General features: G+C 40.2%; 3 protein-coding genes and 3 long non-coding RNA genes across 8 annotated transcripts; 2 read left to right on the forward strand and 4 right to left on the reverse strand.

Moving 5' to 3' along the window:
- Positions 1-17,320: 17,320 nt before the first annotated feature.
- Positions 17,321-19,013, reverse strand: LOC110862470. The gene is made up of 2 exons (XM_022111664.2): positions 18,470-19,013; positions 17,321-17,999 (listed from the first exon to the last, which is right to left on the reverse strand). The coding sequence occupies exons 1-2, from the start codon at positions 18,786-18,788 to the stop codon at positions 17,521-17,523; spliced, it is 798 nt and encodes a 265-aa protein (XP_021967356.2). The 5' UTR covers positions 18,789-19,013; the 3' UTR covers positions 17,321-17,520.
- A 5,210-nt stretch (positions 19,014-24,223) lies between these two features.
- LOC118433562 (zinc finger protein 37-like) lies at positions 24,224-26,684 on the reverse strand. 2 transcript variants are annotated; one of them, XM_035845564.1, is made up of 4 exons: positions 26,529-26,684; positions 26,184-26,341; positions 25,446-25,853; positions 24,224-24,887 (listed from the first exon to the last, which is right to left on the reverse strand). In XM_035845564.1, exons 2-4 carry the CDS (start codon positions 26,289-26,291, stop codon positions 24,456-24,458), a joined length of 948 nt encoding a protein of 315 aa, XP_035701457.1. In that variant the 5' UTR covers positions 26,292-26,341; positions 26,529-26,684; the 3' UTR covers positions 24,224-24,455. The 2 variants fall into 2 exon arrangements, with proteins under 2 accessions (XP_035701457.1, XP_035701456.1); XM_035845563.1 differs by having other exon boundaries at positions 26,172-26,341.
- A 2,818-nt stretch (positions 26,685-29,502) lies between these two features.
- On the forward strand, positions 29,503-35,299 carry LOC118433571 (gastrula zinc finger protein XlCGF7.1-like). 2 transcript variants are annotated; one of them, XM_035845576.1, is made up of 7 exons: positions 29,503-29,704; positions 30,359-30,384; positions 30,497-30,534; positions 31,703-31,794; positions 32,786-33,196; positions 33,687-34,052; positions 34,526-35,299. In XM_035845576.1, exons 5-7 carry the CDS (start codon positions 33,026-33,028, stop codon positions 34,769-34,771), a joined length of 783 nt encoding a protein of 260 aa, XP_035701469.1. In that variant the 5' UTR covers positions 29,503-29,704; positions 30,359-30,384; positions 30,497-30,534; positions 31,703-31,794; positions 32,786-33,025; the 3' UTR covers positions 34,772-35,299. The 2 variants fall into 2 exon arrangements, with proteins under 2 accessions (XP_035701469.1, XP_035701470.1); XM_035845577.1 differs by lacking the exons at positions 29,503-29,704; positions 30,359-30,384; positions 30,497-30,534 and having other exon boundaries at positions 31,591-31,794.
- LOC118433572 lies at positions 33,792-35,943 on the reverse strand. The gene is made up of 3 exons (XR_004833443.1): positions 35,679-35,943; positions 33,974-34,089; positions 33,792-33,919 (listed from the first exon to the last, which is right to left on the reverse strand). It is a non-coding gene; the product is annotated as an uncharacterized LOC118433572 (long non-coding RNA).
- Positions 35,944-36,081: 138 nt separating this feature from the next.
- LOC110862484 lies at positions 36,082-37,694 on the forward strand. The gene is made up of 3 exons (XR_002549184.2): positions 36,082-36,206; positions 36,278-37,288; positions 37,359-37,694. It is a non-coding gene; the product is annotated as an uncharacterized LOC110862484 (long non-coding RNA).
- Positions 37,695-64,159: 26,465 nt separating this feature from the next.
- Positions 64,160-65,844, reverse strand: LOC118433570. Its single transcript, XR_004833442.1, has 3 exons — positions 65,762-65,844; positions 65,575-65,663; positions 64,160-64,427 (listed from the first exon to the last, which is right to left on the reverse strand). It is a non-coding gene; the product is annotated as an uncharacterized LOC118433570 (long non-coding RNA).
- Positions 65,845-72,089: the final 6,245 nt, after the last annotated feature.

Genomic DNA, 72,089 nt, shown 5'->3' on the forward strand with positions numbered 1-72,089 from the left:
AAATATTTTTTAAATATTCGCGAATGATTAAATCTATGGTTGATTGCGCTCTCAAGCACCATATTACTGGCGACTTATGGAGTAAATGCGAGTAATTATGTGACATTTTTAAAAATGCTGCAAACTATGACAATATTGTAAATTGTGATGCTGATTTGAGACAACATTTCTGTTTTTGGAAACAAAATTATATACTTTTTTTTAATATTCGAGAATGATAAATTTGTTTTTTATGGAAAAAAGGGACAAAATAACAGTTTACCAAATAATTAAATATTTTGTTCTAAAAATGATGTGAATTGGAAGATTTTGCATGGATAATGTGGGTGGTGCGGAAGTCAGATGTTAACTCGCAGCTATTTCGTCAAAGTTTGAGCTAAAAATGTGGTTTCGTCCCCTTTTTCTCATAAAAATACAAAAAATTGCACAAAATGTCGCATAATTACTCGCATGAAGTCCATACGCCAGCAATATGTACGCTAATAATTGGAATTGTGCACACAAAATTGAATTTGCGTAATAATTTGCACGTTTCATGATTGCATGAGCATAAAAGTGCTGAAGAAAACTGACCTGATACCGAGCACCCTAAATAACACAGCGCGTAGCACAGTGGACCTGGCCCGCTCGCTCGATACCGGGCTGACGTCACGCCCAGCGGCCCAGGTTCGACCCCCGGTGGCGGCCACCTTTTTTGCTCTTTTTTCACTTTTTTGCCCCCTTTCCCCACTGCCAGCGGGTGGTGCGTGGCGGTGCTGCCATCTGCCCTGGGGGGTGCCACGCCCCCCAGGGGGCGTAAAATGAATTTCTTGCAAAATTTTGCATATGAATTTATGCATTGCATATGCATTGCATATGAATTTATGCATTGCATATGCATTATATATGCATGCGTTACATAAATACATTCTTTGATTGCATACATTTTTAAATTCATGTCATACATGCATTACACATGCATTGCATTGCATTGCATGCATGCATGAACTGGAGAGAAAGCAGGGGAAAGCAGGCCAACCGCCGCAGGCTCACTTTCCCGGAGAAATCAATCCGTGACGTCAGCAATCAAGAAAAAACCCGATACGGGTAATTTGAGTTTTCTATTGGTACCTATCTACTCTCAGGATGGTTAGACTATCAAGTGAATAGAATACAGAAAGTAGCAATACTTCGCTACGTGGAATTTCCTCTACAGAATTATAACTCTATTTGTTTTCGTACCAGCAAAATCTGGCCACGCTTGTGGTCCAGTTGCAGAGAGGATTTTTAGGCGATGGCCACATTAGGGAGGATGACACGAAACAATGGAATTTATGGGTGCCGAGAGGTGATGACAATTCGGACCTTAAGAAGAAGGGTAATTCTATCTTTCCCGATAGTGATGTTTCCACTGATGGGGAAAGGTTGGAAAACATGTTGAAATTACGGGATGCCTCGTTGTTTAATTGTAACTCCTCAATGAGGGTCGGCAGAACCCTGGCATTTCAATTCTTTCACTTATCTCTCATAGAATATTTCCTTTGTCGCGACACCTTTTTCGGGTTGAGGGCTGGGTTGAATTTTTACGTGAACAATGACCACCATCATTCCTACTTTCCCTTCAGTCAAGGCGACATAAATAAACCAGAGTATAAAAAACTATTCAAGTTCCTCGTGCAGAAAGTGGTGGAGGAGAAGGAAGGAGGAAATTTCCAATCCCTACTTCTCCAAGCTGTACAAAATTCGCGATTTATTCACGGCATTAGACGCATGTCGGCAAATGTTATGTCCCTCTTCAACGGGACAGGGTAGAATTTTTCGGACCAAGATTTGCAAAATGTGCAAATTCCGAAAGCCAACTTGTCAAATTGTATTTGTGGAAATGTAGACTTTCGTGGGGCTGACTTAACCGAGGCGCAATTTGCTATGGGATATTTTACAGGGTGTAAATTTCAAGGGGCTAACTTGACCAATGCCGTTTTTGGAGAGAAACCTCCAATCCTGGTGGAGCAGAAGATTCATCCAATTGATCAAGTTCTTCTAGTTTGTTACACATTTGGAGGGATCTGCTCCCATTGTTTGTACCAAATTCCGGGAAAAGGTGTGTTGGATTATTGCTTGCAATTCGCGCATCCATCAATTTGTAGGTGGGAAGAACCCCCATCATTCGAACAAACCCCGCCGGGTACAATTTATTCCAAAGATTGCTACATACAAGTCAGGAGTTTGAGGTCATTCTTCTCTTTCACCAAGTGGACAGGGAAGAAACGGAGAGATTCGTATACCAAGGAAGTACCGAGGACCAAGGGAGATTCGTAAAGGTATCACATTTTCCTGAGGGGTACCCTGAATCTTGTGGTCAAAGTGATAAAATCCTTCGTTACTTTACTTTTGAGGAAAAGCAGGGATTTCAAATCGCGGAAGATTGTCACGACTCCGAATCGAATTATGTTAGTCGGTTAGACGGTCTAACCGGCATAATTCTTATCGGGACGAGGTCTAACTTAGACCTCGTCCCGATAAGAATTATGCCTTCTCTGGAACTGTACCTTATTTACTTTCAAGTTACTGGACCCAGAATGGAAAATCGTATCAGCTTTTTTACCAAAAATGGAAACTCTTACCAAATTTATTCCCAAGTTTGGTATCCAAATTACCGAATATTTTTTAACGTTGATATAGAAAATTTAACCTATGAAGTAACCAGTTCTGGTCTGATATCCGTCATGTGCAAAAACGTTCTCCAAATTGTGAATCTATCTGATGCGAGTATCGTGTTTAAAATCCACTTAATCCTTCCCGTGAATGCAGGGAGCTTAATTTTCAGCCCTAGCGGAGATTTTCTATTTTATTCACCGCAACCATCTTCAAACTTCTTCATGCTAAATGTAGCGGAAAGAAGGTCCATTGAAATCGCAAATAGCGCTTTAAAATACGGGTTCACATTTACTTTTGATCCGTCCCACGAATTTTTGGCATACACGGCGGATAATTCGTACCTAAATGTTTGCTTCAGTGACGACCTTGTCCAGATTTTGACCGTTTTCATGCAATATTCTATGCACTCGTGTCATAACTACGGGTTTGCTTCGCTTTCGGGCCAAACTTGTATCGCATACACGGTTGATAGTCAGTTAAGGATGTTAGCCGTGAGTGGAAAAAACAACCCATCCGTTACCCCAGAAGTTGAACAGTTGAACACGGTAATTTCCCAGGATGGGAAAAGAGTTGCCACAGTTTGTCGCGAATCTGTAGAAATTTTCAAAATTCAAGTTTTTTCTGTATCAGAAACCACTAAAAAATCCACTCTGTGCACTTTCACGCATTATACGGAGTCCAAAACCTTAATAATTTTGTTCAAAAATATTTTAGGTTGAATCCGAGTGAATATATATATTTTCTTCACATTTGTGATCCAAAGAATGTGTAAAAAAAAATTTAGCAGGTTACACCCCCTGGGGGACCAACCACCCCCCCTTTGGGGGGAAAGTGAGACTGGTGCTTGATTATTGTTAAACAACTATCAGAGATACTACCTACCAAATTTCAGAATTTTAGCCCTCATAGTTTTGGGGTAAGATGAGTTTTAAGGTCTCAAAACAGGCGTTTTGGGGCTATTTCGACCACACCCCCTGGCCGGGTGGCAGACTTGGGCAGCTGCACGTGGTGCGGTTTGGCTCATCTGCCAGAGTACTACGTAATCCTACAAGCTTTCCTTCGAAGTGAGCGGGATGCTCTAGATATCCCATGTCGAAATCATCCAATACGAATTTTTAACTTTAACTTTTTTAACTTGTAATTTTTAACTTTTTTAAGTCCGTGCCAGCTTAAACAACGATACAATTGATAATTTGCCCCATACTCTGCCAAGTTGAAAAAATGCATGAAAAGGAAAATAATTGTTTCTGGCCACCCTCACTAGTGGGCGTGCCCAATGTCGAACTTAATATGTGGGACACATACCAGAATAAGATGCAAAAAACAGAAATTGAAAATGTTGAATTAGAAAAAAGTTTTCCAATCTTAGTTCGTTTTCCCATGTAAAAAATGGTCGTAAAACTCGTTTCGAGTCTCCAAAACTGCTTAGAATTTTGTACCCGCACGAGATACGGAGCGAGCCGAGCAGAATGATCTCCCAAGTGGCCATTTTTCCTACTGCTCTTCCATCCCCATCCCATCCCCATAAAGTAGCTTCGCTGCTTAATAATTTAAACCGGAATCTGTTAAGACGGGAAAAAATGGGTGGGATTCCCAGGGATTGTTGAGCTGATTTTTCTGAGACCAACGGCACACGTCATCCGTCTCTACACCGCCCCCCTCGCGGGCTCACAGTTCGAAACATTTCTCCGTCTGCGATTTTTAGGGCAAAAAGGGGTCAATATTTTTTAATGCGTTCTCGCCAAAAGTTTCCTAATTATTTGTCTACATCCATTTTTTTTAATCTTTAAAAAGAAATTCCCTAAGTGAGACAAAATGTAACGATGGTTAAGTCTCACATAACCCCACAAGTCGGATACCGTTGGAAACGTGTCGGCGCGAGGATTCAAAAAGTGTACACCTTGTCTTGTGTATGACCACTCTCCGATGTTCCAGAGACAGATAAATGTTTTTAGTTCTTTCCCATCTATTACCTTGCTAGCCCCCAATCTAACGCTGTGCTAAATACTGAAACTTGAAAATTCGCGAAATCAAGAATTTCAACAACGCTCGAAAACGGTTGTAGAAAACAAAATTAGGAAACGTTTGGCGAAAACCGCGTTAAAAAATATTAACTCCTCTGTGAGCTAAAAATCGCAGATGGAGTGATTTTTTCCAACTTTGCTACTCCCACAGCTCCTCCCACACGGCCGTGTGGGGGCGCGCCCCCAGCAGTAAAGATTGCTTCTGTCCCTGCCGTGGTTGGTGAATAATAAAAAGCAAGCGCTTGGGTGTGGAAAACCCAACGCCACATGCGCACGAAAGAAGCTGTGATGTCTGGTACTGTTCATAATTCCTGGATTTGGTGAGGACGGAATTTGCTAAGTTGGAATTTGCTTCGAAGATAAATTTCGAAGCGCATCTATTTTTTGCAAAGAAAGGCCTGAATTTTGTCCGACTACTCTGCTAACGAGTAGAAACCTGTGCCCGGCCAAAATATTTATAAGTCGTCATAGGTACTCACAGCCGGGTCGAGTACTAGTTTCGGTGCATGTCTAGTTGGTGTAATTGTTCTTAATATGGGATTCTTTCATACATTAACAATCTACACAATTTCACCTTAGTTATTTTTTGGCGTTACTCTATTTCAAATTGCTTACTTGGTAATGTTTGTTCGCCACTCGAAATTCAGTTTGACGATTTGCGTCAATATGTAACTCGAGTTTCTGTCTTGTGGTCAGTGGTCATCATAACGAATGCTATTGAAAAATTTAAAACACTCACTTCACTTATTCGTCAGTTTTCAAGACACTTTTGTTGCTAGATAAATTATTCACATAAAAAGGTTCCAGGGTTTCGGGTGCAAGTTACCACATGCAAGAAATAAGTGCAAGAAAGTGGTTTCTTGCAGGTGCAAGAAACACACAGCGCAAGAAACTCCTTCCCGCCGCAATATTTCCTAGGGCGCGACGCTAGATGGCGAGTGTTTCTTGCACCTTGCGTTTCTTGTAGATTCTTGCTTTTCAGCACAAGAAACGAAACACTGAAAGGATCTATCGCTGTTGTAGACAGTTATATAAATTGTAGTTCAAGGAATTCCTATAAACGCTTATGTAATTTAAAATTACATGGTACTAAGTTTGCCGCGGGTAACGGGTCGGGTACCCGTTACCCGCTTACCCGCCATATATTGCGGTTAGCAACTACTACCCACACGGGTAACGGGTATATCAATTTTAATTAAATAGCTCGCCCTGTGCAGCATGCAAACCGTTGATTATACAGAAATTGTATATTGTATACCAATTTTGTTAGTTTATTTTATGCATTTGATTTGTAATGAAATCATAGTTTAAACTGATTGTAAGCCTTACTTTTCAGAAGGTCTGCGACGGCCTCCAGGCAAAACTAAAATGCGATTGTGTGAAGAGTATAACTTCAATTTTGAGGAAATTTTGAATTCTGACGTTAAAGTATAAATACAGCCAACGTATCTTGTGGTAATTTGTGCGATGGTTGGAGCCAACCAAAATGTTGAGGGTCAAAGTTTACCTACAGGAGCAAAACAGGTCCTCTTCTACGTATTTTCTTCCTTAATAAAAATCGCCCATTTCCAACTTTGGAGGAATAAATAATTATATCCACGCATAGTTTGCATGTTTTAAACTGTCAGTATTAATTTTACTAGTATTTAGACGGATTTATCTTGGACCGCGATCTTTTCATTCACTCTTGTGCGCGTCAAAAATCGATTAAAAGTAAAAATTTTATTTTTACACAATTTTTTACAAGTGAAAGTTTCAAAACATCATGTCACATTGATTAAGTCAAAAAGTTTTTTATTACAAAAATTCAATGAAATCTAGCTAATCATTCAATATTTTTATATCACTCCTAAACGTGTTTATCAACGCCAAAGAGCAAATCATTAATTAAATCGATTTTATTTTGATAGTTGGTTAATGTTCAACTAAAATCTCATAACGGGTGGCGGGTAACGGGTACCCGTACGGGTAGTTCAACAGTGGGTAGCGGGTCGCGTAAGGTAGCATTTTCGCTACCCGCGGCAACCCTACATGGTACATACATAGCTATTGTCGAAAAAATTCATAAACCATCCAAGTCAACTATAGAGCCACTTCTAGTGAACAATTTGAGATATAACGCACTAAAATATATTGGAAAATTGAAGGACATTTTATTTTTACTGAAATATTTAACAGGAATTATTTTTTACTGAGCAAACAAAATATTTGATAATATCCTATAGTCTCATTAAGACTTTCTACGTACTTACGCATTAGGTTGTTATCAAACCTACATCTTCCAGCTGAAGAATACGCCTCACTAATAATAAAAATGTACACATATTAGTATTTCGATTGCTGCTTTGAAGATAATCCGGTAATTGATATAGATATAATAGTAATTAACTTATTTAGCTACCGACTGGTAGTAAATTCATTACCAGTATGGTAACATATTTTATTCGGTGGTTGTAAATAATTCCATCGTCGTAATAAATTTATTCGATAGAGGTAGAGTGACGTGGTGCCACCATCGATTTATTAATAATAGATATTACCGGATAATTTTGTGTGTTCCCTGACAACGAAGTGGCCACAAATTTAACTAAACTATAGCGCGATTGCTGCAGTTACCATGCTTATCTACCTTTTCATTGTTCATTTCCCTTGCATGATTCTAACATTGTTGACAACTCGCAACTTATTTTCGGATAATTCGCTCCAATTTGTCGTGCGGTATGACGAAACCTGCCATCATGAACCAGTATATTTTCACCAAGTCGTAAAAAACAATCCATATTCTACAATTCTATTCCACCATTTTGTACAAAATAGTTCCGAAATAAGTATTGTATCTCGTCTTGATCCACTTGTGCGATCGCAAAAACAATTGGTGACATTCCTCCAGCTAAATGATGGCATATTTCGCGAATATTTTGACGGGATCCCGGTCCACTATGTCTTGCAAAGTATAGTCATAGCACAATTTAATCCATCGTATCTACTACAACATAGTGAAGATCCCTGGAATCCACGAAATTACTGGTACTATCAAATGCATTCTGGAACCTCGAAACTGATCCTATTTAATTCCAACAACCCTAAGCTCGTACTAGTTCCAAGTATTCCGTCCTCTCTACTAGTGCACCCATTTGTTGTAAGGGTCGTCACTAAGGATATCTCGTTATCGAAACTTTCAGTTTTGTGGTATTCTCTTAACTCTAACTTACTCATGCAAAACGTCAGAATCGATACTACCCAGAAGTTGGAGAACTATGATTGTAGAGTACATGTCTCCAATTTGAATAAGAGCACGACAGCAGAGCTATGCAGAATATTATTTCTATCGAAAACTCTAAATTTTTCAATCGCAGGACCTGAGAGCCATCCTGCCAGTCAAATTTCATTTTTCCAGCTTCAGTCTATTTTCGATGATGGCAAACTTGGTGAAACCCAGGATACTACATATGTCTTTAAATGGGTAGAGAAAAAGGTCAAGTTCTCCATTGTGACGCACCGCGGGTCAGAATCTCAAGGGATGTATGCCTTCCTCTCACCCTTCACGAGGTCAGTGTGGGTCACCCTGTTTCTTTTTTGCATCATCGTTACAGTCCTTGTCCAGCTTAGCAAGAAGGACGAGAAGAAGTTCGGATTTGGCGCGATCGACGATTTTTTCATGGTCACAGCCATCCTGCTCAGTCAGACTAATGGCGATAGTTTAAAGCTATTTCGTGGCAGAAATATGGTAGCAGCACCCATACTAACGGTCTGGTATTTAGCCGGGGGCTACATTATAGCAAATAATTTGTACACTGGAGAGATTTTTTCTTCATTAACTGCCACCAAGCGACCAATTGTACCAACTACTTTGGAAGAACTTGTGGACTCGAACTTGCCAATTATTACGACGGGTGGACATACCAGTAAAGCCGATGGATACCAGGTGCATTCGACTCTAAAAACTAGTACAATACCATCATTTGTGCAAAATTTTGAAAGCCATAAAGAATTCGTCAAGCTATGTTTCAAATTAAATGATCAATTAAAATTTATCAATATTCATGCCCCATCTGGGCAAATACAGCAATTTCTGACCAACTTCAAAACCTCAAAGGTCTTGACATCCTCCAACATCAGTGTTAAGGTGGACGGTACATTTGCTTTAATGGACTACACCAAGCAGCTGGAGTTCTTTACAGAACTAATTAGAATTTATGAGGGCCGTCTCGTCATTGACGGGAAAAGCGATAACACCCCGTTCACTTTTATTTCCGCGGACTTTGGATACAAGAACTTTCTTATGCCAATATTTCGTAGAACGGTTTCCCACTTGGAAACCATGGGTGTGGAGGAGAGGTGGAAACTGCTTCAACGTAGGAAGGTTATTGCGATCCAACTATACGACTGGAAAAATCCCTTGTTCAAGTGGTATTTTTCGAGACAAAATTTTATCAATGACCGCTTGCCCCAACGGGAGGCTATCCCAATGTCGGTTGAACCTATCAAGGTTGTCTTTATTTTATGTGTGACATTCTTATTCATGGCATTGATGGTGTTTCTTGTAGAAAGTGGGGGTATTTTGGGACGGACTGGGGCAAAGGTGGGCAGGGAATTTATCATACGGAAGAAAAAATTGTTCGCATATTTAAAAATATTGTGGATAACAATAATTCCTGCTTAAGAAACTCTCGTTAAGTACCTTGCTATTCGCCCGATAGATTTTGGAAATTAAAACAGGGGCTTTTTGAAAAGAACTCCTCGAATTTGTATTGATATTTGGAAAACTGTTCAGAACTAGGGGCCCAAATACAAATCCAGATAATGGTGTCAAACGCAATGACTGGTTGGACAAAGCGATTGAGGATCGTTAGATAAACTTAAGGGTTACATATTAAACCAATTCTCACAATTCTAAAAAATTAAGCACCAATAAATTAAGGCGTGTGATGCTTTTATCTTCTTGATCACCCAATCTGTGATTTACAATGGCTCTCCCGAAAATGAATGGTGCACAAAAAGCAAAGCAAATAAAATTTGTAATTTGTAATCTGACAGTAGCGAACGACAATATCAACAGAATGGAGAGTATTTTTTTTGCATATCATGTACCGGCAACATTATTGTTTGATCTTTGAGAAAAGGGTTTCTTTGCCAAAAATCACGAGAAATCAACTTTTTAACATTGGTCGGTATAGGGAAAATTCAAAAATTTGTGAAGCAAAATATCAAAAAGAAGTTCACTTGTTACCATCGAGTTTTCCACAAAATACCAAAGAAACACTCGCATTTTTAGAAAATATGAATTTTGAAAAGCTCTTCATATGACGTACTTATTTGGTACTCAAGGGACAGTCGTCATGGACCGATTTTTTTCGATTCGTGATATGGTCTGATACGTATTTGATCTCTTAGGGACGTTCTTTGAAATACGTCATATGAGGAATTTGGTCTTAAAGAGGTTAATCCAGCTTCAAGTGCGTTATTACCTTGTGTGGCGTACGGATTCACTAATCATTGATAAAATATTTGCTTTGTCTCACTAAATCCGACATTTTTGCTGAAGAATTGTTTAAAATCCCCGCTAACTTGTTACTTATGGGAAACTCTAAAATACTGGTCCGCCGACATGCCATTGATGAATAAAGTAAAATTTAAATTAATCAAGATAGTAGTGACTCAAATATGTATTCGCTGAACACCTCACTTTACTGGCATGATAAAAATCAGCTCGCACGCATTAATATAAATGTACTAGTATTAGCCTCCTGGCAATATTTATGTATAACTCCATATATCAAAACTTGCCCAACATCGCGTGACAATTGCAAAAGAAATTCCCAGTCCCGACATTAGCGTATTTATGTAGCATACTGCCAGATATTTAAAGGACAATGAAATAATTAAAATGAACAAATAATTGACTATTTTATCATTTCGTGTCCCATCTAAAATACAAATTTCTCGCTAGAATGTTCCAAACAGCGCGGTGCAAACAGGGTAATAGAGTCGGGCGTATCTCAATCCGGCTCAGATAACCGTCTTTGTTCCAAGCCATCCTATCAAATTCGAGCGCCATGGTACCCCTCAAGCTTATCGGATTCCCAAGTCGCCCCGACATCAGAAACTGATACGCTTCCTGCAGTGAGAGCAGGCCGTCCCGATTCGTATCCATGTTCGAGAAGCGAACACTGGGAAAATATGACCCTTGCCGCCCAACATACCTGTTTAATAAATACTTTCTTCATTTACAGTTCAGTCATCTCGAATTCTTACTGAACATTTTCATTCACACTCACAATCAGTCATTTTCTTTCATTCTAATTTCATTACACATCATTTGGTTTCATTTCTTACTTCGCCCCATATATGAAGCATATTGTGAAAATGATAGGAGTGAGACATCCTTTCATTCACACTCACTCATCTGAAATTTACTGAATCTTTCACTCATTTTCATTCAAACCACATGAAATTCACTATCATTCTCAATCCTAATCAATCAAATGAATGAAAGTAAACAGGTATGTCACCCATACCGCACTTGCCTCCGCCTCCTGCCCGCCGTCATGTCGGTCGTGGGAACGTTCACGACGGGGTTGACCCTCACTGGTCTCGCCTGGATGCACCCGCCGTCGCACGCACAACAGAACACGTTACTGTTTCCCACTCCGCAGCAGATGTCCAAAGTCCGGCGATTTGAATGAAAATACCTAAGTGAAAGATCCAGTAATTTCAGATGAGAGAGTGTGAATGAAAGGATTTCTCACTCCTTTCATTTTCCTTATATGCATAATACATGGGGCGAAGTAAGAAATGAAGCCATATGATGTGAAGTGAAACGAATTGTTTCAGTTTGCTTCGAAAATAACGAAATGTGAATGACAATCTTCACTCAAAAATCGGGGTGATTGAACTTTGAATGAAAAAGTTTTTCTGAACAGAGATGGACCCAGGCAGTGCATGTTTCACAACACAAGCTAAAGCCACTTTTGAAATTTTCCTCGTGGTTGAGTTTTTTTTAGAGAAAATACAAAAATATGACATTTTTGTTATTTCATTTTTTCCAAAAAAGTGACCGTATGACCTGTTAAAAAACATTGAAATATTACTATTTTACATGCATATGTACGTTGAAGGACCCAAGCTTTGCAGTAGCGTCGCAGGATTCGCTCCCCTGTTTCTTGAAGGAACATCTCCTTAGCGTCAAAATGCTTGAGTTCCAGTAAAATAAACTGAAAAATTATTTATTCATGGAAATATTTAACTTGCATTTTGTCAAGTTTTTATAGTACATGCAGGACGTCCCATCCTATCCCTTCCTGAGCGCATCTATGTGGTGGGGTTGACAATGATTTGAGTAATTTTTCTCAAGAATTTTAACTAACTTTTATTTCGACTTTTAAACATTATTTTTAGCAAACCTCATAGCACAAATTATTTACTATGTAGAATATTCACTAGGGCTCGTCACATCTGATCAAGTTTATGTATTTATTATTAATTCGTTAGTTATTCACTCAGATTAGAACAAATTACCAAGAATTTGTTACCCGTTCGGGTGAAATTTAATCGACACGTACTGCCCTTTTTCAATATTCTCATCGCGACGAGACTAACTTGATCAAAATCAAAAATGAGTACATTGGGCACATGCTCCAGAACGTAGTTCATCAATTATTTCAATAAACTGAAGAAATGAAAAGTAATCAATTCAAGAATCACTCTGAAAGAATAGGAATGCCTAAATTATTTAGGCATAGAGTGTACAAATGTATGTACGTCATCCAATAATTTTTTATATGAAGTTTAATATGAAAAACTTTCACAATTTTGTAAACAAAGTAATTCAAGATAAATATGAGCGACAAAATTGCACGTGGAGATATTTTTTTACCCACCTTCCTGTTATTAAGCCCATTAGGGTTATAAAGTGTGGTAATTTTCTTGGAAAACTTTGAAATTCTTTGACACGGGTTGTAGAAAATTTAAACATTGGGTATCTACATAAACCTCCTCGATTGTGTAGCGCTCGCTTGCATAGGTCGTACTTTTATTACCTCATTCCTGTTGCCACGATTTGTAAATGCTTTCTGGAAACCTGATCCCTAAATTTCCTAAAAAATAATACATCCTTACACAATTGCATTTTCCGTCTATTTACAAAAATTACAAATGAATTTCACACTCCATACCTTGTACCTTCTCCTACAACTAACTGGTCAAACCCTAGGTCTTGAAATATTTAGCATCATGAACCACAAAGTGTTTGACGGCTGTGTTATCAACATCTTATCCGATTACAAAAAGGATTATTTTCCCGGCGATTTCAGAACCGGGATATCTTTCGTACTCGACAAACTAAACGGGACATGGCACCGATTCCGCAATTATAGGGACACTTCTCGGCTGAGCTGGCTATGGATGTCGGCACAGCGGTCCTCCCCGTGCATTATTTTCCTCCTGGACAACTATGCCCTTCAATGGTATCCTCACCTGATTTATGCCCTCTATGGTCTAGCCCACTCAAATTTGGACCCCCACTTCATCCTACTCTATTCCCGCTTTCCTGGATCCCACTTACTCCCCACGCTTCGATCGCATTCGTACTACGTCTCGTCAACCATCCTGCTCTGGTATCAATTTCACAAAACCTTTTTCAGAATTTGCCTCTCCGTCCGAGACCCGATTCCACTCACGATGGATCATCAAAGTAGTCGCGATTCTCTCAGGCTGATTCCCCCCATGGAGAAGTCGTTCGGTTGGATTTCACACGTTGGCGGTAGTCCCCCTTCAGCCGGTAGAGAAGAATTACTCTCTTGCTCAACCCGTTATTGGGGATTAGCCACGCGTTTCTCGACCTGCACTGCATACGTGTTAAGCACCCACTACAACTATTCATTAACCATGCAGTATAAGGGTGAGCGTTCCTTTGCACATGCAAGTGTTGCCGAATGGATAGGAAAAGCGTTTTACAAAGGAAGATTTCCCGCCAGGAGTGTGAGGAAGATGCAGCTGCTAAACTACGCGACACATTATTTGGAATTTACCCTGGTCCTGTACACCGGGCAGGGTGGGAGTCTAGATTTCGTGAAGCTGCTGGAACCACTGGATACCTGGATTTGGGTCGGACTTGGGATCGGGTTTCTGCTCATGTTTGTCTGTATTTTAGGCTTTTCCGAAAAGCGAGAAGGTATTGGGGGCGCTCTGTTCAAAGTATTTTCTGTGATGCTAGATCAGTCTCAGCATTCCCCTGAGGGGGGTAAGGTGGTCCTGGATAAGGTCACTATCCTAATAACGACGTGGACGGTGACCTTGTCAATAATCTCGACGTGTTATAAGGGCGATCTGCTTTCCTACTTTGTTATGGAAACTCCCCCGAGCACGCCGGACACGTTGGAAGCGCTGGACAGGTCGGGCATCATGGTTACCACGAATTCCTGGTATAAAGCCTACGTGGGGAAATTGTTCAACGTGATGGTATTGTCCACCCTGAAGGAGGACATATTGCCAGACCTGGCCGATGGGGAGGATCCTCTTGCCGAGTTCTACACCCGCCTAAATTCGAGTATGATCCTGTTAACGGGCGAAGTGGGGCCCGTTGTGGCCAATATTAGTCGGAACAAACCTGGCTCTACGGATCGCGGGCTGGTCCAAATTCCTGCCACGTTTGCCGCCCTAGACGACGAGACGGGTTCAAAAAGGATGAAATTCTTGATCAGCCGAAACACGGATTATGTTATTCAAGAGAAGAAAATAGTTGGGAGGATTAACTCCTTGTCGAGGCGAGTTCCTTGGTATATGAATAATGTTGAGTATGCAGGGATGATAAAGAATGGGTTAGCGAGGTTGTGGGAGAGCGGGATTTATTCAAATTGGTTGAGAAATATGGACGTGCATCGCACCATTGAAGTTTTGAAGGCGAACGATAAACTAGAAAATAGTCGGGGGTTGAATTATTACGGGATTTTGGTGATGAGCGGGAAGGACTTGATTGCGGAGAATCAATTCAGTGCGCACTTTGCCCCCGTGAAGGTGCATAATTTGAAGATATGTTTCATCGTGTTTGGGGTCGGGGTGGGTGTGGGGCTACTATACTGGTTGGGTGAAGGGCGGAAAATTGTCGGGAGGAGGATAATTGAGGGGTGTGAAGCAGTGTATTTGCTGCTGCAAAATACTTGGAGAAGAGCATTATAAAGTGCTGAAGACATAATTCGTAACTTGTGAATCATGGTAACTGCATACACCCAATTAATAAGTTTTAATATAAGTATTCAGATTCATTATAAGTATAATTCCAACACTCGAAATAACTTGTTAGTTGTAATGTTTGTCTTAAATTAAGCTCTCTGTGCCCAGTTGTATAAATACATTCCTACAGCTAAACCAAGTAAATCATCTGCTAAAAATCAGCACAAATAATATTCACCATTATGAAAACTTAACTTTATAAAAACTCATAAATTTCTCTTCAGCATCAATCCACCAACATCAACTTATTCAAACTATTTACATATACAGTTGCATATATGTAGGTTTTTAATATATTATTTTTTTAACACCTACACATATTTACTTTATTAACACGTTTTTTTGTTAGTTGACAAAATGTCTTTGTCAGTACTAAATATTTCCGCAACTTTGGGTGTTAATTTTCTATGTGTTGTCTACCTAAACTCCTAATTTGCCGTGAGCACTAAATATGTGGGTGTACCCAACATTTGCTCTTGAACTGGATATTTCAAAGTTTACATTTACGTAAAAGCGGCAAATTTGCCTTAAAGTGTCTTAAGTAAGTAAATAAATGTAACCTAGTAGATATAAACATTTATGCATTATTTAAAAAAACTGGATTTTTTATTCTTTTATCTAATATCGTAAGGAAAGCAGTGTATTCGCAGAGTTTTAAGACGGTTTATGTTAAAATGCATACACAAAATACTGACTGGAAGGATTTTCAGCAAATTGTATAGTGCAGTCATACATTATTGTTGAATTTTTGAAAGAAGGTACTCATTTTTGAAAACTTGTCAACCACCATCCGTCCACAGTGACCTTGGTCGGGTTAAATTGCCCGTAAAATCGGCATTAATTCCTAATCTTACAGATAAGGCTCAATTAGTCGTGAATTTTACGTCACTCGATCGCCCAACGAGGTCAATAACCAGGTACTGGTTGTTTTTTTAGTACGATAGTTCTTCTTTTAAAAATTCAACCATAAACCTAACAAATGTTTTTACCACCACTATCCCCGACGGGTTTACCAATTGAAGCACCAAGGGCTGCCCCGCAGTCGTGCATGAATATCAGGACAAATACACCCACGAACGGTCGGACTTTCATATTCGAATTGATTTGAACCGAATAAATTATATGTTGACTGTTGCAGTATTGAACAGATTCTGTTGTAACCGTAAACTCCTATTTATATTCAAGTCACCTCCAGTTTGGTTTTGTGAATTTTCATTACCTTCATGAATCCAGCTTTTCCGTCATGTCCAATTTATTTGGCGGCTGCTTTGCTGGTGTTTAGTGTCGGGTAATCTTTTATTGGACTCAATAAAAAACTTCATAGTATCAGTTGCCGGATTTTGTTTTGATATCGTAATACCTGGAATCCATGTCCTGGATATAATTGGAGTGGACCGCCGGCCTACGCCAGAAAGGTCAAATGCCAAAGAAAGAGCGTCAAATTATTTTATGCTTTAATATCATGTCATATTTCACTATTTTAGAAAAGTTTTTTCTGCCTTGCACAGGATTAATATCAGCAGCTGTGCTGAGATTGAGGATGACTCTAAATAAAACCGAGTAAATTTGGCCATAAATGCTTGTAATCGTACTCATAAGCGTTATAATTGGTGACGTTGGTGTTCGCCGAAAAGATTTTCCGACCCTAGATGAAGGATTCATTCGTATTTCGGTGTAAAACTCATATTTGGCGCCGTGGCGTTGCGCCAAATCTGCATTTTCAACCAATTTCGAACCTCCATAAATTTTGCAGGTTCTGTGGGATTTTCAAAATTTTGGGCTTAAAATGATCACAAAGATCAAAATTTTAAGAAAGAATAAGAAATTAAACATTGTTATTGTTTGAGATGTTTTTTTAAAAAAATCGACACACCCCCCGTTTCTAGGAAAATCCAAAAAATTTGAATAAAATTGAAACAATAAAATTTGCGAACAATTCCATGGCAGACGAAAGTTGAACTCCTTTGTATGAATTTCAGGGAAGTAATTCTGAACAAAAATTGCGTTTAATTTTTGAAATCGGGTTAAAATTCGAAAAGTTACTGCATTTTTAAAAATCCTGATTTTAGCTGAATTTTTTTAAATTCCGCCACAGGCGAGAACATGCCCATTCAGGAAAACGAGAAAATACGGCTACCCTAATTTTGGAGTGCGAAAAATTCCAAAATAGTACAGTCAAGATTGGTGATAACCACCTTACACCTTCTCATTGTTAGATAAATAAAATAACATGAAGTGCAAAATTGCATTAAGGGAAGACATCATGTGATAAAATAATATGCATGTTAACTATGTTATAAGATTTTGTGACCTACTAAAATGAGATCGAGAATTTATTATTTTAATTGATGTGTTTTCCATGTTCTTTGTTCGTAAGCCTGCCTATTTTCTGATATATCTTAGCAGTTGAATAAGGGATAAATTTGTGCTAAGGTTTGAATACATTTATTAATCGGAACAATCTACAGAATTAATAATTTTATTTACATATTAAGGTGCCTCATTTAAGTACTCTGGTTTTCCACAAACCTACTATGATGTGATTTTTAAAAGGCGAGTACCCCCCGCCATATGTAAGCTTTGCGTTTTAAAAAGTACTCTCCTTTTAATGTTCACACCATATTAGTAATCATAAAGGATTTGGGGGGTATGCACACCTGTACACTTTACCCCCATAGGAAACCACAACCTCATTAAGATTGCTGGCAAAAACTGATCCAACCCTTTGACCCACCGAAGTTCCTCCATCAACCACAAGATTACGGCATAATCCAACATACACCGTTTCATGGGTACTCGTACGACCTCCAGCAACAAGATAGGGTGATGGGTTACCATTGTTGTCCACAGTGGGAATGACCCACCTAGCTTTTGGGTAATTTTCCAATATTTCATACCCAACCGCGGACATTCCTTGCTCTCCGCCAGTGTCCGCATTAGGTAACCAACAGCTTTCAAGCGTCCTTAGAGCTTGCCCAACGAGGATGTGTCCATTAACGTATCCCCGACAGATGGCGTTTGTCCCGGAGTTTGGCGTGACGGGAAACTGAAAAGCTGTGGACTGGTCTAGTCGTGATGGTACCCGGAAACGATGGGAATGCCCAGAATCTGAAATCATAATTTTTTACCAAATTACTGTTTTAACCCTTTAACGAGTGTCATTGAGCACAAGAACATGTATGTATTAATTCGGGGACGTTAGAAGTATGTTGTGATCATTGAGTAGGAGGAGAAATTCAAGATTTTTAATAAAACTCGAAAAAAATGAAAAATCCCAAATTTAACATTGAGTTAGATAGGTAAATATCCAAATTTTCGGAAAAAGAAAAAGAAATTTTGTCACGAAAATGACAAAATTTAACATTTAGTTGGCATAGGAGAAATCCCTCAAACTCCAAAAGATTTTACTCCGCGGAGAGAAAATTGTGAAAATCAGTGACCTTCTAGAAACGAAAATTGTGTTACAATTTGTCAGGACGGCTTTTGTCTTACTCCCGAATTATACCATTTTTTTACAAAACGACAATTGCCTCAGCTGCGACTTAAAGGTTTAATAATTATTTTACTCTCAAACTTACCTGTGCACTGGTATAAGTCATTCAGGATCTCGGCGTCCAAAACACTCAATCTCCCCCCTTCAAAATATTGACCGCAATATGGGACACCGGGTAACTTGGGGGATAAGCATTCGTGACATTGGTAGTGCATCACGCTTAAATAGTCGTAGAGACGGAGGTAAGGTGCGTAGTCCGACTTGCCTCCAAGGCCACCACAATTTGTTCCTGGAGCGTAGACAAACTCATCCCGATCGGAACGCTCGTGTGTGTGACCTAGTCCAGCGACATGACCCATTTCATGGATAAAAGTATTGTTGCCGCGGCAATTTTCAAAAACCATGAGACTCTCCCCATTACGGAATCCTACTATCTGCGAGTATGCGCATCCTAGTCAGGATACATTTCGGAAAAATTGAACGTAGTCGGATTCCGTGGTACGGCGTTTCCAGGTGATGCAAGTTTTGGCATGGTAATCCTGAATGGCAATGTCTATGGCGGTCAAGTCTAAATAGTCAAAGTCTGGGCTGATTTCGTAGGGAATGACATTGTTTGGCCAGGTTGGTACTGAAGCCGCCTGATTATAATAATAAGTGATTAAAAAATCTTAACACGAGTATATTTAGTGGAATTTAATGTATATATAATGTTTCATTTGATCACCCTGTGTCGGTGACCAAATGAAAATTAACTGTCGGGGGCTGTGAAAGATAACCGGCATAAACCCCTTATTAAGCCGCTTAATTTAAGCGTGCTCTTGAATTGCTGAAATTTTGAAATAAAATTTTGAAATAAAAAGTTTACTCTAATATAGTTTTGATAACGAAGAAATTTTTCAAAAAAATGGCATAGATTAACACCTTGGTAGTAAGTAAACTAACAATATTTGTACGTATGAAAAACGTGTTTCTGAGAAGATTTACTTGGTCGCACTTTTTAAGAATACGATATTTAAATAGCGGGTGAATAACGGTTTCCATACCTTTCCTCCAATTTTGTGGATATCATGGATATCATCCCTGGGATCCCCATAGCTGTCTGTTGGCAAAACATGGATACGTTTTGTTATACTTGTTGTTTAAGGACACTATGACCTTAAAAGTTTAACTTACAAATGGAACCCTCATAGCCTAACACACACCCGGGTATGAATGCCAGACAAAATACCCCCACCAATGCGCTGACTTTGATTTTCCAATTCTTTATACTGTACGAATTATGTTTATGTTGACTGCTCTGTAGAACTCGTTCTGTACTAACTGTAGCGGGGAAATTCCTATTTATATCCACCTGTACCTCCAGTTTGGTTGGGTAAATGTTCCTTATCTTAGCAAATCCAGCCTAACCGTCATGTCCAATTAGATTAATTTGCCACCAGCTTTACTATGCATTGTGTCAGGCATGGAACCATTCGCTACTTAATAAATTACAAATCACATACAATGACGTGCCGCATTTGTTGTTTGTCACAGGACCTGAAATTCAGGCTCGGGATTAGTCTGGATACAATTGGAGTGGGCGGCCGTCCTAGGAATTAAATTTTAAAAGCAAAGCCAGGGCGTCGAATTATTTTGATTACATATCATTCCGCAGTGACAATCAAAATTTTATTGCCGCGTTGTAAACGAGTCTGCTTGTAATACTAACGACGGGAATTAAGGTTGACTCGAATTATTCTTAGAAAAATATCGGCGTACCCATTACTAATTGGAGCAAATTGTGCCCCATTAAAGTCTCAAGTACTTGTAATTCTATGTATAAATAATAAAAAATAAATTGTAGATAATTTTAAATATATATCTTCTTATTAACTAGGGAAACCTTGGCGGTGCCCGTCGAATCCAGGGTTCCCACATATTCCAAAATGAGCACAACATAAGAGTTGTGACCCAAACGGAAGGAATTAACTCACTACTCGACAAGTTGTGACGATACTTGGGACAAGTGTAGGATAGTGGGGGCGAAGAGAGGAAGTGAGTGAGCGAGTGACAATGAAGCGATGGAGAGTTAGTTGACCGTCACAAATCGCAAATAGGGGCATATTCGCTCACTTCCTCTCTTCCCCCCACTGTCCTACGCTAGTCACAAGTATCGTCACGACTGGACGAGTAGTGATTTTTGCAAGTAAATTCCTTCGGTTTGGGTTACAACTCTTATGTTGTGCTCATTTTGGAATATATGGGAACTAAGGATTCGACAGGCACCGCCGAAGTTCCCCTAGTTAATAAGAGGAAATATATTTAAAATTATCTACAATTTATTTTTTATTATTTATGCGTAGAATTACAAGCATTTGAGACTTTAATGGGGCACAATTTGTTCCAATTAATTATGGATACGCCGATATTTTTCTAAGAATAATTCGAGTCAACCTTAATTCCCGTCGTTAGTATTACAAGCAGACTCGTTTACAACGCGGCAATAAAATTTTGATTGTCACTGCGGAATGATATGTAATCAAAATAATTCGACGCCCTGGCTTTGCTTTTAAAATTTAATTCCTAGGACGGCCGCCCACTCCAATTGTATCCAGACTAATCCCGAGCCTGAATTTCAGGTCCTGTGACAAACAACAAATGCGGCACGTCATTGTATGTGATTTGTAATTTATTAAGTAGCGAATGGTTCCATACCTGACACAATGCATAGTAAAGCTGGTGGCAAATTAATCTAATTGGACATGACGGTTAAGCTGGATTTGTGAAGATAAGGAACATTTACCCTACCAAACTGGAGGTACAGGTGGATATAAGATATACATCAACCTATTCCAATTGATATTATAAATAGGAATTTCCCCGCCACAGTTAGCACAGGATCCTATCCTTACTTTTATAAAATTCGATCACTCTTTTTGCTATTTTCAGACCAACGTTGTGGACCTTTGGTCTTAAATTAACGATAAAATTAACGAGAAATTATAATTTATCCATTTTTATGGCTTCCCATTTTTGATGAAGGACATCTTGGCACGGCTCCATATTCAGTTTTCACGGTTTCCCTTGTACGCCGGAAATGCACAATTTTGAAGCTTGGCTTTGATCGGTAGAGTTTGGGAACCAGTTCCATTGTTGATACGGGTCGTTCTTTCCGCATTGTTTCACGGTCAAGTATGGCTTAACCGTATAATTGAATCTATTCCCGTCCAGACTGACAAAGATTCGTGGTGATAGAACCGTCGCCCATCAGATGGCGACACGCCGACAGAGAGGATTACAGCTGTGGAGATGATGGTTTTTGCCCACATCTAATAATATAAAGTTGGTTATTATATCATTAAGCCTTCTCAATACAGCACAAATACACCATTTGAGACGAGAGAGGTGACAACTTGTCTCATTCTGGTGTACTTTCTGCATTTTTCTCTCATGACCCCATCTTCGGGGAGATGTGGTGGTGGGAGTGGCGGAGGAGTTCAATTTTTCTCCCCGAGTGAACCTCACCACCACCACCACTGCTGGCGAACACACGTTTGTTGTTGAAAAACATATGTTTTGTCGCATTTGCTCTCCTGTTTCCACCAAATTTACCATCTCCGGGGCATGATGAAAAGATTATGCAACGATAATAGAATGAAATTTTCACAAAAATTCAAAAATTGAAGCCATTACTTGTTCGATTGACCTGTTCGTAGTAGCGTTGGATTCCTAGATTCGTGTCCCAGGGTTTAAAAGATTTACACTTTTTGGAAAAGGTCACATGAACGTGAAATAAAATAAAATATATAATTATCGTTATTGTATTAAAAGTTGTCACCTTTTCCAAAAAGTGGAAATCTTTTAAACCCTGGGACACGAATGTAGGAATTCAACGCCACTAAGAACAGGTCAATCGACCAAGGAATGGCTTCAATTTTTGAATTTTTGTGAAAAATGTACACATGTACATTTTAGGTGCAATGATTTTGTGTTGGCAAATCTCAACTTGCCCACTAGATGACTATGTTCAGGTGTATTGAGAAGGCTTAAATAAATTGAGTTCGACATGAAAACTGACATATTTTTCCAAAAGTGACTAAATTATGAATAAACCGTTACAAACGAAGGTAACCAAGGGGTGAAAGTCGTGTATCATTCTTCAAAATGAACATCAAAATCGTGTTCAGCGTTACAAGTCTGTTCAATTGACACGCTTGACGGGTGTTTGATAGTTTTAGATCTTGTATGACCTCGCAGGTCAAAATTAAGGTCATCATTGTATGCATATTTAAAACTGTTAAGCTGATATGTATATATATGAAATATGAAATATAATATGTACATATTTAGATGAAATATATGTATGCATTTGTCACCACAACGAAGAGCATAACAGGCCGTTATCAATTTAATTATTATGAAATTTCTAGGTAAACCAAATCCTATATCTGAAAATGTTATAAAAAACTGACTTGTATGTATCGAAATACAGAGGGTGTCCCATTTATCTGAACAAAAGTTTGACCATTTTTCTAACATACAACATAATCTATTTTTGATTCGAAACTTGCTCGAAATGATGGCCCTTGTTCTTAAATACAAGAATGCATCACTTTTTTCCGTTGAAAAAACTCCTTGTAACTTTTCTGGGGTGAATTTCTTTCACTCATCATTTTAAGCGTTCCAGAGTCCATCCAGATTCGTAACTCGCCAGGGTAAAAGTTGTTGTTCCAGGAAGGAAAATCGGAAAAATTCCAAACGGCCAATGTCGGATGACACACTAGGTCTGACTTGATTTTTAATTGCATCAGGATCAAAATTATCTTGTGCGATTTTTGCATACTGCGGAGTTTCCATCGTAGGGTGCGATCACTCCTTACCGTCGGGATTGTAAATTTTGTCCCCCTCCCCATTTTACAATTTTGGAACTTTGTTATCCACCAACGGCCGAAAAAAGTTCTCAGCGACCAGGTTTGCATTAAATTTGACATTTGGTGGTACTTGCATAAAGTGGAGACGTCCACGATTGTTGAGAACACAGGTGACCATGGGTTGGCTGCCAAACTTTCTTTTCTGACCCATGCCCACTTCAATAGCATTTTTCTGCTGGACACGTGTAGAATATTGACCTCGTCCTATTATGGCCGTCCACCCTGAAGAGTTCTTCATCGATTGTCACGACAAATTCATCACGACACCCTCTGGTTGGTTCTCATGCTGCTTTTCAGCGTTGGTCGCCTGATTCTCGATATGGTGGACTTTCAAGGCTTGGACCTTGGCCATTTTTGTTATAATCTTTCGCAAATCAGTTTAAATTAGTCCCGGGAAAGTTGATTTATTGGATTTTAACAGTTTTCCCATGCAGCGTATGGAGTTAGGACTTTCCTGGTTGGTCAAGCTGTTCAACCGATTTTTCTGATTTTTGCTATGTTCAGCAATTGATTGGATTTCCAAGGTGCTAATTGTTCCAGACTCTAGACTTGGCTTTTAGCAGCTCTACCATACACTGCTTAATAAATTAAGTACAAATTTAATTTACGACATAATAATTTAAGCTCAATTTGATAGCACTTTCGTGGCAACCTCAACTGGAAAAGCCTTTCACCTGTACCTCTACTTTAACTGAGCACAGTGGGGTCATTTTTGAAAACGAGTTAACAAAAAAATTCACAGAACTATTTTTTAAGTTGCTCTACCCGATTTTGAAAACAAATTTGAATTTTATCTACCCGCCTTTGAGCGGGGCTGTCTCAAACCTTTGCACAGATAAATGAGACACCCTGTATGTATGTTGGTTACCTAATATTAGTGCGTAATCGGAGTCATGGGCAAGGTTCCTATGAATTTCGAAAACTTGATGTACATAAACCAATGTAAATATTTTAATCAAATGTTAATTACAATAATTTACATCTGAAATATTCCATAAATTTAATTCTAATCGTTCACCTACTACATACGAGGAATAAAACGAAGTATACCCAAGGTGATAGTTTATACATAAGTATCAATATTTAAATTAAGTGTGTATTCACTTTTAATCGTGTCCCCAAATCCAATGCACCGCCGTCGGTAACAATATGATCAAAAAATTATTTACTGCTTAAAGATTTATACATGCCAAATTTTCTATTTGTGTCCATTGTGTGTCTCCAATTGCAGTGCGCGACAAGTTGAGAAAAAGCGAAGAATCTTTTCCCACAAAAATAACATTCGTTCTTTCCCACAACGCCGAAATGTACCCTTTTCACATGGGTCCGTACCACACTTTTGTGGAAACTTGTATATTCGCACCGACTGCAGGAATGCTGCAGTTTTCCCGGGGTTGTTGAGTGTTCCGCCATTACGTGCATTTTCAAACCATCCCCAGTTTTTAGTATCTTGCCGCACTTTCTGCACGGGTAGTTCCTCTCATTGACGTGGTGATCCTTAAAATGTCTTAGCAAACCGGATTTGTCCAAGAAAGTGCGTGGACACGACGGGCAATTTAGCAAAAGTCTGACCCACTTCGCTTGATGTGTGGCCTGGCATGATGTTGGAAATTAGTAGGAAATCAACATTATGGTGCGAACATTAAAAGAAGAGTACAATTTTTGAGTACATACTTTTCAACCCTTATTCCTCCTCGGTGACCTGGTTCGAGTTCAGGTGATCGGAAAATTACGATCAATTTCTCACCTAACAGGCTCAATTAACGGCGAACATTATGACAACACTCTTAAGAAAATGAGTAAACGTGGTATTGATATGTGACTCTACCGCCTTGGTAATGATTTGGTAATAAATTCAAAAAATTAATCCCGGTACAAAATTTAATACTAACTAGTAATAAAATGATTACCACACAGTATTATTTCATTTCCGAATCTATACTAGGGTAGTAGAAACGTTTAATACCAACGCGTCACATATCAATAGCACTAATGTTTTTAATACCCAATTTCTAAGAGTGAACCCATCGCCCCCGAGGTCACTGATGAGAGATGATGGTTGAAAAGCTCTCAAAAATTGTACCCTTTCCTTTTAATGTTCACACCATAGATAAATTTACCTACAAAGTATGTATGTATGTAGCAACTCACCTGATGTTTCACTAACTCGCACTTTTGCTGATAACCCTTCTCACACGTGGCGCACTTGAAGGCCTTCTCCGTCGTGTGAGAAACAATGTGTCGATTTAAGTTTCCTTTCGCCTTAAATTCTCTGCTACAAAGACTACACCGAAATCGGACAGGATTCACGGCATGGTCCACGTTGAAATGCGACCAGGCCGAAGCTTTGTTCTTAAATGTTTTCTGACAGCCTGTAAATTTGCATGGGAAGCGTGGTTCCGGTATCTTGCTGTGGAGAGCGTCTACATGTCTTTTCAAATTTGCCGCGATCATAAATTCACGAGGACAAATTGGACACCCATATTTTTCCTGATTGATGTGGCTCACCCGAACGTGGGTCTTCAGTACTACCGGATTTTTTAAGACTTTCTTACAAATCTGTAAACAACACGTACAGGGGGAGTTATTACTTTGTTAATATTTCAGAATTATGTATGGTGCGAACATTAAAAGAAGAGTGCAATTTGTCAGTTTTTTTCAATCTTCACCGCTTCTCAGTGACCTTGGACTGGTTCTGGGGATCAGAAAATTACGATCCATTTCTCACCTGACAGGTAAGGCTCAATTAATCGCGAAACGTGGGTCAAACCAAGGTCACTGATGAAGGATGATGGTGGACAATCACTCAAAAATTGTACTCTTCTTTTAATGTTCACACCAGAGCACCTTTATACGTAATTTGACAGGACAACATACGTCACACTTAACCTGCGCATCTGTCTCGTGACATACGAGATGAAGCTTTAAGCGCCATCCCGTTTTGAAAATTTTGCAGCAGTGAGGACACTCTCGCGGTAGAAGTCGTCTTGGTGCCATGGTTTCTAGACTTGTAGATTTTCTTGGAATATGCGGACTGGTAGAATTCACTGAAACAAAGTAAAGAAATAAGATTTTGTTAGATACTATGTATTTATTCCTTTAATAATTTTAAAAGTTCCTATTTATGTTTTAAATTATCAAAATTTCAACCTTCACAAGTAGTTCGAACTGTTAAGAAATATCAGTAAGGATTTTTTTCACAGTATCCAAACTAATATATTTCCAATTTCTTACCTATAGCTGGTTTACGTTTAAAATTTTTACAATAGTTTTACACTCGGCGCTTTTATTAACAGGATACGTCTTTGAATCAAATTTACATACGTAAAAAAACGTCAATGAAATTTCAAAATTGCTGCCAAATAACCGAGACAACCTTGTGCAAGGTGGATTATGTTAAATGTGGATAAAAATACGTTGGGTCAAACTTTGAGGCATTTATTACAAGACCGCTAACTGCGCAGAACAGTGAAGGCTATATTTAGAGGTGACGAATTCCTACAAAAATTAAGGGCTCCCTGTCTCCTTCCCTTACATTTTACTTGGATTAAAAGGTTCTTTGATACAAATAATTTTGGCCTCTAATAATTGAGCATAAAAAATAAAATATCCATTATTTTCTGTGTGCAGGTCATCGAACTTAATTTTTTTTCGTCGCTTCACATGAACTCATTCCCACATTCCTTGTCCTGAGCTCCGCTCGACACAAATATCGTGATAACTTGACCAAAACTGATTTTTGACAAAACTGATACCGAAATAATTCTACCGGACTAATTTTAAATGAACATGTTTACGGTGGAGTTTAAAAAAATCAGATAAAAACCAGAGTTTAAAAATGTTGTAACTTTTAACCGATTTGTAAAATCAAACCCAATTTTTGCTCAGAATTACTTTCCCTGAAATTATAGAAATTCATCTTTCAAAAACTTTTAATTAAACAAAGTATCATTTTTAGCATTTCTTAAAAATTAAGACATGGCATTAATACATCAAATTTAAAAATTAATTAAAATTAATTTTTATAATTTCAGGGACGTATGCAATTCTGAGCAAAAAGTGGGTTTAACTTTTGAAATTGGGTTAAAATTCGAAAAGTTTCAGCGTTTTAAAAAATCCGGTTTTTCGCTTAATTTGATTTGAAAATTCCACCACGGGCGTAAACATTCAGAAATACGGGTCCACTTATTTCTGAGTGTGAACAATTTAAAATTAGCTCGGTCGATATCGGCGACAACTCCTTCACCCATCCTCATTGTTAGTACGAGGGGAGGCCATTAAATAATGCGAATAATGATTTATCTCGTCAAAGAAAGGTATTTATTCCAATTCATTTTGCGGCTTTTCAACATAATCTCCTCCCAATTCAATACAACGCTTAGCTCTTTGTATCAGTTTCTTCATGCCTTCAGAAAAAAATTCTTTAGTGAAGCTGTTTAGCATAGAATGCACACACGAGATAAGCTCGTTATCACTCTCGAATCTCCTTCCCCTGATAATTTTTTTCATATGTGGGAAAAGGTAGTAGTCACAGGGTGCCAGGTCGGGAGAATATGGGGGGTGATCAATTTTCCAGAACGCAGATCGATCCAGCGCAGCTTTGACAATCTTAGCAGTATGAGACGATGCGTTGTCGTGAAGCAGGAAAAGTCCACCTTGCAGGGATCCCCTCCTCTTATTTCTGATGTTGTAGCGTAATTCCTCCAAGACTTTCACATAATGATTGGCATTCATTGTACTTCCTTTCGATATGTAATCCGTATGCAGAACTCCATTGGCATCCCAAAAAATAGTCGCCATAACCTTCCCTGCAGATTTCGTTGCTTTTGCCTTGATTGGGCCACTTTGACCAGTAGTCAGCCACTGCATTGATTGTTGTTTTGTTTCGGGATCATAGTGGTGGATCCATGTCTCATCCGCAGTAACGATTTTGGTGTGAAAGTTGACCGGATCCAATTGGCATAAATTTAACAGGTTCCGACAGCATCGCACTCTTTCCTCTTTTTGTGCTAGTGTAAGCAGGCGTGGAACCCAACGAGAGGATAGCTTAGAAAGCCGAAGTTTTTCATGTAGAATGAAACCTACGCTACCACGTGAAATCCCCATTTCCTCAGCTATTTGGTTGATAGTAACACGCCTATCCTGCATCACAAACTCTTGGACTTTTGAACACGTGAACTCATCAGTGGCTGAAATTGGTCGGCCAGGTCGGGGTTCATCTTCAACATTTTTTCTTCCACACTTAAACTCAGTCACCCAACGAGAAACAGTACTATACGACGGAGTACTATCACCGTAAACTTTGTGTAATTTTTCAAAAATTTCGGTTGCGATTCACCTTGTAATGCAAAAAACCGTATGGTGGAACGAACCTCAGTTTTCTGAAAATCCATTTTTGCTTGTGATGTCTGACTTTGCTCAGAGATTGTGAAAGAATGAGATATCGGAATCTTATGATTTTTGGAACACAATGTACAGGATATATGTAGATTGAATGGACGAAATCTGAGCTTTGTATCTTATCTTTGAAGGGTAGATTCGCATTACTTATTGGCCTCCCCTCGTATATATTCCATTCCATCCCCCATATTTAAGGGACAGAAAAAGGCCAAACCCTTAAACTTTGAGGGATTTCTCTATATGTATCTATATAAATTTGGCTTAAAGGGTTAAACCCTGTGGGTCTAGACTCAATGCTATCCAATGAACGCTAGAGACTCGCCGTGGTGGCTGCGTTTCTGGTACCGTTCACACAGTATGTCACGTAAATTAATAAAGCTACTTAATAAATGTCAAATTGGTTGATAATTAATACTATTTGACTTGAATGGCATGGTAAGCATGGTCATGGGATTTAAAAAACACTAAATTTTCATATGGGGAGTCATTGTAAAAGAAATTTCGCCAGGAATTCAACCCGCATCTGTAGTTTTTTCAAAATTTTCGGAAATTTTTATACCATGTTTACCATTAATTAGTTTAATTAATTTGACATTTATTACGTAGTTTTATTAATTTACGTGACATACTGTGTGAACGGTTCCAGCAACGCAGCCACCACCACGAGTCTTTGGCATATTCGTTGGATAGCACTGGAATCCAGAAGTTTTACAGGGCATCTCATTCTGTATCCCAATATACATAGATTTTTATCTAAACTACACACTCGGATTATGTATACGTATTGCCAACAAGGTTGCCACACAATTTTCTCAGCTGCAACTGAAAAAATCAAACCAAACCTAAACCAGTTGGCCGGTTTGAAAATAAATCTTTATACAATATTCACACTTTGATGTACTTGTTCCGTTAGTAACTTATTTATAAAAAAATTATTTGGAAAATAGCGCTATGCTTAAAATTTTCGACCTTTCAAGAACAATCGTTACAAAGACTCCCACTTTGATCGGGTAAGCAATTTAGACTGCAAAACATAACTCTGGAAAGATATTTTGATAAAAAATCCTAATCGATTACACTCTTAGAAACTGGGTATTAAAAAATTAGCGGTATTGATATGCGACTCTACCACTTGGGTATTAAACGGTTGTACTACCCTGGTATAGATTCGGTAATGAAATAATACTATGCGGTAATCATTTTATTACCAGTTCGTATTAAATTTTGTACCATATGGTATTAATTTTTTTTAAATTTATTAGTAATAAATTTTATTACTAGTTAGTATTAGTGTTTGTATGATATGGTATTAATTTTTTTAATTTATTACCAAATCACTACCACGGCGGTAAAGTCACATACCAATACCGCGGTTACTAATTTTCTAAAGAGTGTACTGATATTTTGCTGGGTCAGATTTATAGTGCCCTACGAAATTTTGTTTTCTTCCAACCAAAAACGATAAATTTCGCAACCTTACAATTCGCGACCAAACAATTTTTTTTATCCAGCCAAAATGCAAAATAATACATCCAGAAAATAAAACATCCAACTCGCAGATTAGCATGAATTGACATCAAAAAATCCAGACTGTTTACATTACACTTAAACCTAATAGAAGGTACAAAGCAATATGTAGGTTTAACCTGTTTGGCTTATCTTAGGTTTGCATTACAGGTTCAATATCAAGGTAAACCAAAGTTCATTATCTTTTCGTACTCCTCTCTTCTCTCCATTCATTTCCAATATTCTGAAATATTTTAAACCTAAAAATGTCTGATTTTGAACGTTTATTTTGCTAGTGGAAACCTAGACTTGAAAGTTATAATGGGATCAATGAGTAAGAATTATGGGACTCGACACGGACATCCGCCGACTATTTCAAAAGTGGAAAAAATCGTTTCCATTGTACACTCCACATGAAAAGAAAAAGATTTTGAGTAAAATTTTGGCGGTCAAAATTTTCCCTGGGGGGATATGAGAATTATAAGGTTTGACACGAGGGGCATAGGGCACAGGTTATCTCAGGAACGCGTTGATGAAATTACAAATGTTTTGTTTTGTTGCACTCTTTAGATCAATACCCCGAGGGGATTAACGAATTGACCCGAAATTCCAACTTTCAGGGGGTTTTTGCTATGGCGCAAAAATGATCCAAAAATTGGTTTTTCGAAATGATGCTAAATATATGGCCAAATGAACTTCGGTTCGATTTGGCTGATTTTTTGATATGTTGTAGCCCTGATGGTACTAAACAATGTTTAAGTTACACTCAAACAGATATTCCAACTACATGACCTTGTTTTAACATGTCAAAGGTCAACAGATCAAGTCTCACGTAGCCCCATAAATAGGGTATCGTTGGAAAGGTCTTTACGAGAGGATTCAGAATATGTATACCTTATGGGGTCTGGGACCACCCCCTGAAAGTGCAGAGACAGAAGAATCTTTTTGAGTTGATGTGCATTTATTGCCATATGAGCTCCCAATCTATTGCAGTGTTAAATTCTAGAAAATTTAAGATTCTCATTCTTCTGTCTCTGCACTTTCGGAATATCTGTTTGAGTGTAACTTAAACATTGTTTAGTACCATCAGGGCTACAACATATCAAAAAATCAGCCAAATCGAACCGAAGTTCATTTGGCCATATATTTAGCATCATTTCGAAAAACCAATTTTTGGATCATTTTTGCGCCATAGAAAAAACCCCCTGAAAGTTGGAATTTCGGGTCAATTCGTTAATCTCCTCGGGGTATTGAACTAAAGAGTGCAACAAAATAAAACATTTGTAATTTCATCAACGCGTTCCTGAGATAACCTGTGCCCTATGCCCCTCGTGTCAAACCTTATAATTCTCATATCCCCCCAGGGAAAATTTTGACCGCCAAAATTTTACTCAAAATCTTTTTCTTTTCATGTGGAGTGTACAATGGAAACGATTTTTTCCACTTTTGGAATAGTCGGCGGATGTCCGTGTCGAGTCCCATAATTCTTACTCCAATTCAAGAATGTCCACACTGTTCGAAAACTTTCAAAGTGAAATCTGACTTGAGCCGTCATCTAATCACTCATGATTCAGGCGCCGCAGTTAAGTGTGAAGTATGTTGTTATTAAAATATTTATTTTTGAATTTTGAAAATTGAAGACTGTCCGCCATAAGCTTCGCGTCCAAAATAAATCCGAAAAACGAAATGCTTAGGAGTGCAAAGAAAGGTATAAAATAAAATAAGTAAAATTACCATAAAATTATTTGCGTCACCACCGGCGTAGTTTACAAACAAATTAAATTTTTAGTTGATTTTCAGTATTTTCAGATAATTTTCTGTATATAATTAAGCTTCTAATGAGCTACTTTATAATTGGTTGATTATTGTGTCAGAAATTTAGACTGTACAACGATGCAAATAATTTTACCGTAAATAATTTGTACTTTTCTTTGTATTCCACCACTTCACCGCGATAGGCATTTAGTTTTTCGGTTTTTCGCTTTTCTCAGATCTATACTGAAAATTTAATTTTCTTTAATTAAAAAAATATTTACTTTCTTGCTTTTAATGAAGAAATTGTGCACCTGCATTGCATTGTTGCACATTCCTACTATGTATGTGGGCACCTTAAGATGGACTTTTCTCAGCCATTTTGTTTTATCCAAAAAGCAAAAGAATAGCAAAAAATTCAAGAAACAACATTTTCAAGATCCCAGCCTGGTCAGGATTATATTTCACAGAATTTCCCAAAAAAAAAATGTTTTTCGAACATATTTTTGACCCTTAAATCGGAAACAAAGTGTCTTAAACCTAGGATAATTGGTTGAAGGCCCCGAATTGCGTGTCCCCAATAGTGTGCCAAATTTATAAATAATTGAAAAAAGTTTTTTAATTCTTCCCTGAAAAAATAAAATGTTGTGCTTGTTTAAGGGAAGGGTAAATGCATACTTAGGCGAATTTATGTTTTTTTTTTATTTTTTATGCTTTCGCCTAGACATTAATTTCCTTCACTTAAGAAAAAGTCTCCAATTAACGAATTCTAATTAAAGAATAATGTACTAATTAAATAGACTATATGCTAAAAATTGAATAACTTTTTACAGGTTTGTCGAAAAACTTATAAAAATCGTATCGTACTAAAGACCCATTTAAGGATGGAGCACGGAAATCGTAAAAAAATATATCGCTGCACTATTTGTCATAAAGAATTCTCCAGTTCCACAAGTATCAAAAGACATATGGAGGCCATTCACAACACGAAGCCTCGACCACGCCTGTCATGAGCATTTCCTGGCTGTGAGAAATCATTTCTGTACAAGACTGCCGTCACGCAGCACTTTGAGATGGAGTATACCGAGAATCCTCGCCGATTTCCGTGTGCCCTTTGTGACAAAAACTTTAAATATCGAGGTGATTTAAATCATCATCTTAAATGCCACACGACAGAGAGGCCTTACAAGTGCGCCCCCTGTGGGAAGAGTTTTGTGAAGAAGAGTAAGTTAATTAGGCATCAGGTAAGTTTGGGATATTTTGAGATAAATTGATTGCTCTCTCTCTCTCTTTCCTATTGTAAATAATTTACAGGGTTTCCCCGTGTCTCTGGACCGCCTATGCTTCGCAATATGTACATACGTGCTAAAGCCACTTTTGAAATTAGCCCCGTTGTGATTTTTTTCTTATAGAAAATCGAAAAATAAGACATGTTTGTTCTTTCATATTTTTTCAAAAAGTGACCGTGTGACCTGTTAAAACACATTGAAATTTTGCTATTTTACGTATACCTGCATGTTAAATGGCAAATTTCACTGTTTTTTAACAGGTCACACGGTCATTTTTTCGAAAATTATGAAATAACAAAAATGTCTTATTTTTCGATTTTCCATAAGAAAAAATCACCCCCAGGCTAATTTCAAAAGTGGATCTAGTATGTATTGCGAGGCATAGGATGTCCAGAGACCCGGGGAAACCCTGGAATTTACCCCATCGTTTAAAATTTTGTGATAGGGAACCCACTTGGAACTATCGTCTAGAAAACTGTACAAATGTCAGCTGTGCCAGAAAGAATTTTCCTTGGTAGAAAATTTACGAGCCCATACGAAAAATATTCACAACACGATGGAACGACCCCGATTTCCATGCACTTCAGACCACTGCGGCAGAATATTTTTGACCAAGGGTAGTCTTGTGAAGCACTTTAAAGTGGATCATTCCGAGAATCCGGTCCGGTTTCCGTGCACCTTTTGCGAAAAAGAATTTAAATCATGGCCAGAATTGGACGTCCATATTCTTACCCACACTAAAGAGAAGCCCCACAAGTGTGCCACGTGTGAGAAGAGTTTCGCCCAGAAGACAAAGTTGCATAGGCATCAGGTTAGTTTGTATCAGTATTTCTGCTGTTAAATAACACCTGGACGAAATTAGTGCAAGGAAATCTTTTTAAACGTTTAATAACACCCACTAAAAATCTGTAAAACTGCATGAACAGGCACGAAAATGCACAAAAATCTTTAAGGGCAAATATATTGCAGATATTGCAATTTTTCTAAATAATTCGCTAGTTAACAAGTCGTTCTGCTATTTTATGGCGTATTTACAGTATCAGCTTTGTATTTTCCCAATCTCACCCCCAATTGACATGGCAGGAAAATATAAGATTTATTGAAAATCTGAAATTCGCTAAAAAAGTGAATTTCATGCATTTTTATGCATTTTCGTTCATTTTTATGCATTTTTATGCATTTGTATGCGAAAAATAATTTCCTGCGCACAAGAAGAAACACTGGTTTGTACATATTATCAAAAAATGTGGAATTCTAATTTGTCGCTCATTTTAAATCTCCTAGGAAACCCATCGAGAGATATCGTCTAGAAAATTCTTCCTCTGTGAATCCTGCCCACGCGAATTTCTAAGCAAGCGTGGGAGAAGGTTGCACTTGGAACGTGATCATGGGATTAAACCTACCAACCCCGCCAAAATGGTTAGTAAGGAGCTCCGTCATTTATCCAACCGATGCGCGTATAAAAGTAAAAACAAGGCCGACTTGACGAAGCACTTCAACCGGGTGCACGGCGGAGTAAGGAAGGAGTAAGGAAAAAAGAATGCTATTTCTATGGAAAAAAGTTCTTCGCTTTTTGTGACCTGGCCCTGCATTGTAGAAGAGTACACACTATGGAAAAATAATTTAAAATGTGTTACTTATGGCTGAATTTCTAAAAGAAGAAACTAATTTTTGAAAACTTGTCAAACATCAGTGACCTCGATAGGGGATGATGTGACCTAAAATTCACGATTAATGGAGCCTTACCTGCAAGGTTAGAATTTGATCGCAATTTTATGGTCACCTGAACCCGAACGAGGTCAGTGAGGAGGAATGATGGTTGACAAGTTTTCAAAAATTATAGTTTCTTCTTTTAAAATGCAACAATAATTGTGTGGAGTCAGATTAGTAGATTTTGCTCAAGTTACGCGATTTGTTACTTATTATTATTCATTTGTGAGACTTCGGACCAACTTCACTAATTAGCTAGGACACTGTTGTACAAAATACTGGCAACCATTATGCTAATTGTCATGCACCGACTAAATAAAGGCGAAATACAGCAAAAGTTCATGCATATATCACAAAATACTGATTTTTAGGATTTAATGTCCACAAAACGGCATCTAGTTTTTCCGTCGGACCGACTTAATTGTGTAGCACTGAAGGTCTTCATCGCTTATATATCTGGCAGAATTTATCTTTGTGTTTGGGGGGACTTTGATTAAGTCGAGGACCCCACGACCTGTTATGGCGCCCACCATCATAAATTTGACCCATAAATAATAACATTATTACTACAATGTATTATTTTAAAACCGAATCTATAATACCAGGGTAGTACAATCGTTTAACACCAACGCGGTAGAGTCTCATATCAATACCCCTCATTTATTTTACTACCCGGTTTCTAAGTGTGTAGTGTAAACCTTGAATTGAATAATTTACTTAATATTACCTCTTCATTCACGTCTTAGAGAGGTGTGCCATGACATGTGAGATGTAATTTTTCTTAGCTCGATAAGATCATCCTGACGGAATATATAAAAACCACACCTTACATGGGTGTGGTTATCGACGCCGGGTTTGCGGTGGAAAAATAAAATGCACAGCAACTTCCAGTCCGACCCAAATTGATTAAATTGTCTGACAATGTAAATATGCAAATATTAAAGTTGATAACTTTTTAACAATGGTTAAATCAATCGAATGTTTTCCATCGATTCGCACGGTCCGTGGGAATATTTATCTTTCGTCCGTGCTCCACAAAGATAAATATTGCAATATTAAATAGTTTAGTACCTACATATGTATCATATGCAAATAAAGGATGCATAATTATCTATCTGACTCTGACGCTGCTTTATAAGAGAATCGAACAAATACGATTCATACATATGTATATATTTAGCAACTAAACGCGTCCCATGCAGCCGTCCAGTACATACGTAAGATTCGGAATTTGTAAACCCATCCGTCACAAATAGTAAGCCTTCTCCAATAAATTTCTGCAAATTTCTGAAAAGATTTATTATAATTTTATCTTCATTTTACCAGCCCATTTACAATCATGGATGTCTCACGGATAACTGAGTGCACCCTTGCAAGTTGTGCCGATATTTGTATACCAATTAAAGAATCGCTTGATAAAATTGGACGTAGTTATAAGGAAACGATGGACGGAATTAAATACTTTGAAAGCTACATCAAAAAAATAATTGAATTGGAAGTACACAGACAATCAAACGATTCAAATATGTCAAAATTCGTGCATGCGAAAAATCTCACATTACCCCAAATTTGGCGTAAAGTGAGAAAATGTCTTAGAATTGTCTGAAACGTGTAAAAATGCAATAAAAAATTTTCCCGTCATTTCATGTTGACACTTGAAATTTTTTGATTTTCGTCACCTGGATTTTGCCCAACTTCGTGTTATGTTTTCCCAAAAAGTGTGTCTGGGATTTGGCCAAATGTTGGGTCATTACATACACCCATGACCCTAGTTTATGGCGCATAGGTCGTTGCCTGGGAATTGGCCGAATGTTGCGTCATTAGACACACCTATAAGGGTAGTTTATGACCTATAGGTCGTTGCCTGCGCCCTTTTCGATTTAACAATTTGCCAGCCATTTTAAATTGTCAAATCATCCGTTTTTGGCAAAAATTCTGTTTCTTTGCCACGTTTTATTTTTTCCCGCGAGAACGATAGGAGTTAGGGGGCATGTATAATAGCTTTTTTTAATCAGCATTAAATTCTCTTCAAAGTGGGTGTGGTTTTGGGGGCAATTTGAGATTTTTTTGAAATTTCATAAAAACCCCCCCACACACAACACCCCTTTTCAAAAACCACAATAACCTATACTTATTATGCTCCCCCACCCACATGGGTCCATTATAGACCTTAAAATAATTTATTCGCTTTTTTCCCAAAAATCACACTGTGTAAAGCCCAGACGCCAGATGTTCATGCCGTCGCAGTTCGAAGAAATCGTAAAGATCTGGGATGAAGTATGCAGCGATTATGAAGTGACAGAGTGGAAAGTTGGCCATCATGATGACGAAACTCCGGTATGTTTTTTTTGAATATTTTTGTAAGTAAATCATTAATATATTAATAATTATCATGAATGATCTTAAGGTTGAGGGCAGCCCAGCGAAAAAGCAGAAAATGGGGTGATGTGTAGTGCAATTTTACAAACTGCAAGTCAACATTTATAATTAAGCAATGTAAATACGGGGCATTATTGACAATAATTATTTGTAAAGAGACAATCCGTCCAAAATAGACAGGGGGAAGATATACATATATAAGGTGATTTTCCGATAAGCGAATCCTTCAAAATTTTACAATTTCCTCTATTCCTTCGAATTTTCTGGTATTTAGTAATTTTCATTTAGATATAAATTTTAACTTGTCATGTAAATAAAGCTAGCAAATTAAAGAAGTAATAAATAAACCGTTGTAACGTTAGAAGTAGCTCACACTGTAATCCTAATTTTGCATTAATGGTGCAGAAGTCAGACAAAAGAAATACATAATTTTGGCATGAAATTTTGGAAAATTGAAGGTAAATTTTTTAGTTATTTCTTTCGGTTCTTCTGCACTTTTAGTGCGCTTTGCCTCGATTCCCCGATTTCTTTCGCATCATATTCCGTCACCGTCTGTTGGATACCAGTGGTGCTAATAAGTCGGCCAAGAATGACATTGATCTGTGTAAATTAGCATCAATTGATTCAAACAGTCGTAAACAGACAGACGGACGGACGGACAGACGGACGGACGGACAGACGGACGGACGGATAAAAGGAATTCAATAGCTCCCGTGCTTCGCAGGGTGAGCTAATAAAAAATAAATAAATAAACCGTTGTAACGTTAGACATAGCTCGCTATGTACTACACATTGGTACATGATTTTAACATGTTCAGTCAAAGGTTACCTAATTTATATAAGGTTACGGTAACGTGAATATAAATTGCGTCAATTTTAGTTTTGTAACTATGCTTACATACGCGGTGGACTAAACAAACAGAAACAGGAAAAAAATAAATCTTGGATTTTAATTTCGCCTGAGTGTGAATTTATTATTTCTGGATTATCAGGACTTATCGCTCAATATTTTTGAATATTACGCAATTTTCAACTCGGAGAAGTAGCTATCCAGATTGGGAGGAATTCATATAGAGGAAGAGTAGCTATTGTTTCATTGAGTGACTTATCAAGACGAGGAGCGAGTGTTATGCAATTGATTAGTTATTTTCCCGGTTTTCGCCCTCTGCAATCGTGTCTCCACACTTGTACCACAAATCGAACCCATGAATTTATGTCCCAAACAACACGAATTTCGTTTTTCGGCAGGACACAGGCAAGGCGCACATGACTAATTCGAAACTGGATAAGGATCCGGAAACAAGTTACGTCAGCAAATTGGAGATTGTGAAATCCTCCCTGGCCTTGGGTGAACCGACGCATAGGGAAGAGATCGAGGTTTTGGGCACCGCGTTCAGTGCGCATCGTTCCATACCCACTACGCTGTATTGTTTCTTAGCGGCACAGAAGCCCATCCAGGAAATTGAGGTGGGTTTTTGGAAAATTACGGAATTTTCGACTCGGAGCGGAACATATTAAGTCAAGCAGAGCAAATCGCTTATATAGAGGTACGTAATTTATTGACTTGGTGTTAGCCTTAGTTAGCCAATAAATCATGGCTCTCAAAAAACAAAGTATGAAAGAACAAATGTGGAGAAAATGAAACAAAAAGAGTTCCGTCGAGCAGAAGCGGAAAAAGACGCTGTCGCGAAGAAATTACGAAGGATGGATGCGAACATGCGACATGAAGTAGAGTTGCCACTTCAACTCAGCTCGACTCGACTTATTGAGTTGAGTTGAGTCAACCCGAGTCGAGTTGACCTCAATTAAGCCGCCAACTCAATAAGATCGAGCACTCTACCCGTCGAGAAAATGAGTCATTCGCGAGGTCGAAAACGAACGTAATAGGACGGGCACTCTACCCGTCGAGGAGATGAATCTTACAAGTATAACGAACAACAACAGAACCTGATTAACAAAGCCGCCTCACGTCATAGGTAAGGCTCAAAAAGATTATGCGAATTTATGCAAGTCATTCCAAAATGAAATATTTTATCATCCGCCGAACGCGGAAATGCGGATTTCAAAACATCAGTTGGCCGACCTGTCCTCCTGGATTTGCAGATAGTCAAATCATATTTGCAAATACATAATTTATAAATACTGCTAGCACTGATTTTGTAGTAATTTCCTACCGGACTTGTAGTATTTTGTTTCAGGGTTGTAAAATATCCATTTGTAATGCTCGTGTATGCAAATATAAGTACTTTGGCCAGCAATGATTTAACACTACACTCCGACCAGTAAAACAAGGACACCCACCATTTTTACCAATTTCTCAAAGGCCGTTCATAAAATATAGCTGTTTCTTTCGTCGTTAAGTACTACTGTGCCTAGAAGTCTTGTCGCAAATTTTCTTTGAAATTGATGCAGGGACGGAGAAATTATCTGCTATTATGTTAAAATCAGGTGGCCAGTAAAACAAGGACACTTTTGGAATTATTGCCTTTGGGGCCATCTATATTGAACTTTCTTAATAATCCTTCACATGAATACTAGGAATAGCTATCCCTTGTAGTCATGGCAGACAAAATTTATTTTTTCATCTACCCAACCTGCTGATTAATGACACTGACTGCCATTGAATCACATGCATCAATGACTCTTTGTATTAGTTCGAAAACGGTTAAACACAGATGTCAATTTGCATAAACTTAACACGATATGAATGCCTGAATAGTTCTAATCGGATTCGGATCCAAACCCCTCAGTGGCTAAGCCAGAATGTAGATATCGTTTTCTTAAAACCATTTTTTTGATTGCCGAGTTACATAACATCGGGTGTTGTCTTGTTGAAACAGACATTTTTTCTTCCGAGTTTTTGTTTCAGTGGAAGTAAATGTTCTCCTGAGATGTTTTGATTACCGTGTTAGCTAAATTAGTCGGAATAAACACGATTGCAGACCTCATTCCCCAACCGATGAACATCCAAATCATGACTTCACCCCCGCCGTTCTGTGTATTACAAAACTAAGGTTTTTCCTTCTGTGGTCATGCCAATAATAGTTAAAACTAGCAAGACCATCATAGATAAATTGTTTTTCGTCGTCAAATACGGCGTTCTCCGTCTTAGAAGCCTACGTCATTCGATCTTCCTCCCATTGGAATCGAGCATCTTGGTGCTTATGGGGTGGCACAGGTTTCATCTTTATTTTCCTCTTGCCGAGGGCGCATCAAGCAGAAATGACTTTATTAATTTCAAACGTTGCAAAATGGACCTTGGAGTCCCCTTAGGTCTAGGTTAAAGTTACACAGGAGTTGCTAGAGCGAGGGCGAATGATGAATTTGGGCATTTGTGCCGTTTGCGGCTCGGGTCCTGGCTTCTGTGTTCCACCGGAATTGCTCCCCTAGACCTTTAACGCTGTTAAAGAGTATCGGCTGACACATAGGTTGCTGTACATTTTCGAAATTCTCCATTGTAACGCAAGTTGAGCTTCTATCCTGCCCCTCTACAACAATGTCGGGAATTTACCCCTCACTATGGGAAATCTACCGAAGAAAAGGGATAATTTATGTCATAAATTGACCAAAATATCACAAATATTATGAAATTCAAATTTCTTACCGAAATGAATCAGATTATGATTTAGTCCACCGAAAACACTTAATTTACTATTGGGTGTCCTTGTTTTACTGGCCACCTGATTTTGACATATTATCAAATAATTTCTCAACCCTTACACCAATTTTAAAGAAAACTTGCTACAGGAATACTAGGTACTGTAGTACGTAATGGCGAAAGAAACAGCTAAATAATTCGAACGGCCTTTGACAAATTTGAAAAATTGTTAGGTGTCCTTGTTTTACTGGTCGGAGTGTAGCTTCCTAAGCGTGTGCACACACAAATGAAAATGGTCAATTTAAGTGTAACATATCAATACATACGGGGTGTTCCTTTAATTCGATCACATTTTTCACTGCAAGAAGAAAATTATTGTTTAAAAAAAATATAAGTATAACCAAAGTCAATTTTTTTATAGAAATACCTTGAATAAACGTATGTGGTCTTTCCCCCCTGCACTTTAATCATGCCCTCAACTCTTTGTTTGAGACCCAGAGCTAATTTTTCCAAAGTTGATTTTGGTATGAAATTCCACTTCTCTTGAACTTTTGTAATTAGCCCCTCCCTTATCCGAGGTTTTGGATCTTTGCACACGTTTTCCTTAAGCATGGACCATGGGTTCTCCAAAACGTCCGGAAATCTGTCGCGCCACACCTCCTTAGTCGACACTGTTGAAACTTGGCCTTCGATTTGCCTCACAGTAAGTTTTCGGTGCAAGCTGAAGCACCACCCAGCATGAAAGTTAATTTTCTCTTATTTGGAAATAATTCCTTGTCGTTTATGCCATCGAAGTATATGGGTGGTATTTCCTACATAAAATTTTTCGGATTGACATCCTGTGCTTCTGGTATACTATAAATGGTTGTCACGCCACGCACAAACCAGTGGCTACCATATCTTGCAATGCAAATTTTGTGACACGCTTCTGTGGTACATTCGATTTTTTTCGGTTTTATGCCTACAATTTTATCGGTTCAATTCTGGATATAGCTGAATTTGGAATTCACCAGTCCAGAAGATATGACGCCACAGTTTTTTACACTGTGTTTTTCATCAAAATGACCACTTTTTTGAAGTATTCCTCCAAATTTCTAACGACCGTCATTGTTTTTTGGGATATTAGTGGTTCCTTGGTTAGTTTATAAGTTGTGTGACCCCAATTTGTAGATCTTACAAACTTGTGCACTGTAGTGAAGTCAATTTGCTTTGACTTCGTTTTTGAAGCGTTTTGATTCATTCGGTTCCCTTGCACAAATACGTAGCGAACTTGATGTTTTCTGACAAATTCTGTGTTTAATCTTTTTTATGGCACGTGATAACCTGCTGGTTTATCACATTATCCCGTCACCAAGTCGCTTTTTGTCTATGAAAAAAATTCTGTTCTTCCATTTCCAGCCTGTACTTCTTCTATGGCACCTCAATCTTTAAATTTCTGTTTAGCCAACTCTTGAATTTGAACTGTAAGATACTCATAATTGACCTTTGCCCTTGGTCCACTCATGGTAAGAATGTCACTTAAAAAATTAACGGGATCAATAATAACAGCTGACTTCATAGCCGAAAAATGAGTGTGATCGGGTTAAATTAACATCCTTTACACTTGGGAAACAGGTCGTGAAAATTTCCAGGGAAACCACAGAAAAAGCCTGGGTTTCTACGCACCTTGCACAAAGGATGGGATGATTTTCATACCACTATAAATATGAGTAAAGGGAGGGGTCATAATATTTTCAGGTTGAAATAATTTTTGGAGGCCCTATATTTGCAGACAAATGATCTCAGAACAGCTCCCGAAATCAAATACATATAAACAAGTTATCAAAATATGAAGTTTAAGTTGTCTCCCACGTCCGTTATAGCTTCTCTTCAGCATATCACCCCTCGGATTAGGACTTACGCCTTTGACTCATCAATCTCTACAACTCACAATCCGGGCTTCGCCTTCTCTGATGCTGACGAGGAATTTGAGATCCTCCACAACCCCAAACACTCAACCACCAAACCTCCTCCCAATCCACCCCCGATCAACAAAGGTTCAGGGGCCCCACGTTTTCCACGTATTACAACGCAACTCCGATCCGTCCCCTCTTCTTCTAACGCCAACGCGGAATTCACCCCATTTGCCAACCCCATCGTCCCAGCTCCTTCCGAATTACACGGTGACGGAGGCATAGTTATTCCTTCCACACAATTTCAAAATCTTCCTCTTTTCCCATCACCTCTCATCCCTTGGGACACAGACAAATTTATCTGGGCATTCAACTCCACGTTAAACCGCTGGGAACCCACTACCACTGATCATCATCTTTATATCGACAGTTACGCTCCAACTCTAAATCCTCTGTCTCACCACTTGGTCCCTAAAAACCGCATATACATTCCGGCGGATATTGCTCATAAACTCTCGCTCTGTAGCTTTGACGACACCCGCTATTTGGTGCACGCCACCCAGCTCCCTAAGTGGACAGGTAACACCGTCAACGTCCAGGCTAATACCCCTCCACATGGGTTGGCCGCAGCAACTTTTTTTGAGACATTAGGTATTCCTCAATACCCCGGAGCAACCAACCCTATTCAATATACTTCTCAAATCACCCCGACTCCCCGTCCACAACTATACCCGTCTCTCTCCCCCTTGTCTCGCTCACGTAGACACTCTGCCTCTCCACTAGGGCGTTCGCGTTCTTCTTCACCCCCAACCCCTCTCACCACAAGGCCGGCTGCTCAAAAATCCAGTTTCCCATTTTATCCGTCTATTCCGGGCATTCCGACATCCACCTCGGTCATCATCCCTACAGCTGCAATGTACGGCACGGCCCCTCCCCACATTACCCTCCCTTCCACGGGTGGCGTAGGTGGCTCGGGCACAGCCACTGGAGGTCCTGGAGTAGGTAGCTCGGGAACAACCTCCGGAGGCATTGGCACAGGCGGAGGTACCGGCGCTGGTGGAGGTCCAGGCGCAGGCTCAGGAGGTACAGGCGCCGGCGTAGGCGGACCAGGTCCTGGCTTTGCCGGGTCCGGCCCCCCACCTGGAGGGCCCGGTCCACCACCCGGCGGATCCGGTCCACCGCCTGGTGGATCAGCTCCTCCACCCCCTCCTCCTCCCGGAGGGACCGCAGCTGGTGCCCACCACGCCGCACTTTATTTCCTACCGGTCATGACTTTTGATCCCCCTCCTGAATCTTCTCGATATGATGGAACCACTTCAGTAAAAGAATTCCTTGAATATTACTATATTGTTGGTCTGAGCCAAGGTTGGGCAGGAGACAAATATAGTCTTAGTTTACCCCTTTATGTAAAAGGTCCCGTCCTTGATTGGTATCGTACATACAAAAGCGAACAAGCAAAACTTCATGGCACCCCTGTAGATTACTACACTTGCCCCTGGCACACCTTAGACGCGGCTTTGCGCGTAGCTTTCCAATCTCGGGAAGTGCCCGAGTTACAAGAGGCTCAACTGGCTTGCCATAAACTCACTCCGGATATGACTCCTGAAGCATACTTCTACAAGGCAATGCGTCTAATCGACAAATTAGACAAACACATGAACCTCACACGCAAAATTCGGTATCTCATCGCAGGGCTCCCATCTGACATGGCTAGGTAAGTTTACATCCGCCAACCCCAGACATGTGACGCGGTACTGGAATATCTTATCCAAGCACGAAAATTTGAATCTATCAAAGAATGCAATCAGCACTCACAGATTGTGAACCTTATGTCGGCAGAGGACCCAACTTTCGTCTCTTTATTAGCTAAACAACTGTCTAACCAGTTGCAGCTCGGAGGAGGTGCATCGGATATGGGCCCACTTTCGGCATCCGCTGGTTCGGATTCCGTGTATTTATTTGATGTAGCTCTCCCTCGCTCCACTGGTCGACATGTAACTTTTATGGATAATCGCTCGACGGGGCGATCTCCACCCGGAGAATCAAGGCACGCAGGGCAGGGTATATTAGCAAACGGTAGAACCAACACCGTACAGGAATTTTAGCAACCGAGGAGGTTCTTCCATAAGTCAGGGTCAGTTTGACCAACGATATAACATTGGGGTCGAACCCTCAAACTGGCAAAGAAACACTAATAATAATAATAATAATAATAGATAACAAGAGGGTGGACGACGTACATATGTTGGGGGTGGGTGAGATAATTTCCGACCCCAGCAACAATACAATAACAACCGGCCATACAACCCCAATTCCCGTTTCAATAACAATTCGCAATCCCGTCAATCCCACAATACCCCAAATTCCTCGGGCTCCTCAAACAATCGTAATAATTCAAGGTTTAACAATAATAATACCTCCACTTGGCGTTCCCCTAACTCCTCTCGACCTAATAGCCCTTTCCGCCCGAATACGGGCTCGAGAAATTCTTCCCCTACAGGTCAATTTTCCAGACCACAGACTCTACCACCGACTCAAGACAAGCGGACATCCTATCCAACCCCCCTACGTGACCCCACGACCAACGAATTTCTGTGCCACATTTGCTATAAACCTGGTCATTTCGCTGCATCCTGCCCTACCAAAACCTCCCGACAATAACTGAAGATGCCCGATACCGAATATATGGCTCTCCTCACGGACAAACCTGTCCTCCTCTATATTCTCATCCATATTGGCGACACCCTTTGTGTCGTGTACATTGACACCTGTGCATCTACATCTTTAACTTCTATTCACTCCGCACCACTCATTAAACTCCCATTCCCAATTCCCATTCGCGGTGTAGGTGGTTCCGTTCAGGTTCATGAAAAATCCACCCTTATTCTTAACTTTGGCTCCGAAACGCATACATTGGAGGTAAAATATTTACCAACTTTTGACAAAACACTTCTTCTTGGCAACGACTACCTACTCACAAAATTCAAACCCATCATTAACTATCATTCTGAGTCCATTCGCATGGGCAATGTGGATTTCCCATCTTCACCAACGAGCGTGACGCTCATTACGCTCTATACTTAAGCACCACCCTACCTGGGGTCGTTCCCCCAACCCCTGATCCGCTCCCCATCAAAGTTATCGTCAAGGCAACTACGTTTGTCCCTGCCAACATCGTGTTTTCGCTCGAGGTCGAACTCCTCACCTCACTCACCAACCTCCCTCCTCTCCTGTTTGAGTTTGACCAACGGTTCTCTGACCAACACATGCTATTGGCTCATGATCTTTATGTCCACCCATCGCTCCTCTCTTCTATACAAGTAACCAATGTTACATCACGCCCCAGGCGCATCCAAGTTGGCACCACAGTGGGCTACCTACACCCCTCTGTTCAAGTATACGAAATTATCGAGACCAACACGGAGGAATCTATCCCCGACGCTCTCTTCCCTCCCCAACGCAACCCTGTTATGTCAGCAGACCAACTCAGCCAAATCAACATAAATCCTGATCTCACTGATGATCAACGACAACGCATATCTAAACTCCTCATGGGATATAGTGATGTATTTTCGTGGGATGACACCCACAGAGCATACCAAGGTCCAATGCCTGCGGGCTTAAAACTGGCCGACGTAGGTGATGCTGCACCCATAGTGAAGCCATATCCTCGCAGCTTCGCTGAACAACAATTCATCGACGAACAAGTCCAACTCCTTTTAGACAGAAAGATAATTAGACCAGGTTGCAGTCCTTGGGCTGCACCTGTTGTACTCGTTAAAAAACCTGATGGATCCTGGCGTTTTTGCGTCGCTTATATGAAAATTAATGCACTCGCAAAAACTGATCGCTTTCCTATGAGCTCCATGGGAGACCTTTTTCAAACCCTACATGGAGCAAAATGGTTTTCCAGCGTTGACATTCGGGATGGATTCTTCTCAGTCCCCCTGAAGATCAGAAAGAGTACACTAGTTTTTGTACAACGTCCGGCCAATATGAATTTGAATTTGTACCAATGGGAGCTAAAAATAGTCCCAGCCTTTTTCTTCGTGTTCTCAATCATGTCTTCAAGGACATGGCCTTCGGTAAACTCCGCCACCTCTTCATATACGCTGACTACTCTAGCACTTTCGAGGAACATTTAATCCACATTCTGAAAATCCTTCTTCGCCTACGGCGAACCAATTTGTCCTTAAAGCCTTCTAAATCGTATTTTTGTTTCCAACAACTAAAAACCCTGGGATACATAGTCTCCCCGGAAGGTTTTCTACCCGACCCTTCCAAAATAAAAGTCATCAAAAATTTCCCTCCTCCAACCACGCCAAAATCTGTCCGATCTTTTATCGGATTGTGCAGCTTCTACCGGCGTTGGATACCCGGCTTCGCGGACATTTGTCGCCCTCTTCACGCCCTCACGGGAGCCAATATCCCCTTCGTATGGACTGAGGATTGTCAACAGAGTTTCGAACGACTTCGTCATCTCCTTTGCACCGCCCCCATCCTGGCCCCTTTTAACCCCCAAGCCCCCATCGAACTCATGACCGATGCAAGCAATTACGGCGTAGGTGCCATTTTATCACAACGCAACGAGCACAACGTTCCTCAAGTCATTGCATATGCCTCTGCACTCATGAACGCCGCACAACGCAATTATGGTACCACTCACAAAGAACTTTTAGCCATTATTTTTGCCTTGGAGCACTTTAGAATCTACTGTTTCCATGCAAAGATCCGCATCATCACCGACCACCATTCTCTCTGCCACTTACAAAAATTCAAGCGCCCCAGGGGTCGCTTAGCTAGATGGTTACTAGCCTTGTCAGAATATGAGATTGAAGTGGTTTACACAAAAGGTGAAAAACACGCCCCTGACTGCTTAAGCAGAGGTTTCGCTGTGGAAGCCGAAACAATGGACGACGCCCATGAAATTTGGTATGACGACCACGTAGACTTTCGATCCCAACTTATTCGAGACCAAGCCACAGACCCCCAATATAGTAATGTAATTGCCCAACTCAAGGATAGTTCATCATGCAGCCCCACCACCACCAATTCTTATCTCTTACAAAACGACATTCTTTACTATTACAATTCCAACCACGCCCGCAAATTACTCGCTGTCCCACGCTCTTGCATTCCGTATCTCCTGCACGTTTTTCATACAGACATACATGGCGGCCACCTCCACCAGCATCCACCCAGCCAGCACACCTGGGAATTTCCAATATATATGTACAGCTGTAGATTATCTCGCCCGTTTTGTAGTAACTGCCCCGATGCGCTTGGCTGATTCGGAAACGTTAGCCCGATTCCTAATCAACCATCCATATTTACTTCATACATGGCGCCCCTTCGGTAATAATTTGTGACAATGCCTCCATCAATAGGTCTAAGCTCATAGAGGCCCTCACCAAAGGCCTGGGGACGACTCTCCGCTTTACGGCCCCCTACCAAAGTCAAAGCAATGGCATCGTAGAAAAGATGAAGTAGTATCTCTTCAGTCCTGAGCACCCTCATCCAACAATTTCCCAATTCTTGGCATGTATTCTTAGTACCCGCAACATACACCATCAACACTACTGTCAGTAATGCTACTTCCTTTACTCCATTTTATTTAAACCGAGGTTATGAGCCCGTCTCCCCCTTAGAAAGTCAATTTGAATTACCCGATCTAATGGGTGCATACATCGAACGAGTGCAAAGCGCCAGGAAAATTGCTAAAATCAAAATCCTAGAAGCACAAGAAGCTTATAAAGAACGATGGGACAAATCCCATCGTCCAATAAAATACGAGGTGGGCGATCTGGTGTTCATCGAATACCCCAACTTACATACCACACCTCTCTCCCAAAAATTACAACCCAAATATGCGGGCCCGTACCAAATTACAAAAATTCTCTCAGACCTCAACTGCGAAGTTCGCCCATTAAACTCACAGGCAGGGACAAAAGTTATGAACATACGAAAATTTAAACGCTACACAACTCGACCACCAGACCTTGACTTCACTCCTTCCTTCCATCCCTCCCTCATTCCTTCCGCCGTCCCACATACTACGATCGAGGATATCCCCGACGATACAGCCCCCGTTGATTCTATTACACCCAATCAGACCCCCCAAGATATTGCCACCACTGGCTACAAAACTCTCTTTGGCCGTAAAATAACACTGCCAGCACGATTCCAATGAACCCTACCTTACTTACAGATTCTTACGATGAAAATTCACCTCCACTTCGCCTTAGGGCTCCTCTTTCTGGCCCATATTACCTTCTCTGTATACGTACCCCCAACCATCCGTGTTTCCCCAGGGGTCTATCTTCGCCCCGCACCCAATAAAGTCATTCTATATAGCCAAACAACTCCGATTTTTTTTACGACAACTCTCCCTATCCTGAAAAAACCACACTTCAATCACACAATTACGACTAAGAATTGTACCACCTTCAACAAGAATGAAGAAATGTCCCCCCTTTGCCTTATGGCACGCACCATGACCCATAACCTGGACTTCCTCTCCCTCCGAACGGACAAAATCCTTCAGGCACTACTCAATGCCGATATCCCGAGATACAACACTGTTCATAATAACGCCTTCTTTAGCCCCCTCTTCATCCGCACAATGTCAAATATTCAACTCACCAATATGCTTACGGCGGCTCAGGACAAAGGAATAATCAATGATGAACCACTCCAATATGATCCCATTTTTACCCGGGTCCGTTGACAACTAGTATTCGCGGCAGCCGCTCTCTCCGGCCTCTTAGGATACATCTCCTCGTCTCTATTTTCCTCCTCTTCCATGGACGGGCGAAGCATGTATGCCGCCCTCCAAAATGACTCACATACGGAACACACCGAAATCATCCGGCTCACCAACATTGTCCAGTCATTACGAAACGACACCTATAACGGAATTCAAGACGTTTCCTACAAATTCTCCCAACTAATGGTTGCACAAAGGGATCGAAACCACGAATATTACGAATCCTTCGAACGAGGGGAACTACGAACGCTTCTATTCCTCGCTAACTCCATCCATGAGACGGCCCGCCTCGCCGACACTTATGAAATGGTCCTAAATTCCTGCCAAAACAAGAAATTACCCCTCTCCCTCATCCCCGCAGATACCCTCACAACAGAGTTAAAGGCCCTTTCGGCGGCCCTTGACCCTCTCCAACAGGAATTAGTTACCCCCATCAAAAACTTATCCCCCTACTACCATCTCCCCCTGGTCAACTGTCATTTCTTCGGAAACAATAATTCGGTCACCGTGATACTCCACATCCCGATCCAGCCGGTGGAGCGCCACATCGCACTCCATGAAGTTATCACCATCCCGTTCAAACAACACCAAGAAATTTGCCAATTCAGTATCCCCTCCTCCTTCATCATCCTCCTAAATAACAGACCTCTCGCTATCGAAAATACCATTTCTCATAACTGCCAACCTGAACAGGGATTTTGCCGGTTCCGCGAATACGGAAGCACCAACCCAGAACTTTTCTGCCTCGGTCAATTACTCCGAGGAGCTTCCCATAGCACCCTCAGGCAATTTTGCAACTTCAAATGTCGCCCCTCCACGGGATACAATGATATCCACGTCACTGATTTGGGGCACCAGCATTTCGCCCTAACCAACACACCTCCCGACACAACTATCTCCTGCCACCTAACAGAGGGGACCATGACCCAGGAATTCGTCAAACCCAATGACACATTGGGCTCCCACTTTGTAACTCTACCTTGCCGATGTGTGATAATTATCCCCCAACACACCGTTGTAATAATTAATTCCCGTGCATAAAAACCCCCTCACTTCTTCCTAAAGTATCTATTATCATCCCGTCTTTATGGGCAGATCTCCCACTAGATTACATCACAAAAACTTTGTTGGTCAAACCAGCCCTTCTCCCCGCAATATCTTATGACAACATGTCCTCTATCTTCAAATTCAACTGGGCCGACGGCTCAACGCAATTAAGAATTCCCGAACTCCCGGAGCTCCCACCATTCCTTAAGTTTGCAACACACGTCCAAGAAAATTCCCACGTCTACCAAGACGTCCTCACCTTCATGTGGCAAGCCGGAGTAACTTTCGCCGTCCTCTACTTATGGCTAAGGCATACTCCTTCCGTGCTTCCTTGGGTGGCCTCTGCATACACTCCCGTCGTCAAGGCACTAGCCCCGGTAACAGATGCTCCACACCCGGACTGCCGCAACGAGGAACAAATTATGCACCGCATTATGATCACCCTTTTCACAATCGTCCTCTTATCCGTCGTCTTCCTTTTTCTCTGCATGTTCGGCTGTTTCTGCCTTTACAGGAACATCTTCGTCAAACGCAACCACCACCAGCTGGACAAGGAGCGACAGCTCCGCTCCGCTGAACGGCACCGATGAAGGGAACGAGACCTCCAAATGCAACCCCTCCAAGATCGCGACTCGTTATCCCACTATCCTCCCCCTCCTCCTCCTCTTCCCGGGGCACAGGCATACTATCCTCTTCCTCCGCCACCCCCCAATACCACTTGAAACTAGTTCCCATTGACACAAACCGAACCCACCCACACGGATTACCTAAACGACCCTGCCTCACGGATTATACAAGAGTCTCAATTTTCCCCTCCACCTTTTCTATACTTTATCCTCCCCTATTTCATCTCCCTTACACATTTTTTTTACTATATTTTAGGGCACCCGGCCCACTAAACGGTGCTAACCTTCAGTTCAGTTTCCACCCATATACTAAATCAAAAACCAAACACAAAAGAACCAAAAAAAATATATAATACTCATAATCATAATTACTTATAAGACCACCGGTACATTATGGCAACAATGCACCACCGTCACCCTTAGAATTACTATAGGATTACCTCCACCATATACGAATTAATTTTATAGGGTGTCCAGCCACCCGTACACATTTTTATGTACATAGCTCAAAACATCCACCTTTCGATGGTCACACATTCTGTTAAATATGACCATATAAGTTTAGGTTACCACATTACAGCGGAATCATGAGAGTCCTCCTGACCCTCACCGCATTAGACATATAGCAGAACCATACGACGTGGAATATGACCATATAAGTTTCGGTTACCACATTACAGCGGAAACCTGAGGGTCCTCCTGACCCTCACCGCATTAGACATATAGCAGAACCACAAGACGTGATAATGAGAAAATCCACCAACGCAACATTTTGCTCCAGTGCATTTTTCTCTGTACATAGTACCACCTACCACCGCATTCGGTGACATCCTTAAGTTAATTTCTCACGTAGACACCTGTTATGCAACTGTTATACATACTTTTTATGCCTAAATTGCACATAATTTGGGGAGTCACTCTGACAATCCGCTCTAGTTGTATCATTATAAGTATAGCGTAACCGCGGTAAATTGATTGCCTTAGGGTATATCACCGCCATAGAAGGTTCATACGTGTCAATAACAAATCCACAGAGGAACTTCCTCCCCCTGTGCATTTTTTGTATATAATAACATTTAGACCTCCTAGCTTAGTTCTACCGTTCATCCTACCACCTTAGTATTAACAAGCGGCACCCCGGCGATCCCCTAGACCGCCACCGCTTTATACAGCCACAAACAGAAGAAAAAATAACCCAAAATCTACATAGGGAAAATCCACCGCCGCAATTCTTGCTGCTGTGTGTTTAACCTTAAATATGTACATTAGACCATTAGTTGTATCACCTAGATCATAACCTTCCCGTGATTCCACGACCATGTTTATCCCTTCCCCCACTAATCCGGTACAGCAAAATGTGCGCCGGTCATACAAAGTATTAACGACGCAGGCCCCTTACCCCGAGGAAACACTAAGCGACTTTGTTACAAACAAAGAGCTCTTTTTTTTAGATTTACTAAAACTACAGTGGTTCCACGAAGAAACAGTAGTTACTAAGATAATTAGTTTAATGCCGCCAGGATATGTACAGAGACTCCGCCTACACGAGGCCACACACCCATCATTAGGCTCTACAAGTGGTACGTTTCCTGCCTTACTTCGTCTTATAAAAAGCCTCCCAGCCGACGCACACCATTCTGACGCTACACATTTGCCCCGCCCCACACCATAAACTCCAAGCCACCCCACGACAAGAAGTTCACACTACGCTCTCCTCGCGTCTAACCCCATCCCATAGTCTCACCCAACTACTCCGCTCGCCCCTCGTCCACCAACACTCCTCACCGATCAGTCTCCGCTTCTCTTCCACCACAACCACTTCTCTTCTAAGTTCTACTCCGACATACTACACGTCGCAGTATTTTAAGCACAACGGGTTCACCTACGCCGATCCTGTGCCCTACGCAGTCCTTACCAGCCGGCCAAAATCCCCGTGCTTGCTCAACCCCCCCGAACACCAGGGAATGTTCGTGCAGGACGCCGAAGGCAAGTGGATCTGCCTTCCTCCCGTTTCCTCCCCACCTTCCCCGGCAGCCCCTCTTGTGATTACCATCGAGGACGACGAAGACACACCTGGACCATCAGTGCAACCCCTGAATCCCACAGTGCCCCCACCAGTGTCCCCTATAATAACCACCTCGTCAATTCCTGTCTTTACCATTTCGGACAACTCCTCATCTTCATCCAGTTATCAATCTTCCTCTACTAACTTTTCGACAACTACTCGCTCCGACTCTCCAACGACGCCGGACGACGAAATCTCGTTCGTGGGATTTTTTAAGCGCTCGTCCCCTGCAACCATAGACCTAATTAGCCCCCCTAGTTCTCCCGTGCAACTTTTCCTCGGTTCTAGTGAAGTGCTACTGTGCCTGACGGAATACACAAAGGACGACTTTGCACAACCGGTAATTACAAATTCATACTCTTTGCGCGTTTCAGGGTACCCCCTAGGTTGCCACTACCCCTCTCTCTAAACACCCGGGTATTCCCCCGCTACGATGTCCCATCTCCACATGAATGCGGTCCTCTTCAAGCACCAGCTAATCTACCTCCACGAGATGGAACAAAAAGTCCTACGCACAGCATTGGGTCCACCACCAGCTCTGAACAACGACGAACCTTGCATTCTTACAACACCCCATTTGGCGTCCCGACAGACATATTCCAGTTTCTACAGGGCTCTGGACAACCTTAAAGCACGACCTAACCTAACCTAACCTAACCCAACCGGGAACAGGAGGCAAAGTCACTCTTCAACATTTTCTCCCAACTTCCTAATCCTCCCTTTACCAACGACTTCCGTGACCAATTCCGGCACCACCTACGTCTCTCGAACCTCTACAAACACATGAGAGAAATTGAGGAACAGGCCCAAAAACCTCGCTATCCGTCTGCTTCCCCGAACCTTCCTTGGGCCAACCCTACTCCCCCCAGTTCGCCCAGCGTCTACATACCTACCACCGAGGGTTCGGCGACTCCCAGATATGCACCTTCATCCTCATGGAGCCCTTCTCCACCTCCAACCCACACCTCCCCGCGGACTCCGTCTCCTTCCCCATTGGACCCAAGAATACATCGACGTCCCCGACATTCTTCCCCCACCAGGCAACCAGCCCTCCACCCCCCAACAAGTCCCAATAGCTCCAAACCTTCGGTCGGCCCACCAACCCCCTCTCAGGACTGCACCCTCAACATGCCCGTGCTACCCAATTACCCGCCTCCGTCGCTCCACTCTTCTTCCTACCCTCCCGGGTATCCATCTCCGTACCTACCCATCGGCCCTCCTCCTTGCCCTCATCCCCCATATATCCCGCCCTGGATACTAACTTTTCCTGCTCCCCCCCTCCACCCCCTGGCGCTCCTGGACCTTCCCCACCCTTTTCTCCTAATCCTGACCGGGTTCCGCGAGTCAACCTATACCCGCCATACCCTTCCTTCGTTTCCTCAAACCTCCCGATGCCCCGCTAAGGTACGCGGGACTTGGCTTCGTCAAGTGATCAACCCTCCTCTTCCCGTTCATCCTACCTTGATTCTTCTCTTCGTCAGGCTCTCCCTGACCCTCCCAAAAACCGTCCACTAAATTTTTGTGGAGACCATCCTCCCCCTACTCTCTGCCTAGTTGAAAAGACCATCTCGTCAATATCCATCAGCGACCATCCATGGTCCTCTCCTAACCGGCCTACCGAATCCACCCAGACCTCATTAATCTTCCACTGTTGAATGGAACCAAACCTACCAGCATGAATCAGTTATACGATGCTATGGTGGACTTTTTTTTTTCATTATCACGGCTCCTTGGCCGATAATTATTACTATTTATTACTATAGTATCACGGGGATAGTCAAGGGGACCATCCTGGGGTTGACGTAATACGTATATCATTAATATAGCTAGTGTAATATTGTAATCTAACTGAGAAACTAGAGGAACAGAGGTTTGTCAACTACATCGGAGCCCATTCTCTAATTATCGATGTATGAAATTTTAATGAAGATTACCCAAAACCAAACCTTTACTTGTGTAAAGTGAATACACAGGGACAAGAATTGCTGGTGTGGCTTCGTTCCTATGTCGTCTTAGATTCTAGAGGTAACAAACGAGATTCACTTACTCAAAGGATTGACCCTCCGTTGACCCCCCTAGGGCTACGTCTGATGATTTCAATGAATGAAATACCGTCTCCACGGCTGCCCCACTCCGACTTCCTGTCGTCCCAGTTCCGCCCCTACAACCGCATACTTATGCTCACCGACCTCGAGGAAACCACATTAACTTCCGAACTTCTCAGACTTCTCAACGCGGGTTTCCAATTTACCCGAGAACACATCAAGGAGATGTGCCACACATTCACCTCCTCACTCAATCCCCCACGACCATATTATTTCAACCCTTCCACGAAGATGGTAGACGAACAATGGTACGGTGAATTTGCAACTCGAAACCCTTTTCTCACCACTCACCAAAATATTCGGACCTACTTCGGCGCGTTGGGCAATTGTAATCGGCACAACCGCACCTTAAATATTACCCCCCCGTCACCCCTCCTAACCTACCCTAAAAACTTCCTCCTCCCACGTCGACCTATCCGTCGTGGGATTCTTTCATATACGTACCAACGATACACCACCCGTCGCTCACCGCTATACTTACCACGCTGGAAGCCCCGTCACACGGCATATTTGGCGACCTTCCTAAATCACCAAGCCAATATTTCCGGTCAATTGGACCGGGACCACATCGCCCACCATTTAGGCCAGGAGGCCCGAATTCCATACGTCCACACCCCCTCCCCTACGTCCGAAAACCCCCTCCCCTACGTCCGAAAACCCCCTCCACATTTCTCCGCCTATCTCTGATTCCACGGGACCTCCACATCAATAAGCTTTTATATCCCCGACAACCTCCAAGATATTGTCCTACATAGGCACAGGGTATGTGTCTTCTGGCTCCACAACGTCTCGATCCCTCGACCTAGTTGTTCCCGGACGCCTCGTTTTCTCCGTCTCTTTTACCTTCTCCACCCCAACAAAAAATAATAACAAGAACTACGCATTTTTGGATTCACGCTCTTTCAGTTTATTTTTCTCAACCAGCATCATAGAATATCATAATACATATTACAAGGAAAAACATTATAACAAAAAAAAAAAAATCACTACGTCCAACGGTTACGAGATTCCTCCACTGGGATGCTGCCTACACCCCTTCATACGGCAGTGGCCCTCAGTGCAGCTACCGACGCCGTGACACGACCGCTTATGGTCGTACCACCTCTTCGGGCTGACGAACTCGTGGCCGCACCAACAAAAAGGGTGGTCCGGACCCTATACAAAACAACAACCTCATCGTTATGTTATTCACATACGCCCATTCATCCAACCTCCCTTTTCCGGTAATGACTATCAAATTCAACATCAGCTAATTTCATGCGCACCAACCTGATAGGGACCATTCCTCTTCTGCGGTCGCTCCTTACGTCCGTCTCGGGGTCGTTTCCTCCGGGGCTCAGCTCCCCCACCACTGGCGTCCTCCGACGACCCCCGCTCACTCGGCTCCCACACGGACCCGTTCTCGTCATCTGAGGACTAAAACATAAACCTATTAAACGACGCATCACCATCCTCTCCATCACCACCGTCACCGTCACCACCTCTACATCACAACAGTTCTACGAATTCAACTCATTTACCACAATCTCCCCAGGTTCGGTCGAATCGACCCACCGCCGCACTGCATCTTCCACTTCGCTCTCACTGGGCTCCGGCCATTCGGCCAAGGGCCTACTCGTTCCCCTAACCCCACGCCAGAAGTTGACGTCCTCCTCACCTAAGAAACCACCCAACCAACAATAAACTCAAAACACCTATGTTCAATCAACGCTCCACCCATCCTTTAACACTGGCCTCCTTTCCCTTTCTTACCTCACTCGTTCCAACCTCCCTCGACGCGATCCTATTCGGCCACCCCCGGACGACCAAAGCTGGAGAGGCAACCTGAAAACAAATACAAAACAAACACCCACAACCCATGAAATCTCGGAGAACCAGTTAAACCATTTTCTTATCGCACCTCCGTCTCCGCCTCCGATAACCTCCCATCTGGAACCTTTTCACCCCCGGATCCCCATCCCCGGACCCTCGGATCCCCAAAGGGGTCTCCACCCGCAGCACCACGGACCCTACCCTTCCTTCACCCCCGATTACTGGTTCCCCCCCGGAAGCCTCCTCATCCGACTCTACCAAAAACCCATGGAACTACCTCTCTCGTTTCCGGCACCAAAAAGCCCACCCACGAAGCCTCCTCCCCCGGTTCTTCCACGAAATACCCCACCCATGGGGCCTCCTCCTCCGTTTCCCCAACCAAGCACCCCGCCGCCGAAACCACCCCGCAAGGAAATCTTTCGTCCTCCATGACCACAAGAATTTTACTAATTAAAACAATTAAACACAACCAAAGAAAATGAAAATATAAAATAAAAATAAAATAATAAATAAAATAAAAAAATGAATAGCAAATATAATAATAATAATAACTATAAGAAAATTAGAAACCTACTCAAAATACATAATCGAATTTTCATATTTTTCTAATGTATAATCCACCATGTCTCGTGGACTCATTTTTTCTAACATTTTTTTTTCGCCTAAGGTTGATTTTTTTTCTTTCAAATTATTTTGTCCGCTTTGACCTGCCTAAGTATTTCAATTAAGTTATTTTAGTAATTTTACAACACACCTAAGTATATGTTTTTTTTTCAATTTCGTTCGTTTCAAGTCCGGCTCACTTAAGTATTAATACGTAATTTACAATTTGAATTAATGTAACTCAAACTTTGAACTTCAACTATACATACTCCATTATACTACTTTTTACCTACTCCATGATACTACTTTTGTCGTCATCTCTCCGCCGCCTAAATTCTAACTATTTGCTGACCAAGTTTATAGTGTAATATAAAATTCCGAAACGATTTTCTTACCAAAAATTGTGCAGGATTTTTCCAAAACTTGGGAGATGATTCTCCTTTTAGTTACGTAGGTATACTGACCGGGTATTGACATCTTCCTTGATGAGGCGAGCCGCCTCTCAAAAGACATTAGAGCTGTGAAGAATCGGATTTGTGTATCTTGATCTCCTTTTTGTTTTCTGGGAGATATGGCCCATTATTAAAATGCACCATTACTAATTCTTGTACAAGTCACGCTCTTTGTTTCCTCTAATGGATGACAGTGATGTATGATCACTTCGTGATCATACATGCACAGAGTAATCATCCCCTCTCTCTACAATAATCTTAAGCCAATGACTGGTCAGCATATAGGGATTTAGGTAGGTACATATAACATATATAAGCAAAGGCCAAAGTTACATCTTGGCCGGAGTTCTGTCTGCTATGTCTTACAATTGTAATAAAAACCTCTCTCTATCAAAAAGTCCAAGTTTATACACACACCAAATTTATTAAGTACTACGACGACGACGATACACAAAATTGTTTCGTCTCATCTTTCTCATCTGCACCTCTTCTACCACCTCCAAAGCCGAAGAAGTGGGGTCACTGTTGAAGTCCTGAGGACGGGACTTCACAAGGTGTTTAGCTACTTCCTCTTTAACTCCTCCCTCAAGCAGTTTTTCTCAGTAATTTTACGATGTTTACCCGAGTACCCCTATAAAGAAAAACCGGTTGTGGGAGGGGTAAAATAGGCTTCATAAAATCGTTATGTCTGTCCGTTCATCCGTCTGTTCGTCCGAAATCTCGTGAATGTAAAACGATTAGAGCCTTTGCACGTACGTATGTATGTACTTGCGTGAAGTGAAAGACCGGATTATAATTTGAACGCCACAGATAAACCCACAATGTCAAATTAGGTTAAAAACGCAAATTGAAGATGCACATCTATTTGAAGGGAAATTTAACCCCAAATTCAACACTGACCTCAAAGGTTCTGAAAACAGGTCATCAAACGTTAAATTTGATGAATATGTCAATTGGAGAATCGAAGGGAAATTATTCGCCAAATTCAAAAGTTGATGGTTATTAAAGATTATCAATAACATAAACCATATCCAAAGCACATACCGAAAAAGCTGTCGCACTTCACCCCAAACACCCCCACGATAGCGCGGGAAAACTTAATTTTGCTGTATTTCATCCTCGGATTAAATTTCGGTAACAATCTCATTTTGCCAGCTGATAGGAATGTTGCCACCAGCTGGTAAGAGGCAACTAATAAACCGGTAGCAGTCTCCTGCTATTCAGTAACAGTCTGCTACCAAACCGGTGTGGTCATATATAGACACCGTCTGGTAACGATTTGATAAAATTTTGTTTTCAGTGTATTTACGTCATCCATGTCGTCTAATCGAAGAGAAATGTTACTAACAATGCGATGGTGTGAAGTGCAACTATCCAATTTGGGTGAAATTTCGTAATTGAGTGGTTGAAGTCAATGCAACCAATGTTTCGTGCACTCTAAACAAAAATAACTAAAATTTGTCCAAGGTTGAATAAAAAAGAGGATGACACAACCACTTGAATAAAATTTATCCAGCGCCTGGAGAAATTTGACACAACGGTTGAATACATTTTCCACAACTTGGATGAACTTCACACATCGGTTGGGTAAATTTTACTCAACTGGTTGTGTCATCCTATTTTTTGCTCAATCTTTCTAAGAGTGTGAGGCAGTTTGTGGGATGGTGGAAATTTGTCAAAATATTTAAGCTCAAATTTGAAAAAGGGTGATTCCTCCATTTAAAAAGCATGGAAGTGGAGTTTCCTTCCACCGCTTTGCAAAAATCGCCCCTTTTTCTTAGATGAGGAAAAATTAAACACCAAACAAATCTCTGGGGTCAAAAAAATGTAAATAAATATTATCAAAATCTGAGCAAAATTGGATTTTTGAAGTTTGAAACTTTAACAGTTATAATCTGTTGGAGGGGGTGTGGCGGGCGCAAATGTGGCCATAGAGTCGAACCACTTTACGGTTATCCATCACTCGCATGGGGGACCCACATATGCAAAGGGCATCAAGATCTGAGGAGTAGGAAGTCAGAGGTTGTCAACGCCAGATTTTGATACCTTTTGGATATGAGTGTACGAAAAGCGAAGAAGGGTTTTACTCCACGGCCCCATTTGCGCCCGCCACACCCCCTCAAAAGTGCGCCAAATGCTAAACTAGCCCCACTAAAACCTTCTCCAAAAATCCAATTTTGCTCGAATTTTCAAAAAATTACATATTCTTGATCCCAAATAGTTGCTGTACCATGTTCAATAGCAATCTCTACTTTTTCAAAATTTGCACTATTTTCGAAAGTTTTCTGAGCAAGGGTTTGACTTGAAAAAATGCGAAATTTCAAAAAAGTTAAGCTTGCTATTGGATATGATTAAGCAACTATCTGGGACCCCAAAAATGTAAATTTATCCAAAATCTAAACAAAACTCGATTTTTGGCGATTTTTTATTTGCGGAAATTCTCGCTGTTTTTGCACCTTTGAGGGGGTGTGGCGGGCGCAAATGGGGCCATGGAGTAAAACCCTTCTTCACTTTTCGCACACTCATATAGTGCTACAAGATATCCAAAAGGCATCAAAATCTGGTGTTGACAACCTGCGACCTTCTACTCCTGAGTAGCTGAGTAGGACATGTAGAGGGCCTCATACCACAGATTTAGGGGTACTCACACAAATATGCGTATTAAATATGTATAAAAATATTTACCAAAAGGACACCGATTTAAACCTCACAATCACAAATAGATCTGTCCTCATGTCAAAATATTTATTCCCCGTCATATTTCATAACAGCGAGTCGTTGTCAACGACCCACAATTGTTTAGAAACCTGAAATCTGACGAAGTTTTATTTTCCTTGGATTAAGTTTATTATTGGTTGGTATCAGAAAAACCGTGTAATATATAAAATTCCGAGAATTTTACTCTTATATAAAATTATTTTACACAAAAATAAATAAATCTAAGCTGAAAATATTTTACATTTTTACTACAAACAGTCACTACGAACAGTCACTACGGTTATTTTTGTGCATTTTTGTGCATTTTCATGCACTTTTCATGCACTTTGGTGGGTGTTATTAAACGTTTAAAAACATTTTCGTGCACTAATTTCGTGCAGGTGTTATTTAACAGCAGGAACACTGACTACAAAGTATGAAAATATATGCAAAGTGTACAAATGTGTATGCAATTAGTAATTAGCAATTACTAATTGCATATTGTTCTTATCTAAATTACATTTCACATAGTAGAGATTTCAAATATTATTTGTTTCACTGATTTTCCAACCCTGTTTAAATCCATAACTAATAAAGTTATAACACTCATACATATGTAAAATATGTAAATATCAACTGTCCATGTTTTTGAAGTATAAGCTTTATCACCAATTTTTACCACTTATATCAATGTTATTATCTAAATACTAAAAAGATTTCTTACATCAGTGAAAAAATTATAACAATTTGCCAGAAATAATTTGCAGGCCCAATTTTCTGGAATACACGAAACGTCACAAACTAAATTCTATGCCGTCCATTGGCATATGAGCTTTCATCCCAAATTTAGAACACCAGTCGACCCTGTGTTTCGCAAAATTGACCCGTGACTGGATATGGGACAGCATTGTCGACCATTGGTATTGACGGAGAATTTTCCACTATGAACAACATCCCGTTATTATTAGCTCACCCTGCGTAGCAGAGGAGCTATTGAATTCCTCTTGTCCGTCTGTCCGTCCCTCTGTCTGTCTGTTTACGACTCTTTTGCATCAATTGATGCTAATTAGAGCCAGTTATTGGCATTCCTGACTGACTTATTAGCACCACTGATATCGAACAATCGGAGACTCAAAATGGTGCGAAACAATTGAGAAAATATATGCTAAACGCACCAAAAGTGCAGAAGAACCGTCAGAAGAACACTTATGATTTTGACGTCAAATTTTTTAAGGTTTTATGTCAAAATCATGGTTTCTCTTCCCTCGTGTATTTTGCACCATTGGTGCAAAATTATATCCCAATTACATATATCTTTATTCCGCATATTCTGCAACATTTTGGCAAAATGTAAAATTTTGCCAAAATTACGTATCTATTTTATCTGCACCATTGGTGCAAAATTATACCAAAATGGTTATTACAGGGTGAGCTACTTCTAACGTTACAACGGTTTATTTAATATTTCTTTAAAAAAAGAGTTAGAATCCAACCAACTTACGGAATGCTACCCACTCGGAATTTTCAAAGTACTTAATTAGCAATGAAAGCAGCAGCATGACCAGCAATAAGAACAGCAATATGTCCAGGTAATAGTCCATTTCTGGGGTTAAGCTCGATTTGTCACCATATTCCATTGTATTGATCGCAAATATTAAACTTTATTAAAATTTAAATATTGTGAAAACTTATTATTAGCTCACCCTGCGTAGCAGAGGAGCTATTGAATTCCTCTTGTCCGTCCGTCCGTCTGTCCGTCCGTCTGTCTGTCTGTTTACGACTCTTTTGCATCAATTCATGCTAATTAGAGCCAGTTATTGGCATTCCTGACCGACTTATTAGCACCACTGATATCGAATAATCGGAGACTCAAAATGGTGCGAAACAATTTAGAAAATAGATGCAAAACGCACCAAAAGTGCAGAAGAACCGTCAGAAACACCTATGATTTTGACGTCAAATTTTTTAAGGTTTTATGTCAAAATCATGGTTTCTCTTCCCTCGTGTATTTTGCACCATTGGTGCAAAATTATATCCCACTTACATATATCTTTGTTCCGCATATTCTGCACCATTAATGTAAAATTTTGCCAAAATTGCGTATTCATTTTTTCCGCATATTCTGTATCATTGGCATAAAATTATACCAAAATGGTTATTACAGGGTGAGCTACTTCCACCGTTACAACGGTTTATTAATATTTGCGGGAAGTGTGAAATAAGGTCTGGCTAAAAAGTGTTGCGTGGCAGAGTGAACCCATCTACACGCATAATCCGTGTCCATATCTACTTACAAAAACAGGTTGAACATAAGACAGATTTTCCAGGGAAATGTGTTCTTTCTTTGCAACAGGTGAAAGTGAAGACGTATCCTGTGTAGTTCGGTCGGATTCGAGATGTACAAAATTATTGATTCCCTGTTTATAAGATTCCGACTGACAACTTGGATGAAACCACTGTACATACATAGATCACATAAAAAGGAGGAAAAACGGGCACTAAAAGCCACTAATTTTCCACTTTTCGAATTTTGCATTACACATTTGCGCGTTTTCTCCTTGGATGCAAATACTTATACACGTCAAACCTTCTCATTGGAAGATAGTTGTACTTGTACTTTTGTTGCACTTTTACGTCCCCATATATGGGAATTAGTCGTCATCCTGCGGGTGGAAGACAATTGTCGTTTCCGGAAGGTCACTGATTTTTCAGGATTTTCTCTCTGCGACGTAAGATATTCTTTCGTTTTGTCGGATTTTTTCAATGTTAATCAAATCTTAAATTTTAACATTTTCTTGCCAAAAAATGGGAAATTTTCAAATATAACGCAATGTTAAATTTTTGATTTTTAAGTTGTTTCGAGTTTTGTCAAAATTACTGAATTCCTCGTCCCACATCATGACTGCAACATACTTATAATGTACCCGAGTTAATGAATTTTTTCGTAGTTAATCATACTCATCAAAGCGTTGAAGTTGCCAAACAACATAAATCATATAATCATCACTTTGCAAAATTTGAAATTCACGGATATGTACAAGTTGAATGTTTTCCTATATTTAAATACTATAGATCTGTTATTCAATTTATATTTTCAAATCAAACTTATTTGTTCAATGTTAAGTAGATAAATACTTAACGAGATATTAATTTCTGTGCAGGCAGTAATTTATATTAAAATCTATAAGATTAAGAAATGGGGACGGTTTCGTGAAAAAGATGAATTTCAAGGCGTCCGCGCCACCGCAATGATATTGGAGCCTGGACACTTTAGGGAATAAGGCCGAAATTTTGGTAAGGATTAGAGGAAGTTGGTCACATCCGGTGACTTGGTGTAGATTTAATCCCAGTTTAGTGACGGATGGGAACTCCAGGTTTTGTCCGGGGTTGAAGTCTGTCAAGAAGGAGGACATGTTCGCACTTTTCCTGGAACTCTGTGAGGGTAGGTAAAAACGATAAATTAGGTGGGAAGGTAAGATTGGAAATAATGCTGTATGCACCAAATTGTTAAGCTATAGCAGAGTTACATATATTTGTACATGATTTGGTAATAACTTCTTACCCGACTGGTAAAAGTTTGAGGGGGTTGTTTTGTTGCTTTTATCGCATATTTATTGCCCAGTCTCAACTAGTGATTACAATCTCAAAACATTTAGCATTACATTTGGCGGGAAATCTCGAAAACTCAATGTTAAATATCTGAAACCACTAGTCTCACTTAACCAGCCCTTTTTTTAGCTCGAATCAGGGCTTATATACCCGTCACGTCCGTCTGTCCGTCTGTCCGTCTTGCGATAACTGTCATAAAACTAATCGTATCGATTTGAAATTTGGTACACATGTAGTATGGGTCAAATGAGTTAAGTTTGAAGATGAGCAAAATCAGTCAAGTGGTTGACCAGTGGAGGTCACCTAGATGGGTGGGGTATTATGCACCAAAATCTCAAAACAGTGCTAGAATGCTGAAATTTGGTGAAGGGGTTGGTGATGGGTCCTAATGGAAGAATATACATTCAAATCGGAAAAATTTCCATCTGGAGGGTCACCCATACCTATTTTTCAAAATTGCCATATCGAGCTGAAATTTGGCATGCAGGTTACTAATGGGCAATAATTGAAGAACATGAAGTGAAGTTGGAAAAATTTTTACTTGGAGGACCAATACCAATTTCCAGAAGTTGTCGTAAAAAGCTTAAATTAACCACGGTGATACTCAACGACTTCACATAAACGAATCATAAATTGAAAGTGAGCAAAATGCAACCAGAGTTACCCTACGGGACGACCCATACCGGAGTTTTAACAGCTGTTATTTCAGCGGAAATTTTGTCTAAAAGTTAAAAATGACTTCTGTGTGTGATAAAAGGCCAAAATCCGGTCAATTGTGACAAACATTAAGAAGCGGACTATGTCCCAGACTCGGGCTATATCAGGTCTGCACTGTAGGTTTTAAAGTTAAGTTAATACATACAAAGAGACCATTATCTTCGACACGAATCAAAAGGTTAAGGCTATTACCAGATCATGGTTATAAAATATGCAACGATTGAAATTATAATAGAAGTAGTACTTCTTACGTACATCTGCTTCGTTAGGATACACACAGAATAGTTCCAGGTTCAGCGATGTCGGTCGGTCGTTGGCAAAAAGGAGGTCACATTTCGTAAAATCTACGGTAAAAAAGTACACGTAGAAAGTAATCTCGCTAAGACGGAGGAATTGAAACAAAATAAATATGTATCGAGCAATTTAATTGGATTTAACAAACCTCAGGTATGCATGCGACAATGTGGGTGGTTGTGACGCGCTGAATATCCATAATTGTTTGCCTATACGATTCATGGAAGAAGAGGAAAAAAATTATGTATAGAAATATGTCGCTAAAATGTCACTAACTTAAAGCTAGTAACTTTAATAAACTTTAACTTTTGCCGCACTTTATTAACTACACATGTATGGGAAACCTCACGGGATAATTATTCCCACGAGTGTATTTATTAGTTAATTCCTTACCTACCTTTTATATTTAGGGAAATCTGATAATCCACCAGCCGAGATAAAAACTTGGACGAAAGTAAACGTTTTTTAACGGACCGGATTTAGTTGCTGGCTCAATAAGAGACATGTGGCTACTAGGCAACAAATGTTTAGTTTCCACATATATTCTATTTGTAGGTTTTTGTGAATTCTGATTTCTGGAAGGGCAAGGCAAAGTCTAGTTTTAAAATAAAATATCCTTTTTTAGAAAGGGTGGCTTCTTATTGGAAAGCATGGTTTAATCGGCGGTGAAAAAAGTTTGTTATTTAAATAGTTAATGTGGGCCAGCCCACGCATTGGGTGAAACTACAGGCATGAAAGGGAACCCGTAATTTTTGGGTGGAAAAGTAAGAAACGAGCCTAAGGTCAGACACCTCTTTCATACTCAGCTTATTTCTCGACCTCTCTTTTTGCTTGACATGCCGCCAAAATTCGTGACTGGTCTGTTCTCATATGTATAACAGCTGTCTGACAATGAAAGTGTCATATTTGTGCAGTTTGGTAGCCAAAAGGTTAAGCACCTTTCCTCAGAAAGGTTCTTTCCTTCTACAAGTCTAGGTATACCTAAACATCCGTATTTTTCATAATTCGTAAATTTGAAAGCGAGCCAAGATCTTTATGTTTCCGCGTCAGAACGTGGGGCTTGGATTTGAGGTTTTCGCTGGAAAACTATTCAAAACTCATAAACTAATAAAAATATATGTATTCTAATATCTTGTGATGAGCAAAATAAAATTTGCCTCAGCCTGATTTTCTCAGGGAAATATGAACTTTACCTAAAGACATGCATTGTTAGTTAAAAATTAAACTCAATACATTGCAGTTGAATGATAATATGATTCCAAAATATTATTGCTGTTGTGAAATATAAATATCAATTGATTAAATGTAATACCTTATAACAATGGTTTTATCATGCGGGAAAGCTCGCAACCACTTTTCCAAAAATTCCCCTTGCAATCTTGACCGGATTGAAACCAATCTGCTGTTTTCCTCCGATTCGTATACCAGGGTATAATCGTTATCAAATAGCTCACTCAGGCTGCGTAATTTATCGTTACGTGGTGGCACCACTAAATTCGCTGTCAAGAACAATTCATACTGTGCAAGCAGCATGAAACTTGTGAACAGCAAGAGCACAGCGATAAGTCTTGAGAAATGCTTACTATTTGACGGTTGCCTTAGAAAAGTGGCACAAATTAGTAGCACGATTACGCTCACATTAATTAGTGAACCTGATTTAGCCGAATTTTTTTCACATGTAATCAAACCTTTCGAAATTATTGGTATCACTATAATCGCCAATGTAATAAAACATATTAGCCACACCTCAGGCCTAAAAGGTGACACCCAGGCGATCAAATCGGAATTTTCCGACCATACATTGAAGTTACAGTATATCGCGTGGTACCCCTGATACCGGAATACAACATATTAACATTATCATATAGGTAGGCCCCCTGCTTTAAATTTTGGTGGAAATATCCAAACTAATGCTTAAGCCAACCAGAGTCATGAATCCGGACAAATGTGATATTTAAAATGTCACCAATCGTTAAATATTGTCTTTCGGTAATTACGCAGAATTTCACACTTGGGGCAATATAGTATTGTCCCTTACCACATATCCCTCCAGGAGCAAAATCATTCACTAGTTTTGCAGCGATGAATAGGTCATTTCTCCACCCGTGTATATGATACGTCGCTACCGATATGGTTCTAATCTTCGGAGTGTAGCTGATCAAGACAAACATGTTTTTGCAGTAGGCGCAGACAAAAAACCATTCCATTTCTAAGGGAAAAAATGAAATGGAGATATTTCTTTTTAAATGAATCGCAAAATTTCGGTGTTTTTAATTCAAATTCGTAGACCATTATGGAATACATTATGCGGGGCTTGTTCACACATTAGGATTAATGTGGAATGTGCCCAGCTTCTGTGGGCGTCCCGGGTGTGTAACAAGTATTCAGCTCGAAATTCGTTATCCTCAATGCCAAATTTCACGAAGACTGTTATCGTACCTACTCTGTTCACATAAAGTGTTACTCGCCCGGTATTTTTGAATCCGATAAGCTAAAATTAAAAGATAGGTTGTATGGTGTTCCTTGATTCAGTATCTATGATTAGGTACCAACCGCTTTTTCCTGATCCCACTACGTAAAAATTAATATAAGCGCAAGCAGAAGAGAACAGCCATCATTTTTTATTTTTACACCTAGCAAAAAAATATCAATTTTTAAAGTGGTGTAGCTTTTCATGGTCAGCTACTATGTCGTCGCCCAAGCTATTAAAATAATCTTAGGGAAGGGGGCAATTAATAAATGCAAAATTTCCGATCGTCTAAGGTCGCAGAAAATTCCTGGAATGTCCAACGCTACAAGCGCCAGAATACTACAAAATCACACTCAAGCGCCGAAGACTTTGGTCATACAGATGACCTGCAAACTCAGCAATCGGAAGAAAGCTGTAAAATGACCCCAAGATGAAGGCCTTCAATTATTCCCGAGTCCCACACGTTAACGATTCCGCAGGAATATGTCCGTGTAAAAAATGGCAAGGTCCTCCCAAGCAGGCACGGTAAAAATGCTGAAATTTTATTCTGTTTACCAATGTGAATATCCTCATGACGGAAGTGTATTTCAACAAACAGGATAGCACGTTTTATGTCAAATATATTAAGGATTAGACAGTTGCAAAAGAGGGTCAAAAGGTCACACCCTCCGGAGTCACTCTCAGTTTTGGCGGAAAGCGACGGAATTGGTCCAAAACCTTAAATTTCGTCGAGTGGGGGGTGGGGGTAGATGCAAAAAATTTTATTATTAACGTCCTGGCCAAGGTGAAACACCCCACCAACCAATTCATATCGGGTGGTAAGCTGTGGACACTTGTACAGGGCTCCACGCTAACAATTAGTGCGAAATTCGTGAAAAAATGGATTAGGATCCACATTTCTGACTTCATTTTACTTCATGTTTGACCTTGGCATTTCCCGACCTTAATCTACTTCAACACCAAATATTTATTAGAGTTGAAGAAAATGTATGTTCTGAGCCCCATATAAGTGTCTGGGTCACAAAAAAATTTCTGACCCCGGAATGCGACAATTTGTGCATGAATGGAGCGCGTGCCGCAGCGGGTGCTTGGCGTTCGCGAGTTCAAAAATTTAGCTACGTAGGGGGGATAAATTTTGAAGTGTGACACATGTTTTCTGTTCAAAATTTAACTGGCTTTTCAATGAAATAAAAATAAAATTTAAATTCCCAAAATTGAAAAAGCGGTTCCTGTTTATCCCAGTAACACTTTATGTGAACAGAGTAGGTACATACCTCGTAGAATTTAAAGTCATGCAACCTCTTCTTGTGATGGATAGATGGGATAGAAAGGTTTACCCGCCCATGAATAGTGTAGATTAGGTTGGTTGGATTGTTGACATGGATGAGGTGTTCTGTTAGGTCGGAATACTCAAAAGTATAGCTCATTCTTAGGAACTTGATTACGCAGTCGCCAAAGTGTCCAAAATGACCAGAAGGGAGGTTATCCAACTCTGACCTTGCTAACACAGTTGATAACAGTAAAATTGCTAGCCAAAGTTGTAAAAACATTTTAACTTTAAAATTATTTTGCTTCCAGCACACAGGTCAGTACGATGGCTGATATGGGTAGGAATTGCAATCTTGGCAAGGATAGATATGACTGCCTCCGCCTGGACTCGAAGCCAGAATCTCTCACGTGTAGCTTACGGTATGTTACCTTAACTACGACTCCAGTCCGAAATTCACCATTGCCTTTTTCCAGCCAATGTATTGGCCCACCATCATTCATTGTGTCAGAAATGTAAGACTGAATAATTTATTCTAAATTCGCATTCCCTAATACCTGGAATTTAGGGTATATTAATATATTACATATACTCGCTCACCCTAAGTTGCCTAGTTTTATTTTCTCATTATTTTGTGCAATAGGATTTACTCGGTGTTCAAATTCGTAAGTCCAATAAGCTGTCGTTTCACAGTATCTGCGTACATATACGGTATAATTCTACATATGCCCGCATCCTACCTATGAACAAAATGTATATGTATGTAAATAAATATGCTAAAATTTTTTGTTAGCTAAATATATACATATTTGCGTAACCATTATTGGGGTATGAGATTCAAGACTACATGTATAAATTTTGCGTAATTTAAGATGTATACTTTAATCTGTTTTTGGCCAACTTGATTTATTTGAAAAGGAACATAAAAGAGGAGACTCGCTGTGTGTAATACAAGGGTTGGTAGTTATTGTCAAGTGGTTTGTCACCACTTCGAACTTTGTTTTTGAAACTAGATGCTATTGAGAACTGCAATCAAGAATTCAAAAATCATTTAAAAAAATGTTGCCCGCTATCTAGTGGTTTAACCTCAAGTGAGAAAATATTAAAATTGTGATATATATCTGTGCCGTTACATCATTTAATTATGCTCGCCATTTTCGCCGATGTTACAAATTTTGAACAAAAACTTTTCCACAGAAAGCTTTACAAAAAATATTGTATTCGAAAAGTATGCAAAATGATTGCAAAACGTGTCTAAATTAAGATAATCAATCCAACTTATGCTTGAAGATAGTCCAGTAAGTGGGTTGTGACTACGCGAGCTACTAATGTTCTTAATACTTTCTTAGAAATGATAAATATACCCCATATTTTAACAGGAAATGAGTTTAGCAGTTCCCTCGGATATTAATCTAGAATTAAATATTTATGCTTCTCGGAATTCATGTCGTGCATAGTTTTTTATTCCACAGGTACTTATTACATAGATAGTCTTGAAAAATTGGAATTACTTTCATTAACTGGACGGCAAATATGCACACGTATTCAAATTATTTATATTTGGCTAACCAGGGAAGGTTCCCAACTGCGCATCGTGTCCAGGGTTCCCACTATGTTTTTTAGAATCCACTGGGACCCTAGATGAGGGATTCATTCATATTTCCGTGTTAATCGCATATTTGGCGCCATGGCGTGGCGTCAAATTCGTCAAATTTATATGTTTTGATTTTGAGACCGCCATAACTTTTGAAATCCTGGGCGGATTTTAAAAAAATTCCAAAAATCATTAAAAAGAGTTCAACCTTCGTATGCCATGACATTTTTCAAAAAATTTATTGTTTCAAATTTTGTCAAAATTTTGGAATTTTCTTACGTTTGAAGACTCGCCGAAAAAATGTCAAAAAATAAAAATATTTCGTTTTTTGTTTATTTCTTAAAATTTTGACCTTGGTGATCATTTTAAGCCCAAAATTTTGAAAATCCCCCGGAAACTGCAAAAGTTCTGGAGGTTTGAAATTGGGCGAAAGCGCTGATTTTTGAGTTTGGCGCCACGCCATGGCGCAAGATATGCGATTAACACGGAAATATGAATGAATCCTTCGAATAGGGTCCCAGTGGATTCTAAAAAAACATACGGGGAACCCTGGACACGATGCGCAGTTGGGTTGTAAGATTAGATAGATAAACCACAGGGTATGTAATCCAAACGAAAAATCTGTAACTACATAATAACAAAACTGGCCAAATACAGAAACGATACTTCACTTCAGAGCTCCACGCCGCTGATTTTCCGCCGGCGCCGCCGACGCCGACCCGATTTTGTAAGGCGCCGCCCCTGCCGCCGGGAAACATCATCGGCGCGCCGAGGCGCGCCGCCGGCGCAATTATTTCGGCGCGCGGCAGAAAAAAAGTTATTTCATACAATGAAAAAGAGTTAAAACTGTCAAAAATGTCAAGATTTTAGTTTCGACGATTTTACTTGTGGTTGAGAACACTGATATTTATCTCGCCTCCTATCACTACGCCTACTTACCGATTTTCTACCTTTGATTCAAGTAGTAGCAACGAGCTCCACAAATATTTTGTTTGGATTGAGTTTAAATTTTACATCGACAAGTAGAATCAGCACACCCGCAATGCTAAAATTTTTTTTTAATGCCCGAATTTTAGCGTGCGAACGATTTTCAAACCATTCAAAAATTTAAACCAAAATTTCAAATTTATTAAACGAATTTTACG

This window comes from Folsomia candida, unplaced genomic scaffold, assembly GCF_002217175.1.
Source record: "Folsomia candida strain VU population unplaced genomic scaffold, ASM221717v1 Fcan01_Sc058, whole genome shotgun sequence".
NCBI lineage: Eukaryota > Metazoa > Arthropoda > Collembola > Entomobryomorpha > Isotomidae > Folsomia > Folsomia candida.

Coding starts and splice junctions, on each gene's coding strand:
- LOC110862470 (XM_022111664.2), bottom strand. CDS start 18,788: ATGGTTTTTGAAAATTGCCGCGGCAACAATACTTTTATCCATGAAATG. Junction 18,000..18,469: donor TGACTTATACCAGTGCACAG/GTAAGTTTGAGA, acceptor TTATGATTTCAG/ATTCTGGGCATTCCCATCGT.
- LOC118433562 (XM_035845563.1), bottom strand. CDS start 26,291: ATGGCACCAAGACGACTTCTACCGCGAGAGTGTCCTCACTGCTGCAAA. Junction 25,854..26,171: donor ATGCGCAGGTTAAGTGTGAC/GTATGTTGTCCT, acceptor TGTTGTTTACAG/ATTTGTAAGAAAGTCTTAAA. Junction 24,888..25,445: donor GCGAGTTAGTGAAACATCAG/GTGAGTTGCTAC, acceptor ACATCATGCCAG/GCCACACATCAAGCGAAGTG.
- LOC118433571 (XM_035845576.1), top strand. CDS start 33,026: ATGGAGTATACCGAGAATCCTCGCCGATTTCCGTGTGCCCTTTGTGAC. Junction 33,197..33,686: donor GTAAGTTAATTAGGCATCAG/GTAAGTTTGGGA, acceptor ATTTTGTGATAG/GGAACCCACTTGGAACTATC. Junction 34,053..34,525: donor CAAAGTTGCATAGGCATCAG/GTTAGTTTGTAT, acceptor TAAATCTCCTAG/GAAACCCATCGAGAGATATC.